Source organism: Molossus molossus, unplaced genomic scaffold, assembly GCF_014108415.1.
Source record: "Molossus molossus isolate mMolMol1 unplaced genomic scaffold, mMolMol1.p scaffold_m16_p_9, whole genome shotgun sequence".
Taxonomy (NCBI): domain Eukaryota; kingdom Metazoa; phylum Chordata; class Mammalia; order Chiroptera; family Molossidae; genus Molossus; species Molossus molossus.
In genome coordinates, this window is record NW_023425403.1 from 64,258,729 (window position 1) to 64,327,563 (window position 68,835).

The window sequence follows — 68,835 nt, forward strand, 5'->3', positions numbered from 1 at the left end:
GCAGAGAAGAACAAGGGAGGAGCTTAAAATGAGAAACCATGGGGATTTTCTCACCTAGAGCACCTTCAGGTTTCAGAGGTGAGGTGGAATGCCAATGACCCAGAGGACAGGTCAGAGATGGTGTATCTCAATATTCAGCTGTTTGGTGGCCATATCATAGGCCCTCTACCAGTGACAGAGGCACCTGGAAGCATTTACCACCAGATGGCGCTCATAGCTTTTTTTCCCATCTCAATAAAACAGGCTGTGTGGCAGAACGAATCCAATTTAAAGAGCTGATTTCACTTCACCTGGTTGCAAAGTGGTTTAAGACGATCTACCTCAATTTTTCTGTCTTTCACCCCAAATCCTCAAATGCCCAAACCATATTACGAATAGAGTCAGGTAGTCTACTTCTGAAACATTTAATTATAAATTCAAATCTACTCAGCAAATGTTTTTGAACACTATCTATACACAAAGCTCTGGGAAATACATCAGCGAACAAAACCTTTAAAACATCATCTGTCTTGACAGAGAAAGACAAGTATCACATGATCTCACTTATTTGTGGGATATAATGAACAACATAAACTGATGAACAATAATAAATTCAGAGACATGGAAGTAGGGAACAGACTGACAAACCCCAAAGGGAAAGGGGTGGGGTGGGAAGAGATAAACCAAAGAACTTGTGTGCATAACCAATGCACACAGACAGCAGTGCTGTGGGAGTAGGGGAGATATCTGGAGGGGGGGGGTGGTATCTGTAATATTTTCAACAATAAAGAAAAATAAATGAATAAATAAATAAATATCACCTGTCTAAGTGGTGGTGACCTTCTAATGTACAAACAAAGGTTTAAAGAAATTATTGCATGCCCTGACTGGTGTGGTTCATTCGGTTGGCCACTGGTCCTAGGTTACCAGTTCGATTCCCAATCAGGGTACAAGCCCCAGCTGCAGGCTCCATGCCCAGTAGGGGGCGTGCAGAAGGCTGCAGATTAGGGACATTGATATTTCTCTCTCTATCCCTCTCCCCTCCTCTCTCTCTAAAAAAAAAATCAATATAATATTTTTTTAAAAAACAGAAAAGAAATAATTGAGAATATGAATACAGTACAAGAAATATGTAAAATTAACTAATTCATATTAAATTGAAAATAACAAATTAGGAGGGCAGGTGTAAGTACTCAGGGCGTTTTTAAATGAGGTAAGGGAGCTTTGACATTGGAGAAAATGTTATTTTTTTTAAAGCGGTCATCCCAATATATCAAAAGAAGTTTATTAAAAAAATTTAAATCTTACTTTCTCTGCTTTATAATTTGGCCCAAGGACCACCTCGTTTACCTTCCACTGTGGTGGCAAATAGATGGTACTTCCTGGGGTATTTTATGCTGCTCGCAACTGAGCACAGGTGCAGCTAAGAATGCACATTGCTGCTAAATCACTGTTTTCATCTCATTTTTCAGATGTAATTTCCACCCAATCTATAAGAAACCCCTTCAAACCATTGCAGGAAATACTCACTTCTAAAAATAAAGTATTTGTGTTTTTTCCTACTGGTATTTCAGGTTACCTAAAAATGAAACCAATTATACAATGACTGTCTATTGCTCTTAAAAATCCTCATTATACACAAACCTAGGAGGGTACAGACTCTGTAAAATTACACTTTCTCTTTGGATGTTTTTACATTTCACCCCAAGCAATCACTTTAAACTTATGAAACTTTCTTTTCTCAGTTCTCTCGGACACAAAGGCTGCTTCTTTACTGAGCTATATTAACCTGGTAGGAATTTGCTGGCTAAGATGCTATAATTTGCAAAGGATAAGTTTTCTAGAAGTTGATATTTTGGTTCACTTAGATTTCAACCAAGATTAAATGCTCATCTTGACTTATCCCAAATTACTTTCTTTTTCCAAATTTCAGGAAGCAATCTTTAGCAACCAATTATTTCTCAAGAGACACTCCAGCAGGTCTGTGCCGTGCTGGGGAGCCTTCCGTTATCATTTCTGTTTGATATACTTCAAAAGGAATAGGAGCACAGGAAACAGTCCAAACTCAAACACCATGAAGTGTTGTGACTTCAGCAATAATCCTAAAATGGAGAAAAATGTATCATTTCTATTTCATGTACTTCCTGCGAGTTTTCCAGCATCTTTAGGTGAAGCTTAACCTGTCCACTGAGAGTAAAGGTAAAGCATTTAATTCTTGGTAAATAGTTTTGCTTGGAAAACCCAAGTAAAAGTCAATAGTGCTTGAAAGTACTTTTAAGTTTCTCTTCAGGAAGAGTATATCAAGGCTGAATGGTTTGGTTTAGAAATCTTAAGCAGAAATTTATAAAATGAAATAACAACAGAACACTGATCACTTAGGTTGAGCCTGATGCTATAACCACGTATCTTGGTCTCTTGAAATTACTCAGGTAGCACTGATTTTAGGGGCTTGATACTATCTGCTTTCAGCGCTTCCTTCCATGCCATTGGATGCCTCGGCACAGGCAATAGGATGCCTTTCCTATGAATAAAGCATCTGGGTATTTAAAGTATGTTTCCTTAAAGAAATTCGCCTAGCTTTTTTTTAAATTTAGATAGAGAAAAAAATTACCATTTCCATGACTAAAACCTGTTCTATGGTTCCCTCCTTTAGTAAGTGAATTAGTAAAAGATGAATAACTCCTGAAAAAGTGGATGTGAGTGGCATGAATCACAGAGAGCCCTAAGGTCCTTAACTCTGAGAGCCCAGGGTCCCCATACATCAGACTGAAAGTCTTCTGCTGGGAAACTCCCACAGCTCCTAACAGACCTTGGAGGGGGTGGTGCACGCCCTACCGAGGACCACTATCTTATTCTAACACCTTAGACAGATAAAGCAATGAAGACTAAAGAATTGAATTGATGGTTCTATCATTTAAAGAATGAATTAAGATCAGAAGCCAAACACCCCTGACTTCAAATGCATGCTCTTTCTTAAGTTGGGAGGGTTCTTCCTATTGTTATAATATGATATATACACGTATTTTTGTAATAAAAAATTAAATTTGTTTAAATGTTATCTTGGATCCTTTTCTAGTTCCTCCATACATGTACACTTGCTAGCAGTCAGGAGAATGTCTACCACAGAGGTCGTGGAAAGGTGACTCTGCAGACAAATCTCTATATCAAGAATCACATGGAAAAGATTTAATTAATTTTGCTTCACCCATATATTATTTTTATTTTTGTTACAGATGTTTCTTCTTTTCTACCCCATTGACACCCTACTCCCCATCTCCCCACCCCATTCCTGGCTTTGTTTCCCATGTCCATTGGTTAGGTGTACATGCACATAAGTTCTGTGGTTTATCTCTTTCCACCCTCTACCACCAACTCTTCTGAGGGTTGTCAGTCTGTACCCTACTTCCACGTCTCTGGGTCTACCCTATACCTCAGACTGCTACCTTCATTATATTCCACAAATAAGTAAAATCATGTGGTATTTGTCTTTTTCTGCTGGGCTTGTTTTGCTTAGGATAATACTTTCCAGGTCCCTCCATGTAGTCTCAAAGGATAAGAGATTGTTCTTACTTACAGCTGCATAGTACTCCATTGTGTACATGTACCACGGCTTTTTTATCCATTTGTCTACTGATGGACACTTGGGCTGTTTCCAGAGCTTAGCTACTGTAAGTAGTGCTGCTATGAACAGGGGGTTACATATATTCTTTCTGATTGGTGTTTCAGGCTTCTTAGGGTATATTCCTAGAAGCAGAATCACTGAGTCAAATGGAAGTTCAATTTTTAATTTTTTGAGGTAACACCATATTGTTTTCCACAGTGGCTGCACCAGTCTGCATTCCACCAGCAGTGTACAAGAGTCCTCTTTTCTCCACACCCTTGCCAACACTTGTTGTTTGATGATTTGTTGATGGCGGCCATTCTGACAGGTGTGAGGTGATACCTCATTGTTGTTTTAATTTGCATGTCTCTAATGATTAGTGATGTTGAGCATTTCTTCATATGTCTCTTGGCCATTTGTATGTCCTGTTTGGAGAGGTGTCTATTCAGCTCCTCTACCCATTTTTTAATTGGGTTCTTTGTCTTCCTTTCGGTGAGTTGTATGAGCACTCTATATATATTGGAAATTAACCCCTTTGCTGATGTGTCATTGGCAATGATGCTCTCCCATACAGTGGGTTGCCTTTCCATTTTGATGGTTGTTTCTTTTGCTGTGCAGAAGTTTTTGAGTTTGATGTAGTCCCATGTGTTCATTTTTTTCTTTGTTTCTGTTGCCTTCAGTGATGTATCAGTGAAAATTCTGCTGTTTATGATGTCTGAAATTCTGTTGCCTACAGTTTCTTCTAGAATTTTTATAGATTCATGAGTCACATTTTAGTCTTTTATCCATTTTGAGTTTATTTTTGTGTTTGATGTATCTTGATGGCCTAGTTTCATTTTTTTGCATGTAGCTGTCCAATTTTTTCAACACCATTTATTGAAGAGACTTTCTTTACTCCATTGTGTGTTCTTGCCTCCTTTGCCAAATATTAATTGAGCATAATGACTTGGGTCCATTTCTGGGTTCTCTGTTCTGTTCCACTGGTCTATATGCCTGTTTTGTGCCAGTACCAGACTGTTTTGATTACAGTCGCTTTGTAGTATAACCTGATATCTGATATTGTGATGCCACCTACTTTGTCCTTCTTTTTCAAGATTGTTGTGGCTATTCGGGGTCTTTTTTGGTTCCATATGAACTTTTGAAGTATTTGTTCTAGTTCTGTGAAATATGTCATTGGTATTTTGATGGAGATTGCATTGCTCTATAGATTGTTTTGGGTAATATGGACATTTTAATTATGTTAATTCTTCCAAACCATGAACAAGGTATGTGCTTCCACTTTTTATATCTTCCTCTATTTCTTTTTTTTATGTCCTCTAGTTTTCTGCAAAAAGGTCCTTTACTTCTTTGGTTAAGTTTATTCCTATGTATCTTAATTTTTTTGCTGCGATAGTAAGTGGGATTTTTTTTCAGTTTCTTTTTCTGTGAGTTCATCATTGGTATATAAAAATGCTGTTTATTTCTTGACATTAATTTTGTATCCTGCTACTTTGCCAAATTCATTTATTAAGCCTAGTAGATTTTTGATGGTGTCTTTAGGGTTTTCTATGTATAATATCATGTCATCTGCAAATAATGACAGTTTCACTTCCTCCTTTCCAATTTGAATCCCTTTTATCTTTCTTCATGTCTGATTGCTGTGGCCAAGACTTCGAGAACTATGTTAAATTAGAGTGCCGAAAGTGGGCATCCCTGTCTTATTCCTGTTCTTAAGGGAAATGCTTTTAGTTTCTGCTCATTGAGAATGATATTGGCTATATATAGGTCTTTAATATATGGCCTTTATTAGGTTGAGATATGATCCCTCTATTCCCAGATTGCTGAGTGTTTTTATCAGAAATGGATGCTGGATTTTGTCGAAGTCTTTTTCAGTATCTATTGATATTATCATGTGGTTTTTATTCTTCATTTTCTTTATGTGGTTTATCACATTAATTGATTTGCAAATATTGTACCAGCCTTGCATCCCTGGGATGAATCCCACTTGGTCATGGTGAATAATTTTTTTGATGTATTGTTGGATCCAATTTGCTTCTATTTTGTTCCGGATTTTGGCGTCCATGTTCATCAGGGATATTGGCCTGTAATTTTCTTTCTTTGTAGTATTTTTTTCTGGTTTTGAAATTATAATTATGCTGGCCTCATAAAATAAGTTTGGAAGTCTTTCTTCTTCTTGAATTTTTTGAAGTAGTTTGAGGAGAATGGATGTCCTTTTTTGAATGTTTGGTAGAACTCCCCCATGAAGTCATCTGGGCCTGGGCTTTTGTTTGCTGGGAGAGTCTTAATTACGTCTTCAATTTCCTTAGTTGTTATTGGTCTGTTCAAGTTTTCTGTCCTTTCTTGGTCCAGTTTTGGGGGACTATGTGTTTCTAGAATTTTGTCCATTTCACTTAGATTGTCAAATTTGTTGCCATATAATTGTTCATAGTAGTTGTTAATGATCTTTTGTATTTCTGTAGTGTCAGTTGTTACTTCTCCTCTTTTATTTCTGATTTTGAGTATTTGGGTTCTCTCTCATTGTTTCTTGGTGAGTCTAGTTAAGGGTCCATCAATCTTGTTTATCTTTTAGAAAAACCAGGTCTTTGTTTCATTGATCCTCTGAATTTTTTTTTTTTTTTGGTCTCTATGTCATTTATTTCTGCTCTGACATTTACTATTTCCTTCCTTCTACTTGCTTTGGGGTTTTCTTTTTGTTTGCTTTCTACTTCTTTAAGTTGTGAGGTTAAACAGTCAATTAGAAAATTTTTTTTTGTTTCTTGAGGTAGTCCTGTGGTGCTATGAACTTCCCTCTCAGAACTGCTTTCGCTGCATCCCATAGATTTTGAGTTATTGTGTGTTCATTTTCATTGGTTTCCAGAAAGTTTTAAATTTCTTCCTTGATCTCCATGGTAACCCATTTATTGTTCAATAACATGCCATTTAGCCTCGATATGTTCAAATGTTTTTGCATGTTCTTGTTGCAATTGATTTCTAGTTTCATGCCATTGTGATCTGAGAAGATGCTTGATATGATTTCAATCTTCTTGAACTTGTAGAGATTTATTTTGTGTCCTAAAATGTGGTCTATCTTTGAGAATGTCCCATGTGCACTTGAGAAGAATGTGAATTCTGTAGTTTTGGGGTGTAATTCTCTGTAGATATCTATTAAATCCATTTGATCTAGTGCTTCATTTAGAGTCTGTTTTCTTGCTAATTTTTTGTCTAGAGGATATATCTAGTGATGTCAGTGGGGTGTTGAAGTCCCCTGCTATGATTGAATTGCTGTCGATTTCTCCTTTGAAGTCCTCTAGAAGATTTTTAATATATTTTGTTGCTCCTATATTGGATTCATATATGTTTATTAAGGTTATATCTTCCTGTTGAATAGATCCACTCAATATTATGTAGTGGCCTTCTTTGTCTCTAGTTATGGCCTTCATTTTGAAATCTATTTTATCAGATATGAGATTGCTACCCCAGCTTTTTATTGTTTCCATTTGCTGGGAAGTTTTTTTTTTCCAATCTCTTCACTTTCAACCTATGTTAGTCTTTTGTTATGAGGTGGGTCTCTTGTAAACAACATATAGATGAGTCATGCTTTCTTATCCAATCAGCTACTCTGTGTCTTTTTATATGAGCATTTAATCCATTTACATTTAAGGTGGTTCTTGATATGTACTTATTTATTGCCATTTTTGTTTAGTTTGGTTATACCTTTCTTCCTAGTTCTTCTAATTACAGCAGTCCTTTTAACATTTCTTGTAGTGCTGGTTTGATGCTAACGTATTCCCTTAGCATTTTTTTCTCTGGGCAGCTCTTTATTTGACCTTCCATTTTGAATGACAGCCTTGCTAGGTAGAGTAGTCTTGGATTCAGATTCTTGTTTTTCATGACCTTGATTACTTCATGCCACTCCCTTCTGGCCTATAGTGTTTCTGTTGAGAAGTCAGCTGAGAGCCTTATAGGTGTACCTTTGTAGATAACCTGTTGCTTATCTCTTGCTGCTTTTAGGATTCTCTCTTTGTCTTTAATTTTTGGCATTTTAATTACTATGTGTCTTGGTGTGGACCTGTTTGGGTTCTTCTACTTGGGGTTCTCTGTGTTTTTTGAATGCCTTCTTCCTTCACCAAATAAGGGAAGTTTTTTGTCCCTATTTCTTTAAATATATTCTCTAACCCTTGATCATTTTCTTCTTCTTCGGGGACTCCTATGATGGAAATATTATTACGTTTCCAGTTGTCCCACAGTTCTCTTAAGCTATCTTTCTGTTTTTTAATTGTTTTTTCCTTTTGGTTTTCTGACTGGTTGATTTTTTCTACCCTGTCTTCTAATTCACTGATCCAGTCCTCAGCTTCCTCTACTCTGCTGTTTAGACCTTCTAATGTGTTCTTTATTTCTGATATGCCATTCTTCATTTCTTCTTGGTAGTTTTTAGTTTCCAGTTGGTTGATTTTCAACATTTCTATGTCTTTATTCATGGTGTTGATGTCCTTACTCATGATGTTGAGCTTCCTCAAAATCATGGCTCTGAATTCTAGCTCTGTTAACTTGTTTAACTACTCATCATTTATCTCATCTTCGGTAGAGGTCTCTTATTCTTTCATTTGGCATTTGTTTCTTTGTTTCACCATTTTAGCTATCACAGTGGGGTTTGGAGCCTGCCAAATTTTCCATGGGTGTTGGTGTTCTGCTGTTTGTGGCTCCCTCTCCTGGGTTTGGATCAGCGAGGGAGGACCCAATTTAAACACCACTGTCACGTCTTACTTTCCTGGTTAGAGTTGCTAGCCCAGGAATGGTTTAGTTATCCTCTAGCTTTTTGCCTGAAGGCTATCAGTAGCAGTTACTTGTAGAGGCTTGAGTTCTTCGTTGAATGAAAAACTCTCTCAGGTGCTCAGGGTAAGGGGATTTTCTGAGGATGGGGCAGATGCTGGTTGTTAATAGGTCTCAATTTGCATTTCAATGGCCCTCTGGGTGGGGTTGAATCTCTGAGGGAGGGGCTGCCTCCTCTCCCCAAAGCCCTGGGAAGGAGTAAGATGGCCACCGTCCTGCGTGTCTGCAACTCAGAAAAGCTCTGAGCACCCTCCAAATCCTGAGTGTCCCCATACAGTTTCAGTCCAGTCTTCCCTTCCTCTGCCAGAGCCCAAGGTAAGTAACTGTGGCTATTTTAGCGTCTGTCCCAGCTCTGCGCTATGGAGCTACTTGGGAGTTTAACCCCAAGGGCGCTGCTCACAGCTATGGCCGTTGCCGACCGTGGGCTCGAAGCCCCCTCTCGTACCTCCACAATCCTACCAGGATAGAGTCAATGTCCCTGGTTATATGATCCTCGTAAGCTGCTTTTCTGTTGCTTTTTCCCAACGATTTTTCTTTATTTTAGTTGTAATTCCATTTTGGTCCTGGGAGACGGTTGTTGTAGCTTCCATTCACTCTGACACCATTTTGGAATTTTCTGCTTCACTCATATTAAATTCATATTTTCTTTTGGAATGATTAACTTAATCAATAAATGAAGTAATATTTGAGAAGTAAATTTGTAAATTATAAAACAATACATGGATATTATTTTCTTTTTGTAATATATTTTTATTGGTTTTTAGAGGAGAGGAAGGGAGAGGAGAAAGAAAGAGAAAGAAACATTGATGTGGGAAAGAGAATCATCTATTGGCCACCTTCTCTATATCCCCCACTGGGTATGGAGCCCACAACCCGGGCATGTGCCCTGAATGGGAATTAAACCGGTGACTTCAAAATGCATGGATTGACACTCAATCACTGGGCCACAGCTGCCGGGTTTATTTTATTTGTATATTTATTTATATTGGTTTTAGTATCTATTAAAGTTTTATTACTCTTTATTGAGTATTACTATCATATTCTCTTTTAACTGAGCTATTTCATGAAGTTCAGCTTTCAAGATGGTACTTTTTTACCTGTTCTCATTTTTTCCCTTTCTATAATATCCTACAGGTAATTATTGGTTTAATATTTTAAATTTAATTTTATTTACTTTTTTATTGATTGATTTGAGAGAGAGAGGAAGGAAAGGAAGGGAGAGAGGGGAAGAGAGAGAGAGAAACATCGATTTGTTGTTCCAGTTATTTATGCATTCATTGGCTGATTCTTGTATATGCCCTGACCAAGGATCAAATCCACAGCCTTGGTGTATTGGGACAATTCTGTAACCACTGACCTAGTAGTCATGGCTGGTTTAATTTTTATAGCTTTATAATATTGAATATTTCTTTTTACCTTATCCTAGATTTGCTTCTTTCCCCAAGGTCTATTAAAATAGGACACCTGCGTGTATTATTTTCTCATGTTTGTGTTATTTCATAGGCCTTTCTAGTTGCAGCAGTGTGCCTTTTCCTATTTGTAACAATTTTTTCTTAAAGGCCACTTATTAGATATGTAGACTTGGGCAAATTAAGTGCCTTCTCTAAGAAAAAATCAGTTTCCTCATTTGTAAAATGGAAATAAAACTATCTACCTAACAAGGTTGTTCTGAAAATTAAAAATAGAGTGCTTTTTTGTCCCACTCTCCTTCCTCCCATTTGTTTTTAGATTACAAATAAGTAAAAAATAATTTGGAAAAAATAAAATTAGTAAAGAACAACTACAATATACTAATACTGTGCTTATATTTATATAAACAAACCTTATATTTAAAAAACTAAAACCTTAATAACTTGTTTGAGGTTTCTCACTTACTACCAACAAGAGTTGAAATCCTTTGATCTCGTGGACAAACAGCAAAGTGTTAACTGCTCATCTGTTTCTAATAAATAGGAGGATTAAGAACAGGGAGACCAAAAACTCGTAAAAAGTATAAATCCACAGATTACAGAGGATGATACTGTATATCAATAATGATTATGAATAATAATCCATTCAAAAGCCACCTTGGAGCTGACACATCACTTTGATTTACACTAGTTTATGAAAACTGAACATCAGTAGCACCAACAATATGTGAATAATGTATAGTAATGGGGAGTAAAATTAAATGACTATATAAAGCTGTCAAAGAAGAATTTAACTAATAGCCTCAGACTACAAAGCACAACTAGAATTAAGGTGATAGTTGGGGAGAGGCAGGTTTTAATTAAAACTTAGGCACAATTTTTTTATTATTAATACTACCTTTTCAGAGAATGGATTAAGGATGGAGGGTATTTTGTATTGCATAAAGCAGAGTTTGTTATAAACGTAATACAACAGTTTACATTTCCTGGAAATCTGGGTTATATGATCTATAATGTTTCCTCCAACTCTTGAATTCAATTAACTGAAGAGATATAAATGGCAAAGAGTTTAAAGAGACACAAAGGAGAATTCAAATTTGACCAAGATCATCAGTTAAGCAGAGTACTCGATACTTGGGAAATAAAATTAACCAGATCACTGTCTTTGGAGATGGAATCTAAGTGTTTTAGAATTGGCATCCAAATTCAGATAAGGTGAATTTTGTACAAGGTATGCACAATTACAACTACCATCTAAACAACACATCAAGAACTCTATTTTTAATTGCTTAAGAAGATAGAAAGTTAATGGCTTTTGCTGTTGTTCTAGTGCCTTAATTATAGCAGCTGCTATGTGCCTGCCCAGCAACTGGTGCTTCCTCAAAAACAAAACCATTTCAACCATTTTCCCCACCTCAGAATATTATTATTCCACTCTACCAAGAAAGTCTCTGAAATTAGATTCTTTGGGCAGAAAGCATGTCCTGAAAATACACAAAAGGAGGACTTTGGAGTTTGGATTGCATGCTCGAGTGTGTGTAGGCTATAAATGAGGAGAAAATATACCAAAGATTGACAGCAACTGGGTAAATGTTCCTGACAGTGGAAAATTTGAGAGGCTTTTCCACTGACACAAAACCAGAAAATAGCAAGACTATGAACACTCCAGGAATTTTTAAAATGCGTCACAGGTCCCTAGTAATTATAAAAAACAAATGTCTCCATTTCTGAGATATAGAAGTTCCACAACGGGTGTTTGGCACTGAGTTCTCAGTTTTCTCACCACTGGCCACAACTTTTTAATGAGGTAACTAAAATGTATGTTGAGAAAGAATAACAAAAGTGCATCAACTTTTTTTCCCGTTTTTATTTACTGAATTGTTTATTCATTCAACTCTAGTTGAAGTAGAAAATTTTTACTACTTTTCCTTAAGTACATTTCTATTTTCTTATGATTTAATATTGGAGATTAATTTTTTACATTCATAATCAGAACTATAGTGACTGAAGATAAGAAGGATATATTGTAAGAATAGTTTTTTTTATTTAAGAAAAAATGCATCTTACCACTAATAAATCCCCTCATTTTTTTTATTAATTTATTTTTGTTACAGATGTTTCTCCTTTTTCCCCACAATGATTCCCCCTTCCCCTCCCTCCTCACCCTGTCCCCAGCTTTGTTGTCCATGTCCATTGTTCATGCATACATGCATATAAGTTCTGTGGTTTATTTCTCCCTCACCAGCCCCTTTTCTGGGATTGTCAGTCTGTACCCTACTTCCATGTCTCTGGGACTACCCCATTCCTCAGACTGTTATGTTCATTATATTCCGTATATAAGTGAGATCATATGATGCTTGTCTTTCTCTATCTGACTTGTTTCACTTAGGATAATACTCTCCAGGTCCCTCCATGTTGTCTCAAAGGATAAGAGATCTTTTTTTCATACAGCTGCATGGTACTCCATTGTGTATATGTACCACTGCTTTTTTTATCCATTCGTCTACTGATGGACATTTGGGCTGTTTCCAGATCTTAGCTATTGTAAATAGTGCGGCTATGAACATGGGGGTACATATCTTCTTTCTGATTAGTGTTTCAGGCTTCTTAGGGTATATTCCTAGAAGTGGGATCACTGAAATCCCCTCATTTTTAAAAATAATTTTTCTTTATTGATTTGAGAGAGAGAGGAATGGAGAGGAAGAGAGAAATAGAAACATCAATGAGAAAGGACATCAGTTGGCTGCCTCCTGCTTGCCCCACACTGGGGATTGGGCCCACAACCTGGGCATGTGCCCTGACCAGAAATGAAACTGGTGATCTCTGGTTCATGGGTCAATATTCAAACACTGAGCCACACCAGCTCGGTTTAATCCCCTCATTTTTAATCATAAGCTTTATTTTCCAAGAAAATTTTTCTAAGCAGATATTTCCTTGGCTTTTTATTTAATAATCATTGCATAACTATTGCATGCCAGGCATTATGATTGAGAGATACAAAAGTAATGAGGCTGGTGTGGCTCAGTTGGTTGAGCTTCGTCCCATGCACCAGAAATGGTCACCGGTTCCATTCCCAGTCAGGGCACATTCCCAGGGTTGTCATCTTGTTCTGCAGTAGGGGGCATGCAGGAGGCAGTCGATGGATGTTTTTCTCTGGTCGATGCTTCCATCTCTCTCCCTTTTCCTTCCCCTTTCTCTAAAGACAATCACTAACAATTTTTAGTTTCTGAGAATATAAAGATGAGTGATATATATATTTCCATACCCTCAGAGGTGAATTCTTTAATTAGGGAGACAGACTTATATATAATTATTTTAAAAATGTACAAGGTGCTGAAGACAATCAAAAGAGAGGGGATGTCAAATTCTGGTCTTAATATGTTAGGTACACCTAAATAGGTCATTGATGAACATTTTTAAATATCAAATCTGAAATATTATTCATTACATAGCATTGTTTCTACAGGAAATCGGAGTCAAAGTAATTATTCTTAATAAAATATTTTTAGGAATGTAATTTGCCATAAGTAAAAGGCCTTTGTGTTATTAATAAATATGAGGTCTTATTGTTCTACTATGCTCTTTCTCATTAAAAGTAAAATAAAATGTACATTCAGCTTTTTAAATTTCTGGTAGCTCCACCAATTTCAATGCCTTGATCAACATTCACATTCCCTTAGTAATCATATGTCTTCTGCCAAAATCAATGGGTGCAAAATAAGTTTAATAAAATTTTAAATTGTTGCATCCAGAAAAGAAATGGAATACTATCACAAACTAAATAAAATTTTGACTTTGTGTCCTGAAGCAGCATTATGGTCCCGTGAGGTTAAGGAAATTCCCTCCCACTGCTTTCACTGGACACGAGTGGAATGGAGTCTGCAAGGATTCCTTCCCGTCCACTCTGAGTGGAAAACATTAAGGTAAACTAGTGACACTGGTTGGCCCCTAATGAGCCAATATCCTCAAAGAGGATAACTACGGGTTTAGGTCGGTGGCCATCTACAACAGCAAAAGCATGTACAGTTTAAACAAAAACTTCCTTGAGGCAGGCCCACAGAAGGACAATTGGAAGCAAGGTCACAGTGCATGCCGCTATGCATCCATTGGCAGAACCAGCAAACAGATCTCCAAGGCCTACCGACGGGACATTACACAATAGAAAGAAAACAATTACAAAGATGAGCACAGAAAAAGAGACCATCCATGATAAAAAGCAGATTGAGAAGAAAAAAAAGACTTCTAGAAATTAAATACTCTATATTTGAAATCAGTTTTCTATCTGTTTTCTCATTTGTCTGGTTCATTTCTCTTTATGGTGTGTATTTTGAGATATAGCCAATGTTCTTTAAATCAAAAGCAAAGACATTCTAAACCATTACTGTTGAGTTATAGGATGCAATAAGAAAGGATTTTTTGGTTGTGGTGGGTTTTTTTTGTTTGCTTGTTTTTTAAGAAATAAAGAGGCAGCTATCAATTCTCAAGTATATTTGATACAGCAAAGGGATCATGAGATTTAGTGCTTAGAGATGGAGTTTGGAGTAATGAGGGCCATGATTGGGTAATGAGGGCCTTCCAGAACAAACAGCTGAAGGGAGGAACAAAGGAGCAATGGGGAACTCAGTTCAAGAACAGATCAAAGACCTTTTCCTCAGCTCACAGATTAGAGGTAGTCACCAATTTAGTAATATCAAATTATAAACTATTATAGAAATACACTCCACACTATCTGTAGAAAGTTATATATGATTTCCCATTATTCAGCCTGAGCTCAGTCATGTACAGCAATTCCTTTTGTTGTATTGTCTCCTTGAAATCCTAAGTGAAAATTCCCTTCAGATGTGATTATATGCTGATACCCAAATCGCAAAGGACCCTTATGTTACCAATCTGTTATTTAAGACTCCAGTGGGTAGAGGCAACCACAATTAGTGAGCAATTTACAATCTTTCCTCACCTTCTATTTGTGGAAAGTGGAATTCTAAGAATGTCCCCAGTGACCCTCATCCTTATATAATTTTCTCCCCTATATGCAGAACCTATGAATATGATATCACTCCAGTAATCATGTTATCATATGTAACAAAGGGATGTTGCGAGTGTAATTAGGGTTACTGATTTGTTAGCCTTATGATAAAGAGATTATCTGGGTGGGCCAAATGATCCCTTTAAAAACAAAGAAATTTTTCCAGAGAGATTCAAAACACAAAAAGGATTTGATACAGGTGATTCTCCATTGCTGAGATGAAAGGAACCCTGTGGAAGGTCTAAGTTCCAAGAACTGAGAAAGACCTCCTACTGACAGCAAGCAAGAAAATAGGGACCACAGTCCTACAGCCACAAGGAACTGAATTCAACCAACAAAGTTTCAAAGTGGGTTCTTCTCTAAGGCCTCTATATAAGAATCCGGTTTCACCAACATCTTAATTGTGTCCCTTGCAGAGAACTCATCTACAAAAGTGTGTGCTGCTAAATGTTCATTTTAAGCTACTAAGTTTGTGGTAACTTATTACATAGCAATAAAAATTGAATATACTTTCTTTAAACTTAAGTTTAAATTTGAATTTAGATTTGTTTAAATCTCTCTAAAATTCAGATTTGATCATATCGTGTCCTTGCTTAAGGATTCACAGGCACCCCTGTTGAGGCAAAGTGAATTCTCCTACCCATAACATGCCATACCAGACCCTGTATAACTTGGCTCCTACCGACCTCTCCATTTTCATCTATAGCGAACTGTTCCCAAGAAATAAGGCGCCACCCACCCTGGGCTATTTGCCTGTTCTGAAACATAATTGTGGAGGTACAACAGACTGGCTCTCTCAATACCTCTTCCAATTTGTATATTTTCAGAGCCTAGAAAGCTTAAAACTGAGGTCCCCCACCCTCAACCCGGTGAGCCAGGCTTTCGTATAATCCTCTTGTTGAGTGCAGGCAGAGCCTATAACTTGTTTGTAACCAACAAAATATTTCAAAGGTGGTGGGATATCACTCCCATGAGTACCTTATAAGACTCTGTCTAGCAGACTGGGAAGAGATTCTCCAGTGCTTAAATTACAGCATATTAAAGTTGGAGTTTTTAGGTAACTATTTTTTTTTTTTTTTTGCTCTAGTAATTCAGCTTAGACGGAAAAAAATGTCTTATTTATCTCCACGGCAGTAGACTCTAGCATAGCTAACTCTTGTTGAATAAAACTGTACAATACTATGAATGCCAAATAGCAGTTATACTTGACAGTGATCAGTGAAGCATCACATGTTCTGTTGACTCTGGATTAGCAGGTGCCTGGTTCTCTTCCTAAAGGCTAGCCCAGCCATGGGAATCATTTAATTTTGAAGTCCTCACAGGGAAAGTTTTTTTTTTTTTAAAGGAAATATTTACTTCCATGCTCTATAGAACTATCCTATGAACCTACTCTTTCTAGCTCTCTGAAAATACCCCTAAGCCTGCTTAGATAATAATTATCTTTCTGGATCAGAAACTTCTCTGACTCATTTCCCTTGGCTATTCTTATACTTGACCATCTTGATAGGCATTAGAATGCTTTCCAAAATCAATTTTTTAATTTTTAAAAAGTGAAAATAAAATCAGCCAATTTTGTTTTAATCAAATCATAAGATTCAAAGAAAGATTGGTAATGTGAACTTTTCAGTAATAAAAATCTAATTTGCCATTCCCTTAAAATTAAAACACTATAAGTATGCCTTTTTTAATTGGGAAAAACACCTCTGAAAAAGGTTCAAGTAGGTCCCAAATTAGATAAAATAAAATATTAATTAAGGTTGGTGGTGGCAGGAAGAATTTTAATGCGTAACTTTCAAGGCTTCTGGAGCTAATATGAAAAGCTTCGATAAATGTAAATCTTACTCAGCATTTTAATGGCACATATTTTTCTATGTAAGTAGATTGTAAACCACTAAGACACAGAGTGTGATACATTTGTATTTTTTCACATTAATATTTGTGTCTTGAAAAAAAGAGATTTGTCTAAGAGTCTCAATTCCAAGATCCTAATCTAACTACTATTACAGATATAAGAGGATTTTGATAAATTGGACTTTATAAAATAAAAGCTATGCATCAAAACATACTACCAAGAAAGTGAAAAGACAACTGACATAGTAGGAGAAATATTTGCACACATATATCAGACATGGGGTCTTTATCTAGAATTCATAAAGAACTTTTATGACTCAGTAATAAAAAGACCTCCTCTGATTTAAAAATGAGCAAAGTATCTGATTAGACATTACTCCAAAAGATATACAAAAGGCCATGAGCACATGAAAAGATGCTTAAAATCATTAGCCATTAGAAAAATGCTCAACAGGAAAATAGTTTCGCAGTTTTCAAAAAGTTAGATATAAAATTACCATACCATGTTGCAATTCCTTTCAAGTATATGACCATGAGAAATAAAGTCAAGATAAAAAGTAGTACATGAATATTCATTGCAGCATTATTCATGATAACTAAAAAATGGAAACAACCCAAATATCCAGCAACTGATAAATGGATAAATAGAATATTGTATAACCATGCAGTGGAATGTCATTCCACCATAAAAAAGTTAGGATGTACAAATAATGCAAGAACACAGATACACCTTGCAACATTATACAAAAGGAAAGAGGCCAGTTTTTAATATATGTATTATTTCAATTATTGCTTTTAATTGTCCAGAATAGACAAATTTATAGAGGAAGAAAATAGGGTAGTTGTTGCCCACTGCTGGTGGCCTTGGGGGAAAGTTGGGAGTGACTACTAATGGATATGTGGTTTTTTTGGGGGGGCTAATAAAATAGTTTAAAAGTTGACTATGGTGATGGTTACACAACTCTGTGAAAATATTAAAAACCATTGCACACTTTAAAAGGTGAATTGTATAGTATGTAAGTTATATTTCAGTATAGCTATTTAAAATGCATGTTAAAATTTGTACTAAAAATTGAAAATAAAGTAATATTCAAACTAGTGCTGGTGGGGTGAATGGAGGAAAGAAATAAGAAAAAGATAAAGTTACAATCGTTTCAGGAAAAAAAGGTCAGAAGGGTTGAAGAAAGAAACACAGAAAAGCACACCAAACAATTATAAAAATAAATATAATAATGACCACTAATATCTTATCCAAATCACTAAAAGTGGATTGAACTCTCAAGTTAAAATAAAGAGACTGTCAAGCTCAAAGTTTTATGCTTGTTGCCAACATAAAACATAAAACACAGAAAGACTGAAAGCAAACATTTGGAAAATATATGTCTAGCCTATACCAGTCCTACAAAAGCTACTAGAACTGCATAAACACAACTACATTAAAATCAGGCAAAATTGATATAAGAAAATACACATATTGCTAGAGATTAAAGAAATCATTGCATATTAATAAAAGTTTACCTTCCAAAAATGTATAACAATTCTAAATTGTATGCATGTAAAAACCTAGCTTCAAAAAGTACTAAGCAAACTATGAACAAACTACAAAGAAAAATTAACAAGTCCACTGCGATAGTGAAAAATTTTTTAGAAACTTCATTCAATAACAAATAGGTTAAGCAGTAAAATATAGTAAAATTAACTTTAAAAAATTAGCAAACTTAATTCAAGGCATACATGTAGACCACTGCATTTAATAATTGGACAAACCACATAGTTTTCACATCATACATAGAACATTAGGAAAACTTCATGTGCCATAAACCAATTCTCAGAAACATTCCAAAAATTATAAACACAAAGATTATTTTCTGACCTCAACGTAATTAAGTTAGAAATCAACAAGAAAAACACAACTTCAACACTACCTACTTTGAAAAAATAAAATAATATTTCTCAATCATTTCTGAGTCTAAAAATAACTAATATGAACATTAGAAAATACAAAATCAAAGCAAAAAAAAAAATACTGCATGTAAAGGCTTGGAGGATGAGATTTGAAGGAAAATTTATATCCTTAAATACTTACATTGGAAATGAGAAATTCTAGAAATTAATGAACTAAATATCTAACTTTAAAAATTAGAGAAAGGAGATAGAATGAACTCAAATAGAGTAGAAGAAGGAAAGAAAAACAAGGGCCAAAATTCATAAAGAAGAAGACAAAGATTTAAAGGCAGTCACAACATAGTCATAAACTGATTTAACTATCATAAAAGATAAATAAAATATTAAAATAAGCAATATTAAAAATAAAGTAAACAGAACTATGGATTTATCCAATTAAATATAAGAAAATATTATTAACAATTTTATGAAACTAAAGCTGAAAGCTTAAATAAAATAGACAAATGCAAAAAAATATTATAAAAATGTCTCCTGAAAAATTAGACCCACCTGAAAATTCCTGTATTTATATTAAAATAATTGAATCAGTAATTTAATTTCTCCCACAAATAAAACATTATGTTACAGGTAATTCTATCATACATCGGTGAAAAAATATTCTTCAATTTATACACTTTTCAATAAATGAAAAAGAGGAAGCACTCTGTATTATTCAAAGAGGCTGATAACATCTTGATTTTGAAAACAGAAAAGGCCTGTGTAAAAAGAAAATTTGTGGGTCAATCTAAGCAAACTGAGCAAACCAAATCCAACAATCCATATATATCATGAACTAGTTGAGTTTGTATTAAAACATGAAAGTTGGTTCAGCATTAGAAAGTCTTTTAATCACCAAATTGAGATTAAAGGATTGTCCCAACTGTACCAATCAATATTTTAAAGTAACTGCTAAAAGTCACTACATTTTTATGACTATTTTTTGCAAAGCTTTAAAAAACTTATAAAAGTAAGCAGCATATTGTTTATGGGTATATCTATATGTGGTAAAACTATTTTTAGAAAAAAATAATAGTCCTCAACCCAAAAATTAGGACTGAGGTTAGCTTAAAAGTGAGAGATTGAGAAATGATATACAGCAGACTTCAGATGTGTTGTTACCGTTTTATATTTTTTAAGTTTCATGGTAGCTACACAAATGTTTTTTTTATGATTATTCTTTATGCTCTTTTTTAAAACTATTTTTTATTAATTAATTCATTTTGTTACAGATGTTTCTCCTTTTTCTCCCCTGGACACCCCCCTCCTGACCCCCCCCCACACACACACACACAAGCATTGCTGTCTATGTCCATCAGTTACACACACATCAATATAAATTCTTTGGTTTATCTCATTTCTCCCCCCTCCTCTGAGGTTTGTCAGTCTGAACTGTACTTTCTATTCTCTGGGTCTATTTTGTTCATCAGCTCATTTTGTTCATTATATTCCACAAATAAGTGAGATCATGTGGTACTTGTCTTTCTCTGACTGGCTTATTTCACTTAGCATAATGCTCTCTAGGTCCCTCCATGTTGTCTCAAAGAATATGAGATCTTTCTTCCTTACAGCTGCATAGTATTCCATTGTGTATATGTACCACAACTTTTTTATCCACTCATCTATTGATTGACACTTGGGCTGTGTCCAGATCTTAGCAATTGTAAATAATGCTGCTATGAACATAGGGGTACATATATTCTTTCTGACTGGTGTTTCAGGCTTCTTAGGATATATTCTTAGTAAATCTTTATACTCTTTTGTTGGTAAGAACTTTCTACAAAGAATAAATAAACATAAGTAGTAAAAAACAACAAAAGAAAAACAGAGGTTGATAATGACTAATATATAAGATCCCTTACAGATATAAAAATCTTCAAATCTTTTGTAAGCTATAAACCAAACATTAAAGGAATTTATTTTTGCTAGAGTGAGGCCCATACACTGGGTTTAAGGCTAGCTCATGCCTACTTACTATCTGAAAGCCCATCCATGGATCTCCCTGACTAGACAGAATAAAATTAATCATGAAATTGGAATCCATGGCAAAGATGCAGTAGGGAGACCATTCTGTTTTTTAGCTCTTCAGGGCCCCCAAGATACCAGGTGTCTAAGCTTTTAATTATAGACTTAAGAATACTTACTAATAACTGAGCACCTACTTTGTGCCAGCTATTTTACATATATTACTTCTAACCTTGCTAGTGATCCGGAAAGGTATGTATCTTATTTCCCTTCCTACAGACATAGAAACCAAAGTTCATCCATGAGAAATTACAGATTCAGAACTTTAACCCAAATCCAATTGAATTCAAAACCTGTGAGCTTCCTACTACAAAAACTGTTCCCATAGTAAACATGGAAATTTTTGACAACGTTGAATAATTAACATCTTTATTACAGACAACTAGCAATAAATAAAAAGAGAGTGAGTCTAGGTTAATGCCGTGTTTTTTAGAAGTCACACTGCTTGCTTTTACCTTTAATCAAATCTAGATTAGATTTTAAATTGGCTTTCAAAAAGACTGACCTAAGCAGGTATTCACCCCTTCCCAGATTTATTTCCTTTCACTCTCTTGACCCAACTTAGACCTGGTATCATATTAATCAGCTTCAGAGTATTTACCAAACACATTTTAAATTCACAGACCTCATAGCCTTTCTTGTGACCACCTGGTAGGAAAGAACCCAATAACACTCACAGCTACTAAGATGAAAGCAAGAGGCAATTGGCTGTCCACCCTCTGGTTGCCAACCCTCTTCCCTTAAGGTACTTCTCTCTTTTTTGAGTAAACTTCCATTTAGTGGCAGAGCAAACTAAAATAAGTTTGTATAAAATACCTTCAAAATTTTTCAAGGCAAACCTAAAATTTAGCAGAACTTAGTACAGCATCCTTTCCATTTTAAATACCACTGCATCAGTATGATTGGCTGTGAAGAACCAAGAGTCCAGGAAATAGAAATGAATTGCCTTCACCCAACACAGACAATAACACCGCATAATTTAAAGGAAATGTCAGAGGTTAATTGGTGTCAGTGATTTGCTACATCTCCCAATAGTCAGCCACAGAAAGGGCTGTCAGTATTGCTAAGTGCTAAAAATCTTTCCAATTGATAGGCAGCTTGAAAGGTCAAGTGTATGCAAAAGCTGTATGTAATCATTTTAGCATTTATTTCCACATGTCACCATATAATAAATATCACTTGTTATGCACTCTTAATGTAATGAGGCTATATAGGATCAGAAAAATATGTCTGTTTTAAAATTCATATGAAACTAAAACTTTCTATATAACAACTGTCAATCAGGAAAAATAACTTCTTTTCTATTGCAAACATGTTAAGTAGTACATTTTAAAAATGTTTAGACCATGTTGAGTTATTCAAAGATTTTAACAGTTTTTTTTTATATTCAATAAAAAAAAAAAAGTGTATTTGAGTGTTCAAGCCATTAATGGTAATGATGGGTCTTATTAGTAATCAGCATTTTACAGCTATTCGAAGGATAAATTTAGCTAAACTCAGCATGTCAAATTAGAGCAAAGAATTTGATACATTTTCTTCCTTTTTTCAGATTATAATGACTTCTCTCTGTTTTTTATTTTGCACAAGGGGTGATTGCAGAAAATTGGAAATGTTCATGGGTGCTATCCTTCCCTTTAAAAAGAGTGTCCATGGGTTCAAATAAGCACCCAGCTTTAATAAGTGGAAACATTTTATTATTTTATTTCACATAAAGTAATTCTATACCTCAAAGACTCTCAAAAGACTAATACAAAATGAATATGCATATCCAACATTTTTTATTATTGTTCACTGACTCGGATAGTAGTTATAATAATCATACATATTTCTTGTACCAGTATTAGCACACACCTAGTCAAGTCTTATTTCACATACTATGCACTGCATAGATGTTAGCTCAAGTCTTAACCTGAAAACTAGGAAGGCTTGGTACACAGGTGGATTACTTCATAGGTGATGCCCAGAGCAGGAATAAAAAACAAGGAGGGCATGATTGTTAATTTTATCTGTCAACCTAACTGAGCCAGGAGATGCCAAAATATTAAGGCAAATGATATTCTTGGTGTTTCTTTGAGGGCGATTACATTTGAAATTAACATTTAAAGCAGCAGATTGAGTAAAGCTGATTGCCTTCCTCAGTACAGACTGGCGTCATCCAATCAGTTGAAGACCTGAATAAAACAAAAATGCTGACCTTCTCCAAGTAAGAGAGAATTATTCCTCCTTGACTTGCTTTAGTACTTGGACTCAAATGGAAACATTAACTTTTCCTGTGTTCAGACCCTGTTTATGTACCCTGAAGAACCACATGAGCCTTATAATAAATTTATACACACACACACACACACACACACACACACACACACACACGGTTGATTCTGCTTCTCTGAAGAACCTAATACAGAGAATAAAAGAGAGAAGGGAGACAGGCCTACGTAAAGACGTTATTACGTTGTACAACAATGTGGATAACAGGCACTCAGTCAGTTGGGAGATACAGGATTTGTCTCAGAACTGTGCTCCAATAGTTCTCAGTTGCAGACTGAGTGTCAGGTGTACTCACATAGTCATCCCAAAACCTGAGTCAGAGAAGCTCCAGGGCAGAAAACAAAAGTCCAGCATATACACCTTGGTCAGCTGCTGTCAGCAGTTTGCCGAATCCCGTGTAGCACTATCAGGGATGAGGCAGAAAGCATACAGGGTAGTGCACAAGAGGAGTCCACTGTCATCTCTATCTTGAATTATTCTGATTAATTAAGCACTTAAATTAGCCTAATTTCAGCCTTCAAAGTGGTGGCCAGTCACAACATTTACAAAGAACTTAACATATAAGGGTTAATGGAACCTATAAAAATTAATTTTCTCTGCCCCTACAATAATCAACCAAAAATGTAAACTTTAAATTGGATATTAATTTTGTAATAAAATCTATAAAGTATCTAGGAACTAATATGGATCTATTTGATCTCTATGGAGAAAATATTAAAACTCTAGGAAAGTATACAGAAGATGATCTGAATTAATGGAAAGACATCCCATGCTCTTGAAAAGTATGACTCAAATTTACCTATACATTTAAAAAAATCCTAAGCAACATTAAATATTTTGAGGAACTTAATAAACTTCTTATCAAAACTATTTGAAACAATAAAAGTACATGAATGGTCCTTTTTAAAAAAAAAGCAATATAGTGTTGTTGCAGTATCTGATGGATAGAACAGTGGAATAAAATATCAGTTACAGACAGACAATACATATGAAAAATAATACAGATAAAACTACCAATAATAGTAAAGAAAGAATTTTTTAATAGATGATGTTAGGATAACCTTCTCACTACTTTGGGAAAATGAAACTGAATGACTGCATAAAGGTTTAAAAGTGGACTCCAGTAGAAATAAAGGTCTAAATGTGGAACTAATGATGTATCTGTAAAATTGTCACTTGTTATGCGAGTGAGTCTTTGTGACCTATGTAAGATAAAGGACCTCTTAAATATTCAAATATACAATCACAGAGGCAAAATACAATGATTAATTTGATTGTATCAAAATTCAAGATTTCTATGGATGAATCTTGAGGACATTAAGCTAAATGAAATAAGACAGTAACAAAAGACAAATACTGTATGATTATGCTTATATGAAGACCACATTCAGAGAGTGAGAAAGTAGAATGGTTTTTCCAGGAGCTGGGTGGAGGGGAAAATTGACAACTGTTGTTTAATGAGCAAAGAGTTTCAGTTTTGCAAGATGAAAAGAGTTCTGAAAATTGGTTGTACAACAAATGGTTAAGATGGTAAGTATTATACATATTATACCATAACTTTTTAAACATAAAGTTTCTGTTCAGTTAACAAAAAGATGAAGAGTTTTTGGTTATGATAATGACATGTTAATGAATGAGAGAAACATTTGTGATATCAAAAGCTTATGGGAGGTAAATATCAAAACTGCATGAGGAGTTTCTAGTCCAGCACGTCAGGAGTTTTGGAGATGCCGCTCCTTCCTAACAAGTCAAAAGCTAAACACACTGAAAAACCCACAACTCTTCCTACAACCGTAAGAAAAGTGAGGTCACAGGGCCAACCACCACCACAATTGAAGAAATGATGGGAGAATACACAGAATCACAACTTACCGGAGTAAAAACCAGGAGCAGCCATCTCCGTGGAAACTGGCACAGGGCAGGGAAACCTGTGCTTGAGTTGCCAGATTGCTGGAGGCACAGAGTGGACCAATCTGAGAGACAAAAACTTGAGGGAGACCCCATCATCAGGGAGCCCTCACTTTTGAGAGTATTACTCTAGGAGATTTATCAGGTTCTCACAGTAAGTACTAGCAAAAAATCCCTTGTATTTCTGGTAGGAAGAGTTGAAAAGGAACCATTTTGAAATATCTGTTCTTCTTAACAAAGTCTGCACTCAGGACAAACTACGTAATCAGAGCCCAACCTGCTGGAGTTTCATCGGCGCCTAAGTGACCTGGGAAAGGGACATAACCAACCCCAACTGGGTATAGGTTTCACAAGGAGGAAGGGAGATAGCCTTCCAGCCGACTGCCACCGTCCTGAGCCACCTAAGTAGGGAGGAGGAACTATGACACATGTATGAAGTTCCCAGTGTAGAGGTACAGGCTCACTACGGGACTAACATGTAATCACGGGATCATACTTCCTTTCTCCCTAAACGTCACCGCCACATTACTAAAGGCCTATTTATAGCAGCTCTTTTTACAAGTATACCATGTCTGGCTATCCAGGAAAAATTATAAGACTGCTAAAAGGCAAGGAACAGAGTTTAAAGAGTCAGAGAACGCATCAAGACCAGACACAGACATGGCAGGGTTGTCGGAATTATCAGAATGGGAGTTTAAAAATAACAGTTATGATTAACTGTTACAAATGCTAAAGGCTCAAATGGATAAAGTAGAGAGATACAAACAGAGATGGGTGATGTAAGCAGAGAGATGAAAAGTCTAAGAAAGGACCAGAAAGAAATGCTAGAGATACAAAACAACAACACTGTAGCAGAAATGAAGAATGACTCTGATGGGCTGAATAGTAGAGTGGACACGCTGAGGAGAGAATCTCTGCACTTGAGGATAGTTTGTTAGAAACATCCAAAATTAAAAAGTAGAGAGGGGGAAACAAGTGAAAAAAGTTCAAAACAGCATATCAGAAAAAACACAAAGTGTAACATATGTGTAATTGGAATACCAGAAGAAAAAAGAGAGAAGGGAACAGAAGAACTATTTGTAACAATAATGACCGAGAATGTCCCCCAAATTAATGTTGACATTAAACCACAAATTCATGTAGTTCAAAAATAAAAATGACCCCCAAAAAAGAAAGAAAAAGGAAAGAAACCTATATCTAAGCTTTATAATTTTTCAAGCTTCAGAAAACAAAAGATAAATAAAAATTATAAAAAATAATTAGGGGAAAAAACCTTACCAACAGAGGAGCAGATATAGGAATTTCATTTGACGTCTCAGAAATTATGTAGCAAGAAGAGAGTGGACTGAAACATGTAAAGTGTTGCAAGAATAAAAACACATCTAGAATTCTGTACACAGTGAAATTCTTCAAAAGTGAAGAATAAAGACTTTTGCAGCAAACTAAAATTGTAGGAATTGGTTGCCAGTCAACCTGCCTTGCAAGAAATGTTAAAAGAAGTACTTTAGAGAAAAGAAAAACAAGATAGATCAGAAACTCTGATCTACGTAAAGAAAAGAAGAGCTTGCCTTGACCAGTTTAGCTCTGGGGTTGAAGCATCAGCCCTAGGGCTGAAGGGATGCAGGTTCAATTCCCAGTCAAGGGACATACCTAGACCTGGGTTGCAGGTTCGATTCCTGGCCCAGGTCAGAATTCATGTGGGAGGCAACCAATCAATGTGTCTCTCTCACATCGATGTTTCTCTCTTTCTCTCTCTCTCTCTTCTTTGCCCTCCCTCCCTCCCTTCTACTCTATCTAAAAATCAGTGGAAAAGATATCCTTGGGTAAGGATTAACAACAACAACAAAAGAGAAAAAAAGAAAGAGCATTAGAGAAGGAATAAGTAAAGGTAAAATAAAAACTTTTACTTTTATTGTTCTTAATTAATCTAACATATGGTGGTTTGGTCAAAATAATAACAATTATGTATGCTCATGTATGAATATATATTCATATATATAACTATACATATGATATAGTATATATATCACTCATATGTATGGTTATTTATAAGTAAAATGAATGACGGTAATGATACAAGGGACAGGAGAGAGGAATTAGTACCTATTCTGTTTTTATAAGGTACTTGCTCTATCCATATAGCAATATAGTGTTATATGAAATTATACTTGGATTAATTATAAATGTATATTGCAAACTCTAGGGAAACCACTATAAAAGAATTTTTTAAAAATAAGTAAAATTTATATGCTAAGAAAGAAAAGTAAATGGAATCATATAAAATGCTCGTTTAAAAGCATAAACAGCAGAAAAAGTATAGAAGACAAAAACAGAGGTAGTCCAGTAGAGATCACATTTGGTCATTGTCCTGGAACAGATGATGCATGAGAAGTGCACAGAGTAATAATAACAATATGCATCCAATTTCCTGCTGTCCCTAAGTTGTTCCCACTGTGTGTATGGGTATGTCTGTGTTCATCAACATCACCTCCTCATTTGAGAGTCGGCATCTCTTTCTGCATTAAATCAGAACTCTCTCAGCCCATTAAGAGCCTTTCTTGCAGTAGTCTGGACATCATTTCTGATATGCTTACTTGAAATTATTATTGTTCTTACTACCTGATATCACCTCATAAAATTTTTTTAAATTGCTTTCTCTACAGATTGCTATTTGCCCATTCCATCTCCAAAACATTTTTTTCTAAAAATATTACTTCCTCTATAGTATTTCTCTATCAGTATTCATTTACTTATTTTTTTCATTTAACAGTATTAACTGAGTGCCTATTCTGAAGCATCCATTCTGCATACCGAGAAAAGAGTGAGCATCACTCAGTCTCTCTGCTTCCAAGGAGTTTATTTCTTACATGAAGAGCAGAGAAGTAAAGGCGATTTTAATCATGTGCTAAGGGCTACTAAAGGATGCATACAAAGAAATAAAAACTTGGGGGGGGGGGGAACACTTGATTCCATCTGAGAACGTCAGGGTAGATTTCACAGAGGAGCTAGCACTTGACGAGCTGCCTGGAGACCGGTGGAAATTAGGCACAGCAGAGCGGAGGACGTCACGCACATCGGGGCACGCTGTGCTGTGTCACAGACCCCAGGCGGGCAAGCCTGTGGCTCACTGAAGAAAATGAAACAGCCTCAGTGCAGCCGGAGTCCATGAGAAAACATCACAGTCGAACACGTAGAGCAGGAATGTTCATTTCTCCAAACACTTCCTGAGTAGCGTCTATGGACCAGTCATTTCAGTTAAATGTTTAAGCTGATTGGAGTCACTCATGCATTGACAAGTATGTCTTTGGAAACTATTCCTTTCCCTGCACTTTGATTAGTCCCCAAGAATACCATGGAGAAAAAGCCAAAATCACTGCCCTTGTCAAATTTACATTCTAATGAAGGAGATGGGCAACAAGCAAGTCAATGCATAAATACATTTATTAAAATGTTCATTGTTTCCATAAAGGAAATAAGGCACAGTAGCAGAGATGAAATGGGTTAGGAGCCTTTGAGAGACGATGTCTAGAGAAGGCCTCTCTCGGGAAATAGCATTTCAGCCACGTCCTAACTGGTGAGGAGCACTCAGTGATGTAAATATCCAGGGAAGAGCGACATAGGCAGCGGAAAAGACTGTGTCATGCTAAAGAGCCAGGTGTCTTCCTGGAACCAAAGGATGGGCAGGGTGACTGGAGCATAGGACACGAGAGAGAGGCATGAAATGAGAAGGACCAAAGAAGTGGAGTCGTCATTCAGGACCTTGTGAAGCAGTTTGGAATGTATTCTAAGGGCCAAGAGGAGCATCCAGAGGATTTAAAAAAATTATTCATTCGAATATTTGTCAAGCAGCTAGGGAGATACAAAGGTGATTAAAGCATAGTCCAAGAGGTGAGGCAAATGCACAGGTAAGTAGAAAGCAGAAGATGAGGGTCACTGAATCACAGCAGTCAAAAGAAAGTGCTTTAGAAGATCACAAGTGAGCCTACCCAAAGGGTTTCGAGCAAAGAAGTTGCATGATCTGGTTTCTCCTTAATAAGATCACTTTCCCTGAGTAATTGTTGAATGCATATGGCTAGTGGTCAAAAAGTATTTGTTGAATGAGTGAATGGATGAATGAAAACGTGATCTGTTCCTCACTCTATACACTGAAACTGTCCACTGTCACAGTTTTTACGGAAGCTATAAGAAGAGGATGTACTCCAAAAGAACAAGGATGAAAGCCAGGACAGAATAAGACGCGAGGGCCAGGAACACTGAAAGGGACTCCAGGGCACTCTCTGGCCAGCAGAAGGAGATTTGCCCTTTAAGACAAGAGGACAGCAGGGTTCAGAAGGGAGCTGTCGAAGAAAGAAATGCTACTGATAATTAGGCTCGGCCACATCAGATTTGTTGAGCATTTAAAAAATATAAGAGTGATACAGAATAGTGAAACATAGTCACATGAAAAATGCAAGCATTAGCATTAACTCTAAGGAAAAAAAGAAAAGAAAACAGAATATCAGAGTAAACCAGTGGGCTCAACAACAAACTAAGCCAGGCATAATTTAAACACTGGCTACTATTCAAATATATATATTTGCTTCTGGGAGCAAGACTAGGAGTGGGAAGAGACAAGGTACGGGCCCGGCATCTCTCATGAGAGTGTGACATTTTGGAAAGCATGTCCATCTATTACTTTCTCATGTCAATTCTCTGGCTTTGCTGTCTTGCTCCTTTCCTTATCTCGTGCCACCACACTAGTTCCAGGCCTGTCCCCTTGGCTCCCATGTCTCTTTGCCAGGCCCAGTTCTAGAAGAGATGCTATAGAAAACCTGATCAAGATATTTACCTGTTTATTCAATGTTGGGTCTCTAGCTAATTAAACTGGTTCTAAATTCACTTCACTTCTTCACAGGGTGTCTCATGTCTGTGGAATGTCTTGATTATTTATATATCTTATAGACCCATGAGTATTGCTCTCTATTCATTTTTCTCCCCTAAAGACTTAAAGTACTGTGTAAGAATATTGAAGTACCTTTACAGAATTTCTCCCTTTAACTGATCTGAAAGAATTTTTTATTTAAATTTCTTTTTCGGTAATAGTTTACCTTATTATTTTGTGTTGGTTTCAGGTGTACTGCATGGTGGTCAGACTCACAGATACAGAGAACAGAATGATGGTTGCCTGGGGGGAGGGAGGTGGGGCACTGGATGAAAAAGTGAAAGTATTGAGAAGTGCAGAATTGTGGTCACAATGGAGTCGTGGGGATGTAAAGTACAGCATAGGAAATTTAGTCAGTAATATCGTAATGCTTTGTATGGTGCCAGTTGGGTACTGAAAATATCAGAAGGAACACTTGAAAATTTTTGTTTTACTCTAAGGAAGTTTTTGTGAACAGATAAAGAAGAAATGTGTCCATTAGCACTTTTCATGTTCACTGTTTTGTCCCCTCTTTTTCCCAGCAGCAATTATTTCATATGGCCGCCTTTATTTCCAGTTCATGCTAGCCCTAGTAAAGGAAGAAATTTATGTACAAGTTGAGTTACCTTTTAATTTGAGGATTTTATAGGTAAAGTTAATTTGGCATTAATAATTTGCTAACTAAAGTTGAAAATTCCCACATCACCTCACAGCAGCTATTCATATATCAGGGTAGCATCTAATGTGTAAACATGAAGTTAATAATTTCTTTTGTGAAGTCAAGGTTATGGCATTTTAGGTATATTTCTGGAATTCTAATTAACGCAAGGTAATGAACTGAGCACTAGAGCCACAGACACCATTAGAGGAAGCTAATGAAAGGCCAACAGAATGTAATTATCTTTCTAAACAGGGACACTTGGATCATTGCTATTTTTCAAACATGTGACTATGTAACACAGCATATAGAAACAATGATTCCATCAACATGAAAAAGTGTTGAATGAAAGCTTCCTCAGGGCAGAGATTTTTTATGTATTTGTCAATGCTGTATCCTCTGGGTCTTGAACAATGCCTGGTACGTAGTAGGTGCTCAGATGTGTTTTCGAATTAGTGCATAGATAGTTGATGTATTACATTCTATTAATTTACACTTTATAATAAAGCCAAGAACTCTTGTGTTCTATAGCACAACTAAGATTATAACTGGGGCTTTACCAGACCCTAAAGTGCCTTCTGAATCATCTAAGGTACTATGACATTCACATTGTATTCTAATTTAGTAATAAATTGCACTGTATTTCATTCAGATCCTTTGATCAAAGGCCAGGCCTCAAACCAGAAAAAGAATATTAATGAAGTATCTTCATATATATTTGCCCTTCCCATTGTTTAAAAGAGGTTACAAACTTATGTGCCTCAAGCTATATCCAGTTTGCAGATGTGTACTTTTTTGGGTCTTCACTATATATATTCTACTTTTAAAAAGTTGAAATTGTTGACAAAATTTACAAATCAGGTCATTTTAAATAGCATTAGACTTGTGGAATTGCTTGGAAAAAAAAAAGAATATCTGACAACACTATGCCCAATTCCTACATGGAATCAATAGGCAGAAATTGAGCAATATCACTGCCTTCGAACAGAGTACATACCTCTGCGTTGCCACACTTTTCTCTACCCTCTTTAGTCCTCCAAGTCAGATGCTGTTTATTGTGGTACTTGGACTGTTTTTATTCTTGGATAATTTAGAAAAACATAAAATACTTCACTTTGTACGCTTCACTTTTTAATATTATCTATAGAAATTCAACTTTGTAAGTCCTGGCCTAAAGAACATAGCTCTTGCTTTAGTGTGGGAGATCCAGCCTTTCATACTCTGACCCAAACAAACACATTTATCCTTGTCTTCCCCCATGACTCTCCACACAGTTTATCCTAAACAAAGCTCATTCCCCACAAGGGACCCTAAGCATTCATTCCTGCCTGTCTTTGTAGGATCTCTACTTGGCCCATTTTTTTTCCAGTGGAATTCTGCTAATTTTTTTCAAATGCCATCCCCTCTCCTCTGTGTAGCAACAAATATTTGCTAAATGTATATGTGACAAGCATTTTAATAGGTTCTATGGGTTGCAGAAGTAAATGAATGACACACACCCTGTCATAACAGAGCTTAACAAGGGAGTTGCCAAAATTTATAATTACAGTAAAATGTGTGAATTTATAACAGAGGATGAAGAGGATATTGTGGACATACAAGGAAGGAAGAGGCAACAGTCTGGGGAGCAATGAAGTCTGAAAGGTGACGGGATGTAAGTGAGCTAAGGATACAGAGGAAGGAACCAAACATGGCCTTTCCCCTAAGGCAAAGCAATGCAATGGCACTGCACTGGGTTCCTAGGGCTGCTATCAGAAAGCCACAAACTAGCTGGCTTACAAAGACAGAAAGGTGTCCCCTCGCAGTTCTGAAGGCCAGAATTCTGAATGCACGGTGTTGGCAGGGTTGGTTCCTTTTGGAGGTTCTGAGGAAGAGTCAGTTCCAGGCCCCTCTCCTGGTTCCTGGAATCCCTTCTTTTGTCAGTGCATCGCTCCAGCCTCTGCCTGCGTCCCACATCATCTCCTCCTCCTCCTCCTCCTCCACCTCCTCCTCCTCCTCCTTCTCCTCCTCCTCCTCCTCTTCTGCTTCCTCCTCCTCCTCCTCTTCTGCTTCCTCCTCCTCCTCCTCTTCTGCTTCCTCCTCCTCCTCCTCCTCTCCCTTTTCCTCCTCCTCCTGTGTCTAAGTGATGAAAGAATTGATATTTCTTGTATTTACCCTGTGTCTTTCTATTATTTCAAACCCCTTTAATATTGCTAAGAGTTTAGTTCATTATCTTGGAATTTCCAGTTATATGTAATCATATTGATTGAAATAATTTGCATCTTTATTTCTAATAGGTATTCCCTTATTAAACATTTTTTGTTTTAATGGGTATATTGATATGATACATAGAATTTCTGATATGAAATTATCATTGCGTTTGAGATAAACTTTTTGTAGTGAATAATTTTTCAAATGCGTGATTAAATTCAGTAAATGGTATTTATATGATTTGGTTTAGTAAGTTATTTTTACCTGCTGTCTTTATCATGTTAATTACCTCATATAATAAATTGGGTTTCTATCCTGTTCAATATTCTAAATTAGTTTATTTTTTAACTTATCTTTATTGTTGGATGTATTACACGTCCCCCCTTTTTTTCCCATTGGTCCCGTCCTCCCCAATTCCACCCACCTCCTACCTTCCCTACTCTATTATCTATGTTCATTGGTTATGCAAATATGCATAGAAGTTCTTTGTTTTATCTTATTCCACCCACCCTCTCCCCTTCCCTTTGAGGTTTATCAGTCTAACAACCAATTACTACTTTTTAATTCCTTCATTTTTTCACCCAGTCCTCCAGCCCCTTCCCATCTGGCAAGCAACAAAAAGTTCTCTGTATCTATGAGTCTGTTTCTGTTCTGCTAGCTCATTTTGTTTGTAGATTCAATTGTTGGTAGGTATGTTAATTACCATTTTATTGTTCATAGTTTTATTCTTCTCCTTCAAGAAGAACCTTCAACATTTCATTGTTTGGTGGTGATGAACTCCTTTAGCTTTTTCTTGTCTGGGAAACTCTTGATATGTCCATCAATTCTAAATGATAGCTTTGCAGGATAGAGTAATCTTGGCTGTAGGTTGTTTCTTTTAATCACGTTGAATATCTCTTGCCATTCCTTTCTGGCCCGCAAAGTTTCTTTTGAGAAACCAGCTGACAGTCTTATGGGAGCTCCTTTGCAGGTAACAAACTGCTTTTCTCTTGCTGCTTTTAAGATTCTCTCTTTGTCTTTATCCTTTGGCATTTTGAAGATGATGTGTCTTGGTGTGAACCTCTTTGGGTTCATCTTGTTTGGGATTCTCTGGACTTCCTGGACTTGTATGTCTGTTTCCTTCACCAACTTAGGAAAGTTTTCTGTCATTATTTTTTCAAATAGGTTTTCAATTTTGTGCTCTGTCTCTTCTCCTTCTGGTACCCCCATGATGCGAATGTTGGCATGCTTGAAGTTCCCAGAGGCTCCTTACACTGTCCTCATTTTTTTGGATTCCTTTTTCTTTTTGCTGTTCTGATTGGGTGTTTTTTTCTTCCTTATATTCCAAATCAATGGTTTGCTTCTTGGCTTTACCTACTCTACTATTGTTTCTCTGTAAATTATTCTTTATTTCAGTTAGTGCATCCTTTATTTCTGTCTGGTTGTTTTTTTATGTTGTTGATGTTCTCACTAAGTTTCTTAAAGTTATCCTTAAGTTCCTTAAAGTTCTCACTAAGTTTCTTAAGTATGCTTATAACCAGTGTTTTGAACCCTGCATCTGGTTGATTGTTTATCTCCATTTTGTTTAGTTCTTTTCCTGGAGTTTTGTTCTTTTCTTTTATTTGGAACATGTTTCTTTGTCTCCTCATTTTGGCTGCTTCCCTGTATTTGTTTCTATGTATTAGGTAGACTTACTGTGTCTCCTAGGCTTTTAGGGTGGCCTATTGTTGCAGGTGTCCTGTAGGATCCAGTGGCAAAGCCTCCACTCCAGCTGGGACCTCAAGGTGTACCCCTAGTGTGGGCTGTACAGCCTTCTGTTGTAATTGAGTATTGATTGCTGTTGGCATGTCAATGGGAGGAATTTACTCAAGCTGATCATCTGCAAGGACTGGCTGTGCCCACTGACCACTGGCCTCTGACTACCTTAGAGGATTAAGTTTTGAGGGTTAATGTGGTTAAATAACTTGAGTCCTCAATGCTTAGCAAGTAGTATGATAAAGATTGTCTTTCAAGGTTTTTGGTCTAGTGAAGAGAAACAGAAAAGTAAACAGTTACCTATCTCACAATGAATGTTATACGAATATTAACAGAGCACAGTAGGAACCCAGCACACCTAGGAAGTAGATGTTCTTAGCCATATCACCCACAGGGAATTTAAATGACCTGTGTAAAGTCACCCCCACTGGTAAGAAGCAGAACAGGGACCAAAATTCTTCAGGCCTCATGGGTGGGAAATAGAGTCTCCTTGCTCTCTAAATGCTATGTCCAGTAATTTCTTTGGTTTTTCATAGTTCCCTACTGTTCTTCTCAGGGCACACAGTCTGAGTGCTGCCTTTCCTCTTTCATCATGCTCTCATTTACTATCCTCTTGTATACTTCCTGCATTAGTTCTGGGATTTCTGTCTTCCTCCCACCAAAACTTTTTCACCATAAATGGCAAACTCAACACTCGCAGATAATCTATTTAACCATGACCCACTGCTTCTTTTCCCCTTATTTCCCAGCCTGAAATGCATCTTTCCATGATAATAATAATGGTAGCCATTATTTCAGAATTTTCTGTACAGCAGATATTCCTTTTCATATTATCTAACTTAATCTTTATAGTAATATTATAAGGTAGGTAATTTCCAACTATCATTAACCCCATTTTCTAGACATAAAATCTAACAGAGAGTAATTAGGCAACCAGCCCCAAGGTAACATAGCCTGTATAGAATCAATATAAAGTAATTTGTAGCTCACCTGCTCAACTCCCTCACTCAGAGAAAACCCCAACTTCTCAAACTTGAATATTCATTTACTTCCCCTGGAGTTATCAATATTAAGACTGGGAGTCTGTAGATGGAAACCAGAGAATCTATATTTCTAACAAGCTTCTAGATTATGCTAATGCTGGTGGTCCCTGAGGACACTTTAAATTCAACGTTTTAACCATTTCACTTCAATAAATTGACGTCTAAAAAGCTGAACATAGTAAGAGAAGAATTATACAACGCAGCATATAGGTTTTACTTTGAAATGAAACATCACATTTCTCTGTTTAGCTTATTTTCCCATTAGTTCAAGAATATTTTGTGTATTCTCTGTTAACTTCAAATTGCCAAACTCTCTTCTTTTTATCATCTAGATCCTGAATTCTAGAAAATGTCCCTCAACCTACCAGGTGCTGGTGATCTCGGTCTATTTATTGTTCTCAAAGGCTTAAACCTCCCATTTTCTCTGGCTAAATTACACAGTCATCCTGAACATGGCTTATACATTTCTTCCTCGGAGAGAGACACCTCTGCTGACCTCTCTATATAAGTAGATTTCTCATTACCCACCATTACTGCTACCTGATTGCCTCCAAACTTTTTCATGCAATTAGCAATTATAGACCTGTTCAGTTCATTCTAAATATTGCATTGCTTATTTCTTATATCAGACATTATCTGGAATACATACTGCATACTGATTAAAATCAGGAAGTTAAAGTTACAATATTATTACCTAATCATCTTTATTCAATGATATCAGTTTGGATACTAAAACCAGTGAGTCAAAATTTGACAACAAGCAAGGCCATTCATACAGACTTCATGTTCTCTCTACAAGATATTTTAAATTACACAGAGCAAAATAGTAACTTCACAGTGAAGAAACTTGGCAGACATCACCTCAACCCAGAGATTAAAGTAACATCATCAGTAGTGGGACAAACTGACATCATGTGCCTGCTGATACGATGCTCTGAGAATGACAGTGCTGGACCTGTCTGTATTACCCCCATCCCAAAACACTGCCTCACCCGAATTAATGTTGAGAAAACATTAGTCATACACAATTTCAGGTATATTCTGCAAAATATCTGCCCCACATTCATTAAAAATGTCAAGGTCATGAGAAAAAAAATACTAACAAATTATTCCAGGTGGAAGAAGACTCAAAAGATATGACAACTAAATATAATAGATGACCTCCAGGTGGATTCTGGTTCAGAATTTTTTGTCTTAAGTTTATTCTTTTGCTCCCTGTGTCTGGTTTTCTGGCCACTCACTGTCTGCTTGGGGAGGGTGAAGAAGTCATCAAACAACCTAAAAGTTCTTTAATTCAAAAGAACTAATATGCTTATATGCATTACCCATGGACACAGAAAACAGGGTGGTGAAGGCTTGGGGCAGGATGGGAACCAGGAAGAGGAGGGCAATGGGTGGGGGTGGGGAGAGAACATCTATAATACTCTCAACAATAAAGATTTAATTTTTAAAAAGAAGATCCTGTATAAATGCTCTCCAAAAGAAATGATGCACAAACAACATGGAAACAAATTGAAATTTAGGTGAGAGAGTGAATGGCAGGTGAATAAAATAGTCTTGCAATAACAGCTTAAAGAGTGACAGAAGAGTCAAAGGTGACGATGCAGCTACTTGCCAACGTCCCATCCTCTTTACATAGAAAGTAAAAGTGATAAGAAAAGAGGGTAAATATTGCAGAATGCAAAAAGAAAGAAAATCGCAGTCAGCAGGTTTGTGTGCATTTTTTTCATAGCAAAAAGACATTGCTTTTCATAATAATTCTGGGCAGTCAGAAAGTGAAGGAGGCAGATGCTGGGTGTCTATCCAGGCCTTAGCTAGTCAAGAAACTTAGAACCACACCCCGTGCCCTCGCCGCCCCTCTGAAATCTCCACTATTCAGCATTTTGCTGACAGCAGTCACATCCTAATACACCTTCCCTTCCAGGTTGCTAGAAACCGGGAAAGGGAGATGAATTTATAATTGTAAACTTTTTGTGACACCTTCGAACAAATGCCTTATGCTTCCTGAGAGACATTGCAACAGTAAAATTTTAAACCTGTCAATTACAAGTCAAAAATGTGCAAGCACAGAATGTAAAATCCTGCCGTGGAGAAAGGGAGCTGACATTCCCTGTATTGTTTCCGTGTGTCTTTCTTCACGGCATCTTTACAGATGAAGACACAGAGGCTCAATAATTTAAATTACATTTAAAATCCCAGTAGAAATGGCGGCGGAGTGAACGGAGCTACACAGACCGTCTCCCAGAACCAAACTGGAATTACAACTATAACACAGACAAATCGACGGGAAAAACCAACAGAAAAGCAGCCTGGAGGACCATACAACGAGGGACACTGACTCCAGCCTGGTAGGCTTGCGAAGGCGCGAGACGGGGCTGGGAGCGCACGGTCGGCAGCTCGGCAGCGGCCTGAGCTATAAGCGGCGCCCGCGGGTTACACTCCCAGGCGGCCCCACAGCGCAGCCGGGACTGAGGCTAAAACAGCCACAGCCACTCACCTTGGGCTCCGGCAGAGGGAGGGCAGACTGGACTGGAACTGTGTCGGGACACTCGGGGTTTGGAGGGCTCTCGGAGCTTTGGCTGAGTGCAGCCACTCAGGACGGTGGCCACATTGCTTCTTCCCAGGGCTCTGAGAGAGGCAGCAGCCCCTCCCTCGGAGATCCAACCCCACCCTGTGGGCCATTGAAGTGTTAATTGAGGCTCACTAAGGACCAGCATCTGCCCCACCCTCGTGAAAGCCCCTTGGCTGAGCACCAGAGGGAGTTTTTCAATCAACTGACAACCCAAAACTCATCAATTAACCTAGACTGCTAGCTTCCAGGCAAAAAGCTAGAGGATAACAGTACGTTTCCTGGGCTGGCAACTTTAACCAGGAAAGTAAGACTTGACAGTGGTGTTCAACGCGGGTCCTCCCTCGCTCATCTAAACACAGGAGAGGGAGCCACAAACAGCAGAACACCAACACCCACAGGGAGAACTTGACAGGCTCCAAAGCCCAGAGTGATAGCTAAAATGGTGAAACACAGAAACAGAAGCCAAATGAAAGAGCAAACCACCTCCACCGAAGATGAGATCAATGTGGAGCAATTAGGCATGTTAACAGAGCTAGAATTCAGAGCCATGATCTTGAGGAAGCTGAACAGCATGAGTAAGGACATAGAGACACTGAAAATAAGCCAAATGGAAATTAAAAACCAACAAGAAGAGATAAAAAATGACATATCCGAAATGAAAAACACATTGGAAGGTTTAAAAAGCAGAGTAGGGGAAGCTGAGGACCGGATCAGCGAATTAGAAGACAGGGTAGAAAAAATCAACCAATCAGAAAAACAAAAGGAAAAAACTATTAAAAAACAGGAAGACAGCTTAAGAGAACTATGGGACAACTGGAAACGTAATAATATTCGCATCATAGGAGTCCCCGAAGAAGAAGAAAAGGAGCAAGGGATAGAGAATATATTCAAAAAAATAGTGAGAGAAAACTTCCCTAATTTGGTGAATGAAGAAGGCATTCAAGTTCAAGAAGCACAGAGAGTCCCAAGTAAGAAGAACCCAAACAGGCCCACACCAAGACACATAGTAATTAAAATGCCACAAATTAAAGACAAAGAGAGAATCCTAAAAGCAGCAAGAGATAAGCAACAGGTTACCTACAAAGGGAACCCCATAAGGCTCTCAGCTGACTTCTCACAAGAAACACTACAGGCCAGAAGGGAATGGCATGAAGTAATCAAAGTCATGAAAAACAAGAATCTGAATCCAAGACTACTCTACCCAGCAAGGCTATCATTCAAAATAGAAGATCAAATAAAGAGCTTCCCAGACAAAAAAAGCTAAGGGAATACATTAGCACCAAACCAGCACTGCAAGAAATGTTAAAAGGACTGCTGTAATTAGCAGTAGAAATGGGAACAAAAATAGAACCACACTAAACAAAAATGGCAATAAATAAGTACATATCAATAATCACCTTAAACGTAAATGGACTGAATGCTCCCATAAAGAGACACAGAGTAGCTGATTGGATAAGAAAGCATGACTCATCTATATGTTGTTTACAAGAGACCCATCTCTCAACAAAAGACTCACATAGGTTGAAAGTGAAGGGATGGAAAAAAATTTTCCAAGCAAATGGAAAGCAAAAAAAAGCTGGGGTAGCAATTCTCATATCTGATAAAATAGATTTCAAAATGAAGACCATAACTAGAGACAAAGACGGCCACTACATAATATTGAAAGGATCTATCCAACAGGAAGATATAACCTTGATAAACATATATGCACCCAATATAGGAGCACCAAAATATATTAAAAATCTTCTGGAGGACTTCCAAGGAGAAATCGACAACAATACAATCATAGCTGGGGACTTCAACACCCCGTTGACAGCACTGGATAGATCCTCTAGGCAAAAAATTAGCAAGGAAACAGAGACTCTAAATGAAGCACTAGACCAAATGGATTTAATAGATATCTACAGAGAATTACACCCCAAAACTACAGAATACACATTCTTCTCAAGTGCACATGGGACATTCTCAAAGATAGACCACATGATAGGACACAAACTAAATCTTTACAAGTTCAAGAAGATTGAAATCATATCAAGCATCTTCTCAGATCACAATGGCATGAAACTAGAAATCAACTGCAACAAGAACATGCAAAGACATTTCAACACATGGAGGCTAAATAGCATGTTATTAAACAATGAATGGGTCACCGAGGAGATCAAGGAAGAAATCAAAAACTTCCTGGAAACCAATGAAAATGAACACACAACAACACAAAATCTATGGGATGCAGCGAAAGCAGTTCTGAGAGGGAAGTTCATAGCACTACAGGCCTACCTCAAAAAACAAGAAAAATTTCTAATTGACTGTCTAACCTCACAACTTAAAGAATTAGAAAGCAAACAAAAGAAAACCCCAGAGCAAGTAGAAGGAAGGAAATAGTAAAGATCAGAGCAGAAATAAATGACATAGAGACCAAAAAAACAATTCAAAGGATCAATGAAACAAAGAGCTGGTTTTTCGAAAAGATAAACAAGATTGATGGACCCTTAGCTAGACTCACCAAGAAACAAAGAGAGAGAACCCAAATACACAAAATCAGAAATGAAAGAGGAGAAGTAACAACCAACACCACGGAAATACAAAAGATCGTTAACAACTACTATGAACAACTATATGGCAACAAATTCGACAATCTCAGCGAAATGGACAAATTTCTAGAAACACACAGTCTCCCAAAACTATTCCCGGAAGAGATAGAAAACTTGAACAGACCAATAACAACTAAGGAAATTGAAGAGGTAATCAAGACTCTCCCAGCAAACAAAAGCCCAGGCCCAGATGGTTTCACGGGGGAGTTTTACCGAACATTCAAAAAAGAACTAACACCCATTCTCCTCAAACTATTTCAAAAAATTCAAGAAGAAGGAAGACTTCCAAACACGTTCTATGAGGCCAGCATAATTCTAATTCCAAAACCAGAAAAAGACACTACGAAGAAAGAAAACTACAGGCCAATATCCCTGATGAACATAGATGCCAAAATCCTGAACAAAATACTAGCAAATCGGATCCAGAAATACATCAAAAAAATTATTCACCATGACCAAGTGGGATTCATTCCAGGGATGCAAGGCTGGTACAATATTCGCAAATCAATAAACGTGATACACCACATAAACAAAATGAAGAATAAAAACCACATGATCATATCAATAGATGCTGAAAAAGCATTCGACAAAATCCAGCATCCATTTCTGATAAAAACGCTCAGCAATGTAGGAATAGAGGGATCATATCTCGACATAATAAAGGCCATATATGAAAGACCTACAGCCAACATCATACTCAATGGACAGAAACTAAAAACATTTCCATTAAGAACAGGAACAAGACAGGGATGTCCACTTTCACCACTCTTGTTTAACATTGTACTGGAAGTCTTAGCCACAGCAATCAGACATGAAGAAAAAATAAAAGGGATCCAAATTGGAAAGGAGGAAGTGAAACTGTCATTATTTGCAGATGACATGATATTGTACATAGAAAACCCTAAAGACTCCATCAAAAATCTATTAGACTTAATAAATGAATTTGGCAAAGTAGCAGGATACAAAATTAACGTCAAGAAATCGACGGCATTCTTGTACATCAATGATGAACTCACAGAAAGAGAAACTGAAAAAACAATCCCATTTACCATCGCTCCAAAAAAATTACGATACCTAGGAATAAACTTAACCAAAGAAGTAAAGGACCTATTTGCAGAAAACTACAGGTCATTGAAAAAAGAAATAGAGGAAGATATAAAAAGTGGAAGAACATACCCTGTTCATGGATTGGAAGAATTAACATAATTAAAATGTCCATACTACCCAAAGCAATCTATAGATTCAATGCAATCCCCATCAAAATACCAACGACATATTTCATAGAACTAGAACAAATACTTCAAAAGTTCATATGGAACCAAAAAAGACCCCGAATAGCCACAGCAATCTTGAAAAAGAAGAACAAAGTTGGAGGGATCACATTACCAGATATCAGGTTATACTACAAAGCGACTGTAACCAAAACAGCCTGGTACTGGCACAAGAACAGGCATATAGACCAGTGGAACAGAACTGAAAACCCAGAAATGGACCCAAGGCAATACGCTCAATTAATATTTGACAAAGGTGGCAAGAGCATACAGTGGAGTAAAGACAGCCTCTTTAATAAATGGTGTTGGGAAAATTGGACAGCTACATGCAAAAAAATGAAACTCGACCATCAACTTACACCATACACAAAAATAAACTCAAAATGGATAAAAGACTTAAATGTGACCCGTGAATCCATAAAAATTCTAGAAGAAAATGTAGGCAACAAAATTTCGGACATCATACGGAGCAGAATTTTCACTGATACATCACCTAAGGCAACAGAAATAAAGGAGAAAATGAACACATGGGACTACATCAAACTAAAAAGCTTCTGCACAGCAAAAGAAACGATCATCAAAATGGAAAGGCAACCCACTGTATGGGAGAACATCATTGCCAATGATGTATCAGATAAGGGGTTAATTTCCAATATATACAGAGAGCTCACACAACTCCACAAAAGGAAGACAAAGAACCCAATTAAAAAATGGGCAGAGGAGCTGAATAGACACCTCTCCAAACAGGACATACAAATGGCCAAGAGACATATGAAGAAATGCTCAACATCACTAATCATCCGAGAGATGCAAATTAAAACAACAATGAGGTATCACCTCACACCTGTCAGAATGGCCGCCATCAACAAATCATCAAACAACAAGTGTTGGCGAGGGTGTGGAGAAAAGGGAACTCTAATACACTGCTGGTGGGAATGCAGACTGGTGCAGCCGCTATGGAAAACAATATGGTGCTACCTCAAAAAATTAAAAATTGAACTTCCGTTTGACCCAGTGATCCCACTGCTGGGAATATACCCTAAGAAGCCTGAAACACCAATCAGGAAGAATATATGTACCCCCATGTTCATAGCAGCACTATTTACAATAGCTAAGATCTGGAAACAGCCCAAGTGTCCACCAGTAGACGAATGGATCAAAAAGCTGTGGTACATATACACAATGGAGTACTATGCAGCGGTAAGAAAGAAAGATCTCTTATCCTTTGAGACGACATGGAGGGACCTGGAAAGTATTATCCTAAGTGAAAGAAGCCAAGCAGAAAAAGACAAATACCACATGATCTCACTTATATACGGAATATAATGAACATAACAGTCTGAGGAATACAGTAGACCCAGACACATGGAAGTAGGGCACAGACTGACATCCCTCAGAAGAGGGGATGGGGGGTGGGGGGGTGGGAAGAGATAAACCACAGAACTTATATGCATGTATGCATGACCAATGGACATGGACAACTAAGCCGGGGACAGGGTGGAGGGGGTGGGGTGGGGGGTGCCAATGGGGTAAAAAGGTAAAATATCTGTAACAAAAAAATAAATAAAAATTCATAAAAATAAAAAAAAATAAAAAAAAAAAATAAAATAAAATAAAATCCCAGTATTTATGGTACTTTGCTTACTGAAGAGAAATCAGTAGAACAACATTTGTTGGGGTGAATTGAACTATACATATTTAACAGAGTTTGAGATTTTTAAAAAAAGTTACAGTAGTATTTATTTAATAAGAAAATATCAATAACCACATTAAGACACTAGGAAGCCTCCACTGCTTAGAGAATTTGATTTTTTTAATGGGCTGTAAGTGGGGAGGGTGTGGAAACAAAGAAATTTAGCTTTTTGAAGTTTGTAGAGTTAAAGGATTATGAAGAAACCAATGAATAAATAAATTTTTAAATTATCTTGACTATAATGTACTACTCTGTTTGGAGACTGAGATATATATGTACATATATGACTATATTTGAACATGTTTATAATTTAAATATAGTTAAAAGATTAGATAGAGTCCAGCCGGTGTTGTTCAGTGGTTGAGCATCGACCCATGCACCAAGAGGTTGCTGGTTGGATTCCTGGTCAGGCCACATGCCCAGGTTGTGGGCCGATCCCCAGTGGGGGGCATGCAGGAGGCAGCCAATTGATGTTCTTTCTCACTGATGTTTCTATTTCTTGCTCTCCCTCTCCCTTCCTCTCTCTCTAAAAAATAATAAAAGAAAAAAAAATGTAAAGCTTATATATATATACACTTAAAAAAAAATAAAGTAGAGTTATAAAAAGAATTTCTAGAGCACTGTCTTAATAAATGAAATTCTGCTTTCTGCCGATGGACACCACTGAGTGAACATGGTCTAAGTCTCCTGTCCCGCAGTCCTCACGTCTAAGTCAGAGTCTCCCAAAGAGCCTGAACAGCTGCAGGAGCTCTTTATCAGAGGTTTGAGCTTTGAAACAACCGATGAGAGTCTGAGGGGCCATGCTGAGCCATGGGGATGTTCACAGGCTGCGTGGTGATGAGAGAGCCAAACACCAAGTGCCCAGAGGCTCTGGGCTGTCTGATGCCACTGTGGAGGACACACGGATGCAGCCACGAATGCAAGGCCACAGGAGGCGGACGGAAGAGCTGTGGAACCAGAGAGGGCTGTCTCAAGAGAAGATTCTCAAAGACCTGGAGCCCACTTCACTGTGAAACAGACTTTTGTCAGTGGTATTAAAGACGACACTGAAGAGCACCACCTAGGAGATTATTTTGAACAGTCTGGGAAAATCGAAGTGATTGGAATCATGACTGACCAAGGAGGTGGTAAGAAGAGAGGCTTTGCTTTTGTGGCCTTTGATGACCACGGCTCTGTAGACAAGACTGTCATTCAGAAATGCCATCCTGTGAATGGCCACAACTGTGAAGCAAGGAAAGCCCTGTCTAAGCACGAGATGGCTAGTGCTTCATCCAGCCAAAGAGGCTGAAGTGGTTCTGAAAACTTCAGAAGTGGTTGTGGCGGTGGTCTTGGTGGGAATGACAACTTTGGTCATGGAGGAAACTTCAGTGGTCAACATGGCTTTGGTGGTAGCCATGGTGGTGTGGTGGGGTGGATTTGGTGGCAGCGGGGATGGCTATAGTGGATTTGGTAATGATGGAAGAAATTTGGGAGGCAGCAGAAGCTACAGTGATTTTGACAAGTACAACAATCAATCTTCAAATTTGGACCCATGGAAGGAGGAAACTTTGGAGGCAGAATCTCTGACCCTGTGGTGCTGGAAGCCAATACTTTGCCACAACACGAAACGCAGGTGGCTGTGGCGGTTCCAGCAGCAGCGGCTATGGCAGGGGCAGAGGTTTTAATAACCGCCTGGAAGCAAAGCTTAGCAGGAGAGGAGAGCCAGAGCAGTGACGGGGAAGCCACAGGTTACAGTGGATTGGCGAACTCAGCCAAGCTCAGCGTGGCAGGGCCTATCTGCTGCGAAGAAGACATGTTTTAGACAACACTCATGTGAATAGCAAAATCTTGAGGACTGGACCTGTGACCCATCGTGTAACGGGTTCTTTATGTTTCTGTTCTGTGGAAAGTGGAAAACAATCAAACAAAGGTTTTATTTTTTTTCCACCCATGCTGTTGATTGCCAAATGTAATAGTTTGATCATGATACAAAATAAATGGGTCTTTTAAAAAATGTGCCATGTAAAGTTAGTCTGCTCTGAAGCCATCTTGGTAAATTACCCCAACAGTGTGAAGTTAGAATTCCTTCAGGCTGATGCCAGGTTCCATTTGAAATTTACTTACCGCCTGCTTGGGCACAGAAGCTGTTGTCTTCAGAAACCTTGGTGTAGTGGAATTGACAGTTACTGTGCTGTGATCTGGAGTTCACCATTAAAAGGGTCACCCGAGCCCAGCTGGTGTGGCTCAGTGGTTGAGTGTCAACCTATGCACCAAGAAGTTGCCAGTTCGATTCTTGGTCAGGGCACATGCCCAGGTTGTGGGCCTCATCCCCAGTGGGGGGCATGCAGGAGGCACCCAATCAATGTTCTCTCTCATTGATGTTTCTATCTCTCTCTCCCCCTCCCTTCCTCTCTCTAAAATCAATAAAGAAAAATTGTCACCCAAGCAAAGTCATGGAGTTTATCTGATTATTAATGAATGTTGACACATCCTATGCAATACATCTAAATTGAATTATGGTATCAGATAAAATTATAGATGGTTATAAAGCTTGTGTATCATCCAGTATCACATGTAATCAGTAAGTTATTTAATATCCTCTTGAAAATAAATAGATAGATAGATGATAGATGATAGATAGATTGATAGATAGAGAGATAGATAGAGAGATAGATAGATAGATAGATAGATAGATAGATAGATAGATAAAATTCCACAAAAACTGAACATTGTAACAAAGAATAAGGTCACAGAACCTTGAGAGACTGCTCATAGACCCACCAATCCAGGCCCCTCCCTCAATGATTGCTACACTACCACCCCTCTAGCCTAAAGTCTATGTGCTACATTGCCCATGCTTTTTTTTCTGAGAGGCATTAGAAATGTTTCCAGCCTGCATCGGAGGAAGTCAGCAACAGCCTTCTGACCTTCCATTCTCCTAAACATACCTGGGTGTTTCTGTTTATGTGTCCTCCTCGGAAACTCACTTCTAGATATAGGATAGAGAAAGCCACGCTCTCTTGGTTCCACCCCTGTTTTACAAGAAATTTTCTGCGTTATATTCTCATTGTTTCCACTAGATATTTATTTCATGATACACTCTTCATGCTTTGGATCTAGAATGAAGCCCAAACTTTGATAATGATGAGAAAAATCCTTTCCTTATTCTCTCTTGAAAACTATCTTTTAAGACTCTTGTCTCCTTATGAATTTTTAAAAGTCAAGTTTGGGACTCAGGGCTGAGCAATGAGTTTCGTCTTCTTCTTCTTCTTCTTCTTCTTCTTCTTCTTCTTTTTCTTCTTCTTCTTCTTCTTCTTCTTCTTCTTCTTCTTCTTCTTCTTCTTCTTTTTTTTTTAAAATGTGTTTTTATTGAGTTTTTAGGGCAAGAGGGATAGAAGCATGGATGTGGGAGAGACGTATTGGTCAGCCGCTTCCCACATTCCCCCTACTAGGGATCTAGCCTGCGGCCTGGGCATATGCCCTGACCAGGAATCAAGCCAAGACCTCTCAGTCCATGGGATGACTCTCAATCCACTGAGCCATACTGGCCAGACTTGAATTGATTTTAAATGATGAATAGAGCTATTTTGGGTTCCAAAGAATAGCCCTACTCTTTCAGCTTTAGAAGCTTCTCTACAGCAAATTTAGGACATTTTCTCAAGAGTTGCCCTGGAAGGCATTCAGAAACCATCCAGAGCCATTCTCAAAAAGGCACTTTTCTAACCAAGTTGGATAGACTCCAAAGGCCAGACTCGTCTTACATGATGACTTTCTTCTGTCTCAGAGATGTCCTGTCATTCTCAGGCACTTGCTAGGAGCCCACAATCCCCTCCACCCGCATTTCCAATGGTCTGGAAAAATAAATCTTCACCATTTTTCCTCAATCAAACAGGATTTCCAATGGCCTATTCTGACATCCTAGAATTCTTGAGAAGAGTATTCAAATACCACGATGTGGCAGTGAATATTCTTTGTAGAATTCTTCTATATTTTTAATGTGCATCATTAACAATCTACTGTGAATTGGAAACAGTCAAAGAAGAACAAAGATTTTAGATATGAATTGTAAAATCAATCTCAAGTAATGAATTCATTTCCTTTTCAGTTTATTTCCACTTAAATGGTATTCTCTTTCTTTCTGAAAGAATACTACATTATTGTAATCCACTGGTTTACATATTTCATCCCATATTCTTTTCCTTAAAAATAAATTTGAAGACCTGGCCAGTTTTCTCAGTGGTTAGAGCATCAGCCCATGAACCAAGGAGTCGCGGGTTTGGTTCCAGTCAAGGGCATGTACCTTGGCTGTGGTTGGTCCCTGGCCCTGGTTGGGGTCATGCGGGAGGCAGCCTGTCAATGTGTCTCTCTCACATTAATGTTTCTCTCTCTCTCTCTCTCTCTCTCTCTCTCTCTCTCTCTCCCGCCCCCCTTCCTCCCTCCCTCTCTCCTACTGTATCTAAAGATAAATGGGAAAATATCCTCAGGTGAGGATTAAAAAAATAATAATAATAATAAAAATACAAATTTGAAGAACAATATGAAAAAAAAGAACAAGGTCAGTGGTTGCCTAAATTAAATATACACATGATAAAGAAAATTCATTTACAGACCTATGATAGTTTTAGCTGATTTTCCATTGTGATCATGAAAGAGAAAACAGAAAACTGAAGGCAAACACTGCTAACCCTGGACCATTTGGGAAGTTGACTTGAACTGAATTGAATAAAAGTGAACTAATCTGAATTGACACCATCGGCAATTAAGGAACGCTTTTAAATCCTGAACTTATGGAGAAAAGATGAGATATTTTTAATAACATGAAAAAGAAAAAGAGGTGACCCGTGGTAATAACAACCAGTCACAGAGAATACAGGGAGTTTGGCTTTTAACATGACTTCAGCTCATTGTTCTGACTGGTAACTTTCACAATGGAGTGTGTTAGATGGAGATATAAGCAGTGTCCAGGAAGGGCAAAAGCTTATCATAATGCTAGAACATATCCCAGAAGCTAAGTTTTAAATAAAGACCTTATCTCAACACATTTACCCTATATGTATCCCTTTCTCCTAAGATAAATTTTCGGAAAACAAAACTATAGTATAGTTATTACTTTACCTCTATAACTGACCAACTAATCAAGAGCTCAGCAAAGCAAGAGTCAATGACAACTAAGGAGTGGTAATCAAGACTCTCCAAGCAAACAAAACCCCAAGCCCGAACGGCTTCACAGGGGAGTTCTACCAAACATTCAAAAAAGGACTAACACCCATTCTCCTCAAACTATATCAAAATATTCAAGAAGAAGGAAGACCTCCAAACTCATTTAATGAGGCCAGCATAATTCTAATTCCAAAACCAGAAAAAGACACTACAAAGAAAGAAAACTACAGGCCAATATCCCTGATGAACATAGACGCCAAAATACTGAACAAAATACTAGCAAGTCAGATCCAGCAATACATCAAAAAAATTATTCACCATGACCAAATGAGATTCATCCCAGGGATGCAAGGCTGGTACAATATTCACAAATCAATAAATGTGATAAACCACATAAATAAAATGAAGAATAAAAACCACATGATAATATTAATAGATGCTGAAAAAACATTAGACAAAATCCAGCATCCATTTCTGATAAAAACGCTCAGCAACCTGGGAATAGAGGGATCATATCTCAACATAATAAAGGCCATATATGAAAGACCTACAGCCAATATTATACTCAATGGGCAGAAACTAAAACCATTTCCCTTAAGAACAGGAATAAGACAGGGATGCCCACTTTTGCCACTCTTATTTAATATAGTACTAGAAGTCTTAGCCACAGCAATCACACATAAAGAAAAGATAAAAGGGATCCAAATTGGAAAGGAGGAAGTGAAACTATCATTATTTGCATATTACATGATATTATATATAGAAAACCCTAAAGACACCATCAAAAATGTACTAGACTTAATAAATGAATTTGGCAAAGTAGCAGGATACAAAATTAATGTCAAGAAAACGATGGCATTTTTAAACACCAATGATGAACTCACAGAAAGAGAAAGTGAAAAAACAATCCCATTTACCATTGCGGCAAAAAAATTAAGATACCTAGGAATAAACTTAACCAAAGAAGTAAAGGACCTATTTGTAGAAAACTATAGGACATTGAAAAGAGAAATAGAGGAAGATATAAAAAAGTGGAAGCACATACCTTGTTCATGGATTGGAAGAACTGACATCATTAAAATGCCCATACTACCCAAAGCAATCTATAGATTCAATGCAATCCCCATCAAAATACCAATGACATATTTCACAGAACTAGAACAAATATTTCAAAAGTTTATATGAAACCAAAAAAGACCCTGAATAGCCACAACAATCTTATAAAAGAAAGACAAAGTAGGTGGGATCACAATACCAGATATCAGGTTATACTACAAAGCTACTATAATCAAAACAGCCTGGTACTGGCACAAAAACAGGTATATAGACCAGTGGAACACAACAGAGAACCCAGAAATGGACTCAAGACATTATGCTTAACTAATATTTGACAAAGGATGCAAGAGCATACAATGGAGTAGAGACAGCCTCTTTAATAAATGGTGTTGGGAAAATTGGACAACTACATGCAAAAAAGTGAAACTAGACCATCAACTTACATCATACACAAAAATAAACTCAAAATGGATAAAATATTTAAATGTGACCTGTGAATCTATAAAAATCCTACAAGAAAATGTAGGCAACAGAATTTTGGACATCATACGCAGCAGAATTTTCACTGATACATCACCTAAGGCAACAGAAATAAAAGGGAAAAAAATGAACACATGGGACTACATCAAACTCAAAAGCTTCTGCACAGCAAAAGAAACAATCATAAAAATGGAAGGCAACCCACAGTATGGGAGAGCATCATTGCCAATGATACATCAGATAAGGGTTTAATTTCCAAAATATATAGAGTACTCATACAACTCAACAAAAGGAAGACAAAGAACCCAATTCAAAAATGGGCAGAGTAGCTGAATAGACACCTCTCCAAACAGGACATACAAATGGCCAAGAGACATATAAAGAAATGCTCAACATCACTAATCATTAGAGAGATGCAAATTAAAACAACAATGTGGTATCACCTCATACCTATCAGAATGGCCGCCATCAACAAATCATCAAACAAGTGTTGGCGAGGGTGTGGAGAAAAGGGGACTCTAGTACACTGCTGGTGGGAAAGCAGACTGGTGCAGCCACTATGGAAAACACTTTGGTGTTGCCTCAAAAAATTAAAAATTGAATTGCCATTTGACCCAGTGATCCCACTTCTAGGAATATAGCCTAAGAAGCCTGAAATACCAATCAGAAAGAATATATGTACCCCCCTGTTCATAGCAGCACTATTTACAATAGCTAAGCTCTGGAAACAGCCCAAGTGTCCATCAGTAGACGAATGGATAAAAAAGCTGTGGTACATGTACACAATGGAGTACTGTGCAGCTGTAAGAAAGAAATCTCTTATTCTTTGAGATGACATGGAGGGATTTAAAAAGTATTATCCTAAGCGAAACAAGCCAAGCAGAAAAAGACAAATACCACATGATCTCACTTATTTGTAAAATATAATGAACACATCAGTCTGAGGAATACGGTAGACCCAGAAACATGGAAGTAGGGTACAGACTGACAACCCTCAGAAGAGGAGGTGGTGGGGGAGGGGAGAGATAAACCACAGAACTTTTATGCATGTATGCATAACAAATGGACATGGACAACAAAGCCGGTAATGGGGTGGGGCGGATGGGGAGGAGAGTGTCAATGGGGTAAAAATGGAGAAACATCTGTAACAAATACATATATATATATACACACATATATACACACACACACACACACACATATATGTATAAAGAGTCAGTGGCTCATTCATTTTATAACTACAATTTCCAACACAGTGTACTTAGCAGGTATTTAGACATAAAATACATATTTATTGACTCACCTCATATAAAATTATTATGTACAACATACACCTAAATGGCGAATCTTAATATTTGAAGTTTTCAGTTAACTGGTTTCTGATTAATGAAAATTTTACTATAGTCACAAACGTCCCCAGAGCTTATGTGCAAGAACCCATAAACTAATGTGGTTTCTGTACTATGAAGCATAGACTTGAAAATAAAATATTAAATCATAGTCTCTCCTATAAATATGTATTTATGAAATTTCTGAAAGGTGAATTATGCAAATATGTGTTTAAGGAATTTAAATATCATGGATCATTGACCTGTTAGGCCTTAACAACTTTCTCAAAGCCATTAGCATTTATTATGTAGATTTATATTTACCAAGCTAATAAAATGCACATTAGTCACTCAATAGGAAAATAATTTATCTGCGGTAGTCTCACATTTGTATGTCCAGATTTATTTTGCTTAGAAGAAAAGAAGCCAGAATATATTAATTTGAGAGCTGAACTATAATGTAAACAAGGTTTGCTTTGTCTCTTTCATTTTTCATACTTTCAGACTTTTCAATTTGGCTGAAAAAATTCATAGAAATTGATGAGTTTCTTTATAATACAAACAACCAAAGTTGAAATATGCATGAGTTTCTTTGTTTTACTATATAGAACTGATTATAAGATACGCTGGAAGTTATGCAACAAAGTTTGAAGAAACAAATGCAAATGAAGTAAAAACAATCTTATTATTACAAATCAACTGTAAATTTAATGCCCAATGCAATGCTTATGAACAAAGTTATCTACATAGTTTATTATCGCAAAAGAAATTTTATAGTGACATAGTATTGTTAAGAAACAGTTTTCATTCTGTTAACATCTTATTGAGCTATTTGATTAGTATGTATTTTAAAATCAAGTAATTTTATTCCTTTTCAATAAAAGATTAGATTATATGAAAAGTTTATAAGAACTATCAAAGATAAGAAAGGTTTTTAATAGGTTTTTCCATTTGAAATTTATTGGACTCATAAATATAGTATATTAAGTTGCTAGTAAATGAAATAAGATATGTTACAATATTTTCTTTGGAATGTTAGATTTAACTTAGTAATATAAAGAGCCCTCTCTGGATGAACCAAAAAACTTATATGATGTATGCATAACCAATGGGCATAGACAACAATGCTAGGAGGGTGGGGGGGGCGGATGGGGAGGAGGGTATCTAGGTGGGGGGAAAGAAGAAACATCTGTAACAAAAATAAATTAATAAAAATTGAAGAAAAAAAAAAAAAAGCCCTCTCTGGTTTTCTGATACAACCATCTCACCTTCCTCCCAACATCCACGGCACAGTCCCTGCCTTCCTTTGCTCTCAGGCAAAAGTCACCGAATTCTCTCAAAGGGGTGTGTTCACTCTAACGACTCCCAAAGCTTGACAGTTTTCTTGGGTTGTTAAGTAATTTCTGAGTATTCTAACTGTTGAGTACAATGGCTGGTGAATAATTGTGTGTAGTAAATATTTGCGAAATTAAACCAATAACTCAAAGAAATTTGGCTTTAATAAATGCACACACACAAATATGCTATTTTTGGTGTTTTATTATTGAGTGAAATGAGATGTGTCCATTTTCCAAATGGATTAAATGGAATTGGTAGTGTCTATAGTGTATATGATAAAAGAGAGCTAAGTTTATTCTAGATAATCTTATAAAATGCACATCTGTTGAACTATCATCTACATTATTATGTCAAAATTCTTGTGCATTGGACTTTATGGTGAGAGAACTGTTTGGTAACCATCACAGGTTTCAGATTTTGTTATCATACTAAAATAGCATTTGACAGCAAAACATGTAATTTATTTATCTCTACTGTGACTATTGATAAGAACAAAACCCTCAATGCTCTATCAAAGAAACGATAGAAATTAAGCACCTGAAATATTATTATTCTAAAATAGAAGCAAGAGAATTCCTATCAAAGAAAATTGAATCAGTCTTTTCTGTTCAATGTAATAACATTGAAAAAATTTTTACATTTACTGATCAAAATGAAACATTACCTTTCCACCTTTTATCTCCCACACCTCTTCCTCAAGCCCACAAAGAAGAGAGAGAGGAAAATGCAGTTTCCTTCAAAACAGCACATTGCTTTCTCTCCGGTCTCTTAGTCCTCCTTCTTTCATCCTCAAACCAATGTCTGAGCTCCTTTAGATGTGCATTAAAGCCTCGGTTCTTGCCTAATGCACTTCAACCTTGTCTCCTACTAAACTTGAGGGTCCAGTTGAAATCGAGAACAGAAGACAAAGTCATGGGGGCTGAAACAGACCAATCTCCTGCTGCTCTTTCTAGTTTTACTTTTCTGAATATACTCTTGCTATAAAGTAATATAGAATGCAAAAAGGAGTCAATCCCTCTAAGAGGAATTTTTTTATATAGTGATGCAAGAAAACAAAAGCAGAGATGCAACTATGTTCAAGGCAGACTCCACAGCCACCAAGATTTACAAGACCCTCCTCAAAGCAATGGGTTGGGGGAGATCCACACTGGGAAACTTGAAACTACCAACAAAAGAAATCAAAAGAAAAAGAGCTGAGTATTATCTTGATGATAATTGACATCCAAACTGTTCCATTTCAGCACAAATTGAGTTCAGCATTTTGTTTTGCAGTCAGACTTGGATATTTTCCAAAACATGGTAAAACAAAACTGGTTCTAAAATAATTTTTTGCTTAGGTCCGCACATACCCTACATAACCTTCCAAACTGATTCACAGTGATGTCTAATTTGCTCTTATCCTAAATTTGTCAGGATTCAAATATATTAAAGCCAAAAGCTTTTTTTTATATGATTACTGTTAGAAATAAAATGAGATGTGCATCATTGCCACCAATGCCCAAGAACACCTGACTGGATCTTGCCTGTAGAAAATCCCTCCTCTTGGGTCCTGAGACATGTAGAAACACACACATATATATGCACACAATGTAAAAGAAATATTATTTTTGTCATACTCTGAGTCATATTCTATCCCCTAACAGAGCTACTTGGTAAAAGATGAGTTAGTTCCCACAGCTCAGGCCAAAATGTAAGGCAAAACTTTTACCTTATCCTAAGTCAAAATCCAAAGATTTTGGCCATCCCAATGATAAATAAATTTAGGATGATAAGCAGCTAATTCTGGCAAGCATGAAGAAAGAGAGAAATTTTAAACAACTACCCTGTCCCCAAAAGTGGTGCCTGGATCAATGTATACCACTCTAGCTTTTGGAAGCTATATAGTTGAAGGGAAGAAGGGTATGGGGTCATGCTTCTGATCACAGTGACCTCACCCATCAATATACATATCCAGTCGAGGTAGGTTTATTCATTTATTCAACAGATTTTGAGCATCTACTATTGACCAGGCACTGTTCTGGAGAGCAGGAATATAAATTGTCAATTCCTTCCAGAGAGAAGTAGAACTAATGTGGAGAAAATGACCCCCTCTACCTACTACATGCAAGTTACTTTTTCAATGATGAAGAGAACTCATCATGAATAAGACTTGAACCTATCATTAACTAGTGTACAGTCTAATTGGAAAAAATAAAATAAAGATACCAAATAAACGTAAGAGTGAAACTATGTTATTCCTCTGATTCAGTGATCCCACTTTTAAATTCTTTCTTAAAGCAATCATCAAAAGTATGAAGATGGGCAACATCAACATCATGCTGGCAGAAGATATCTTCCATTTTTGTCCTCCCTTTAAGATCTAAAACTTGGCATCCAAAGTTCAAAGTCAGGAAAACAGTTCATAAAAGTGCCTCTGTAGGAGCTTTGGGATCCAGCACCATACAGTACAGGACCCAGGGGGGAGTCTCACACCTGTGAATTGAGTACTAGGCAAACAGATCCTAGTATGGTCATGTGAACCGGCTCTAATCCTCTTACTTTTGGTCTAGGGGCACCTGTAAAAGACTGACTTGGGAAGATAACCACAGACAACAGGGCCTTTGTAGAAGTAGAGTGAGTAAGAAAAGATTTCCTCCCCTGCAGGTGGCACAGCTAGGAGAAAGAGGAGGCCGGGGATCCCTCCTACGGGGATAAAAGGAGAGCAGTGAGTGAGCACTGGCTTCCCCAGCTATGCGGGACGCTACTAGAGAAACCCATTGCTCTCCTGAACCATCCAAAGTATTAAATGAGATGTTCATTCTGGGGAGAGGAAGAAGGTAAAGAAAAAGGCAGATAAGGCTTTTGGAGAATAATAAAGGGACGTGGTTCCTGCTGACATGTTCTAGACTCCAGCAGGAAGCTTGCCTAGGAAAACCTCACACAAGGAGGTGCCCGCTGGCACCCAAACAATTTCAACGCTCCAGTGTCAAACCCACACCTCCCTCACTCTGCAGCCAGCTCCTTGTGTGAGCGCCTGAGAGTGGTGGTGAAAGCAAGCTCAGGGAGCGATGTGCACACAGAATATAGGCCAGGGGCTCAGACAAGGGAGAAACTGCTATCTTGAACTGTAGGACCATCTTTGGGGAAACAAAAGAGGTTACCAACAGCAGGCCTGGTACACTGTAAGACTGAGAGAAGACATACAAGCTTGATAATTCTGCCACAGAGAGAACAAGAAGAGTGGAACAGGTATATCTATACAAGGTCAGAGACAAACAAAATGTATCTCTCAACTGAAGGCAGCTAGTAAAGATTGGAGTAGGTGACCATCACTTCAAATGTAAAGAAAGCAATGTTAAACTCCAAAGAACATGAAGAATCAAGGAAACATGACATCAGTAAAAGATCATAATGACCTTCCAATAACCAAACCCAAAGAAACAGACATCTGTGATTTACCTGATACAGAATATGGAATAGTCGATTTGCGGAAATGTAATGAGCTACAAAAACATAAACAAGAATCACACACACAGAAAGACAATTCAACAAAATCAGGATAAAAATACTTAAACAAAATGAGAAATTTAGCAAAGAGAAATAATCAAAAAAGAGGCAAAATGAAATTCTGGAGCTGAAGAATTCAATGAATGAAATAAAGATTGCAATAGAGGACATCAAAATTAAAATAGATCAGGCAGAAGACAGAATCAGTGACTTAGAGAATAAGAATTTCAAATAACCCAGTTAGAGGAGGACAAACAAAAAAGAATTTAAAAAAGTGAAGAAAGCCTACATGATCTATGGAACATCATCAAAAAAACCAATATCAGAATTATTGGAATTGCAGGAGAGGAGAGGAAAAGGGGGCAGAAAGCTTATTTAAAGAAATAAGGTTAAGAATTTCACATACCTAGGGAGAGGCTTGGATGGACATTCAAGTTCACTAAGCTAGTGGATCACCATTTATTTCTATTCAAAATGATCTTCTCCAAGGCAGATTATAATGAAACCATCAAAAATCGAAACAAAAAGAGAGACCTAAAAACAGCAAGAGAAAAATAGATTGTAACTTACAACGAAACCCCCATTAGGCTATCAGCAAATTTCTCAGCAGAACCATGACATGTCAGGAGAAAGTGGAATGATATAGCAAAATTTTGAAGAAAAAAAAAATTGCAGCCAAGAATAGCCTATTTAGCAAAGTTATTCTTCAGAAATGAAGGAGACATAAAGACTCCCAAACAGAAGGTAAAGGACTATCGCCACAGAACTGACAAGAAATGCTGGAAGGCGTTCTCTAGACTGAAATGGAAAAGCACTCATTAGTAGCATGAAAATATACAAAAATGTACAACACACTGGTAAAGGTAAATATATAGCCAGATTTAGAAAACTCTAATTCTGTAATATGATGATGTGTTAACCACCTAACGATATTATAAAGGTTAAAGTATTAAAAATAAATGGCTACTATAATTTTTTTTTGTCCTTACTCGAGAACATTTTTTCATCTTTTGTTCAGATAGAGTGGGAGGGACAGAGGAAGAGAGAGAGAGAGAAACATCATCGTGAAAGGGACACATCAAGTGGTTGCCACCGGCACAACCCAACCAGGGCCGGGGACAAACTACAACCGAGGTACATGCCCTTAGTGGGAACCGAACCCGGGTCTCTCTGGACCGCAGGCCAATGCTCTAACCACTGAGCCAAACCAGCCAGGGCCTAGCTACTATAATTTTTTAAAGTACACACTATATTGTTGTTCCATGCTTCCATGTGTCTGGACCTATTTTGTTCATCAGTTTATTTTGTACATTAGATTACACATATAAATGAGATCATGTGATACTTGTCTTTCTCCAACTAGCTTATTTCACTCCAGAGACATGGAGGCATGGAACAGACTGATGAATCTCGGAGGCAAGGAAGGGGGAGGGTGTTGGGAAGAGATTAACCAAAGAACTTATATGCACATATGCATAGCCCATGAACACAGACAATAAGGTGGTGAAGGCCTGGTGGGCAGCAAGAGCCAGGTGACAGGAGTCAATGGGGGGGAAAGGAGGGACGTCTGTAATACTTTCAACAAGAAAGATAAATTTTAAAAAAAATGTACGCTATAAATAGAGGTAAATTGTGACATTTAAAACAAAAGGGGGAGTGAAAGGGTAGAGTCTTTATATGAGATCAAAGTTAAACTGCTGTCAGTGTTAAATGGACTGTTAAGATGTTCTATGTAAGCCTCATGCTTTAACCACAAAGCAAAAACCTACAGTATAGTCACAAGAAATAAAGAGAAAGGAATCAGAGGATACTACCACAGAAAACCACCAATTCAAAAGGTAAGCAGAAAGAGAGGGGAAAAAGGGCAATGGAACTACAAACCAGCCAGAAAACAATTAATAAGGTAGCGTACGTCTTCTTTTCCAAAGACATACAAATGGTCGACAGATGCATGAAAAAGCGTTTAACATCACTAGTCATCAGGAATATGCACATCAAAACCACAATGAGATATCACCTCATACACGCTAGAAAGGTTATTGGAAAGACAAGAGGTGGGGGTTAGCAAGTACGTGGATAACAGAGGACTTTTTTCACTCTTGGTCAGAGTATAAATTGGTGCAGCTACTATGAAAAACAAGATGGATTTTCTTCAAAAAATTAAAAAATAGAACTACCATAGCAATCCCACTTCTGGGTATATATGCAAAGGAAATGAAAATAGGACACTGAACAGGTATGTGCCCTCCTCTGTTTATTACCGTGTTATTCACAATAGCCAAGGCCTGGAATCAGTCTAAGTGCCCATCAACAGAAGACTAGATAGAAGCCGTGAGATATGCAGGGTAGGGCTAAAGCAGGTTTGCAGTTGTGAGTCCGAGAAACCAATTATTCTTGTGGTATTTATTTATTTATTTATTTATTTATTTATTTATTTATTTATTTCTGTGTTATTTTCCATACAAACAACTGTAAACTTACTTTTGTCCCACCTGTCTATAAAGACAAATACTGTATAAAAACACTTACATTTGGAATGCATAAAAGCCAAACTCATTAAAATAAAGAGTAGAGCAGTGATTACAAGGGACTGTGGGGTGAGGGAACTAGAGAGAGGTTAGTCAAAGGGAACAAAGTTATAGTTAGAAACTGAGTAAGTTCTGGAGATCTAATGCACTTTGTGGTCATAGTTAACAACACTATATTAACACGTCAAAATTGCTAAAAGACTAGAGCTTGTTATCACCGCATACAAAAAAGATAATTATGCGACATGCTGGAGTTGTTAACTAACACCACAGTGGTAATCATATTGCAATGTATAAATGTATCAAATCAACATGTTGTATACCTTAAACTACATAATGTTATATGTCAGTTTTATCGATTTTTTTTTTAAATATGGAAAAAATAGTTGAAACTATTACAACCTCATTATAGTAGATTTTACATTTTGATGTATATCTTTGCAGTCTTTTGTCTATACATGTTTGTATGTATGCATGTGTATATATATAAAATATAAAAATGATATTGTTATATGTATATTCTATATATACTATAAATAAATATATTTAATTTTATAAGATAATTTTTTAATTTAATAATGTACTAAAAATATTTTCTCACCAGATAGTCTATCAAACATTTTTGAATGGCTACATATTACATAATATGGATGAGCCTTAATTTGTGTAAGCTATCAGCCAGTATTTTATGTTTGGTCATTTTCTTAACTTTTTCCATACTATAAATAGCACAAAAATATCCATGATCTAGTTCAGTGAAATGATTCTATATGATACTATAAAGGTGAACATATGTCATTATACATTTGTCAAAACTTAGAGAATGAACAACTTGAAGCATGAACTCGCATGTAAAATATGGACGTTAAGTGATAATGATGCGTCAATGTAGTTTCATAGATCTTTTTTAAAGATACTACTTTGGTGTAGGGTATTGATTATGGGAATAGTTATGTACAGGGAAGTCAGGGGGTATATGAAAATTATCTGTACTTTCACTCAATTTTGTTGAAAACTTAAAACTCCTATAAAAACTATGTGTGTGTGTGTGTGTGTGTGTGTGTATCCACACATATGCAATATAAGCATTATATATCCATGATTATATAAATCTTTGTGTGCATCTCTGAATAAAAATATTCTTACTATATATTTCTACATATGAAAATTCTGGGTAAATGATCATGTTCACATAAAGACTAACTGCCTTTTTATTTTTTTAAATCCTCACCTGAGGATATTTTTCTACTTATTTTCAGATAGAGTGGGAGGGAGAGAGAGAGAGAGAGAGAAACATCGACATGAAAGGGACACATCGAGTGGTTGCCACACACACAACCCAACCAAGGCTGGGGACAAACTGCAACCGAGGTACGTGCCCTTAGCGGGAACTGAACCCGGATTTCTCTGGACCGCAGGCCAACGCTCTAACCACTGAGCTAAACCAGCCAGGGCCCAACAATCACTCTTTACACCCCACCCCCAAGCTGAGATTTTTTGATACTCATGCTACTGGATTATGGTACCTAATATAATGGCCTCCATAATGCCAAATCCAGTAGGGTTTTATTTTAGCCCTATCTCACTGGTCCTCTCTTTGCATCCCACACTGTTTACCATATTTTCATTGACACTAGATCAACTTGACTTCAGTAGCATTACTTCCTCCTCATCCCCTTCATATGGATCTGTCCATCCTTTGTTGTGAGCTACATTATGCTGTCCTTCCCTTTTACACAGGGCTCTACCTGTACCTCCAAGCCCCCCTTTATTCCACTATTCTTCTTTCTGTAGACACCTACTTGGATGCTCTCATCCACCATCATTGTTTCATCAATATCTCTCTGAAGATTCCTATATCTCTAAGTTTACCTCTAAGCTTCAAGTTCCTAAAATTCAATGTTTATAGAACATGTTCAGTCAGTAGACTTACAAGTGTCAAAATCACATTTAAAAACCAAATGTTTTTATGTTCCTTGACAATCCTAATTCCTTTCCCCCGACAATCCTAATTTTAAGAAATGGCACCATCATCCATCAAAATACTCAGAAACTTTGGAATCATTCCAGATTTTTCTATTAACCCACACAAGTTTTGCTAACTTTATGAAAATGAAAAAATAAGTATTATACAGGGCTTACTATTTTTCAGGCACTGTTCTAAGCATTCCTTTAAACATCAACTTTTAAACTTTTATAACAAAACTAATAGTATCCCCTTTGTACAGATGAGTAAACTGAGGTACATAGATGTTAAGGAACTTGCCCGATCATGCAGAGCCAGAATTCAAACTCGGACAGTGTGGCTCCAGAACCCATTCTCCTCGTTACTACAATATGCTCCATCTTCAATTCACACAGTTGGGCTAGTTACATTCAATTCTCTGTGAACTGAACAATACCAACATGTTAAATGTAATATCCTGATTCTTCCTGGCCTGCACCCTATGCTGGGGGAATACCATTTATAGTTAATAGCAGCTACAGGTGCTATGCCTCTTCATGTTTGCTCATGCTGTTCCTGCTACTTAAAAGACCCTTCTCATCCTTCCCATCTCTACCCTACTAACATTGAAAAATTCATTAAGTTTTTGCTCAGTTGTTCTCACAACCAAAACTATTTCTTAAACATCCATGTTGATTTGTAGGATTTATTTTTTTCTATATCACCATAGTCCCTAGTATACCTCTCTCCTTTTACCCACCATATTATATTGATATTATTTATTACTGATAGACTGTAAGATTTTAAAAAACAGAGAGCAGAGTTTTAAATTTTTTATTTTCAATCTCCCAGCATCTATTTAAATGTATAGCACATAAAAAGTTGTATATAGAGGGGTCTTAAGCTTTGATCCTGGAATCTTGCAGATAAGGGTTAAAATTCCATCTTTATCACTTACCGATTATATGACCTTGAGCAAGAATTTGCTCTCAGTAATGCCACTCCCAGAAAAGTATTGTTATATACTTCTTATGAACACTATGTTTCTGACAAAAAGACAGGCAGAATGCAAGTGAACTTCACCCTATTCCACAGAGTAGCTAATGACATTTATCTAGTTCTAATAAATCACTTCTTGGATGGACTTGTGATAAAACATATAGCTCACAGTGTAATACAGTCAATCTAAGCCATTGGCATGAGAATGGGGAAAAAAATCTTCAAAATGCCAGTGGGTATTGGACAGATATTGAAAATCCTGTCATAAATCTGCTTCCCCTGGTGTATTAATTAAGGGTCTTTTGGTCAACAGACAACAGACACTGACTCTGGCTAGATTAATTACAAGGGAGAATTTATTGGAAGAGTATTGCTGTTTCTCGAGGTGTTTCAGGTGGAATTGAATAAAATAGTTTCAGAAAAGGAAGAAATTAAGGTGGCAGTAGGAATCTCGGGGCAGGACTTCAAGGACACACTTATTGCTAGAAAACTACCACTCAAGTGAGCCAGCTCTAACGAATCATAATCACTTAGTTTCACTCTTTGTATTTCAATCTTTTAAAAAGAATGTACCAGTGGCCATGGCCAAGGGTCAGGGCCATATATTAAAGAAAACATTCTAAAGAAAGGACAAAGTGACATGTTCTAAAAAGCACTTTATGCAACTACTTTTTTTTAGCATTAAAACAAAGTACTTCTTTTACAGCTAATACAATAGGGCCTCGAGTAACTGTTCACCTTAGAGACAACACAAATAGTTTTTTAAAAAAGAAAAGAAAGGCATCTTCTTTGATAAAGTGCAAGCTTTTCAAAGATACAAGTATTTTCTGAAGTAAACATTTTTTATACTAAAACTGAAATCAAATGGTAGAAAAACAACCCAATGTCCAGACAATTCATCTCTGTTTTCCCACAAATGTGGTAAGAGATGGACAGCTGTCTACCAAATTTCTTTCTGCCCCTCCACGTTGTAGAAATGCTGCAAGGAAGCTGAGGCATAGCCATAAACTACCTTTCCGGATGCACTTGCATCTGTCTAGACGGGCCCGTGTCTCCAGTTTTTACCAGACAGAGAGTGGAATATGTGTGTTAGTATCTACACAGACTTTCAAGAAGCACGTGAGCCCTGGCCGGTTTGGCTCAGCGGTTAGAGCATTGGCTTGTGGACTGGAGAGTCCCAGGTTTGGTTCCCACTAAGGGCACATACCTTGGTTGCAGTTTGTCGCCAGCCCTGGTTGGGTCGTGTGGGTGGCCACCACTCAATGTGTCTCTCTCCCATCGATCTCCTCTCTCTCTCTCTCTCTCTCTCTCTCTCTCCCTCCTGCTCTATCTGAAGATAAATGCAAAAAAAAAAAAAATGTCCTCGGGTGAGGATTAAAAAAAAAAGAAAGAAGCACATGAGCCTTCTCCCTGTGTTTTTCCATTCATTCTGGCTGGTTCTGGGGAATGACAGGACCATTGGAAGGAGCCACAGTTTCTGAAATACCTCCTGGAGGAAAGCCTCCCACTAGCCAGAAACTATTATATAAAGAAGAAATAAGCTTTTACTTATGTCAAGCCACCATCATTTTGGGGGTCTATTTATCACAGCAGATACCATTAATACAAAATTTAATTCCAGAAGAGGTTGAAAAGGCCAGAAAGAGATATTGTCTTGGATGACAATTGCTGGATTTAGCAAGGTATTACAATAAATAGATGTGCTCAGGCAAAAGTCAGCTAGTTTGAAAGGCAGGGGAAAAAAACGTTTATAAAATCTGACTGCTTCTAGACCAAATAGACAGGAGATGACATTTAAAAGTACTTTGTTGTGTGTGTGTGGGGGGGGGGGGTGGCGCAGGAGGGGGGGGGGTGGCGCAGGGGGGGCGGGAAACAAAAACCTGTTAGAATTTTTTATTTAAACAGAGTTTAGCCTTATGAAAACAACTGATTAGGGATAGTGCTTATTGATCAAAACCGTTATTTCTGTGGCTTCAAGGTAGCCACCATTACAATTAGGAAAAGACATTAGGACTAAGTATCAAAGAAATAATGCATATTGGGTTACTATATCTAGGAAATTACAGGGGGCAGGGGGTTGGGGGTGGTGAATTCTGACAATGAAATAAGTTGGGAACAAATAAAGTAGATGTTTGGTCAAAGAAACCACAAGCATATCCTCAAAACACCTTTGATTGTTAAAACTTTCAAACAGCTCCAGTGGTCCTCCCCACCCAAACAGAAAGTAGCTGGAAAAGGTAGTATACACTCACCAACAAGCACTTCAGCTGTGCGCATGGAAGACAATGGATGAGAAGATAATACTGGTGGCCATGGAGAGCGAGTTCTTTCTAGAGTTGGATCAAGTACCTAAATTAGGAACTTCCTCTTTTGGCAGACTCCTGCCCAACAGATTAATGTTATTGCTATAGACCAGTAATGATTGTGTTTATCAGTTCTTCGTTTTCTTGGTTGGGTGCTTCTACTCCACCATTGCACATTGTATATTTGTGAACATAGAAAGGCATCATGAAATTAGGTAACTTCCCTTTTAGTCTAAAGTTGGCCAATCTTCAAGAGCCACATCTGAATCTGATAGAAGTGACTAACCTTGTTCAGGGATAATGGATTTTGAAATGGATAAAGAAATATAATTGTGAATTTAGGCCAACCCCTGTGAGGAGGGAGTAAATCTGTTCTATACATGGAAAGGAGGGTACAGATGAACATTGGGTAGCCAGAAAAATGGTTAGCTGGCAAGCAAACGAAATGTGTTTCCCCAGCAACCACCAGTTTTTGCTCTCATACCTCTCCTTTTATGTGGCCATGTGGTAGCTTCTTACTAATGGAGTGAGAGAAGATCAAGGTTTTGAAGAAGCAGGTATGTATTCTCGGTGCTTTCTTTTGCGTTAGCCAGTTTGATACAAAGATATAAAGTGTCCAGGGGATAGATGAGCCATAAAGTGAAAGGTACTTGGATCCCTGAATTATTGCATGGAGAAAGGATACTCAGGAATACCCACGTGGGACATTACATTATAGAAAAATCAGCTTCTGTTGGGCTAACCACTAAAATTTGGAGAACACAGGGTTTGTTGTTTTTTTATCATATAGAATTTGCTAACCATTATTTATATTTCAAAATGAAAGGAAAAACATATAGGTTTACTCTGTTGTCCCCCAAAACACTCTACTAAAATGACAGAAAAGGAAAAAATAAACATAAGCACAAAGAGAACAAAATAAATGACAAAAGCAAAGTGATGTCAATGATATTTGAAAAACTGGAAAACATCTGACTTGAGAAAGTTGAGGAATTATCAAGAAAATTAATGCCATTAGGTGTATTTAGGAAATGGAGACCAAAGATACTGCTAAATGTAGATATGGAAGAGAGACTGAAGATAGAAGAGTGTATCGAAAATCTACAAAGAGCACTCGAACCTGGAGAGCCATACACAATCCAGCTGCGTCTCTCTTAGTTGGGCAGAAACTCTAGTTCAACCCTAGGGATTCAGGACACAGGCACATCAGAAGCAGCTGAGGGTGGTATGCTCTTCATAAAACAGAACTGAACAATGAAACGACCCACCTCCAGCCACGCCTAACTCCTTCCTCTGACTCAGTTCTGAGGGCCAAGTGATGACCAGGTTGTCCCCATATACTTCAACCCCACACCAGTCAGAAGTTAGGGAGATCCTTCCAAAGGAAGGAGGACACTGACCAAGGGAGGGTCCTCATTTGTACTTAGAGTTGTTGGTTCCTCAGGAGAATATGCAGGTTTGAGGCAACCACAGAACAACCCTCAGTAAGTCCTACCAATACACAGAGCTTCCAATTAGTTTTTGTTTGTTTGTTTGTTTTGTTTTTGTTTTTTTAAATCCTCACCAGAGGATATTTTTTTTGCATTTATCTTCAGATAGAGCGGGAGGGAGAGAAGGAGGAAGAAAGAGAGAGAGAAACATGGATGAGAGAGAGACACATCGACTGGTTGCCTCTCACACGACCCCAACTGGGGCCAGGGACAGACTGCAACCGAGGTACATGCCCTTAGAAGGAACCAAACCCGGGTCTCTCTGGTCTGCAGGCCGACGCTCTAACTGCTGAGTCAAACTGGCCAGGGCGTCCAATCAGTTTTTAAGGCCACTTAAATATGAATAAACATTTAAGGTTCAGTGGGCATTTTAGGAAAGCTTCGAATGTGAATGAGCAGGACAAGGCACACTAATAAATATAAAGAACTCAAAAGAAGAAAAAAAAAAAGTCAAAGAAAAAAATGAGCAAACAAAAAATTAAATTAAGGACTTCAGCAGGATAAAGGACACCCAATGAAAAAGTACAGAATCGTCCAAAGGAGAACTTTCAAGGAACAAAACAGAACTCTTAGGTATGACAATGTGAAGGCAGAAATAAAGACTTCCATTGCATAATTAGAAGATACAGTTGAGGAGAACATCCCAGGAAGTAAAACAAAGAAACAAAGAAGAAAGATGGGAGATTAAATATAGGAAAATTAGAAAATCACTCCAGGAGGTCTAATATCTAATTGATAGGTCTTCCAGAAAGAGAGATCAGAGAGCGAACAGTGTGGAGAAAGAGGTAAAGTACATAATAAAAGAAAAATCTCTAAGAACAGTAGAGAATGAACATTTAGTTCAATAGGCACAAGAAAAATAAACAAATGTTTAAAGACACCCCACAGCCCCCTTTTCAGTACACTGGGAATAAAGAGAAGATCTTAAAAGCTTTCACAGAGAAAAATGCTAACACAAAAATACTAGAACCAAAATGGTACTTGGCGTATCAGCAGCAGCATGGGCCCTGAAGGACCGTAGAGCGATGCTTTCAAAATTCTGAGAGACCAGTGCATTTCAACCTAGAATTCTGAAGCCAATCGATCGGTTAAGAGGTAGAATAGAGTGAAGTCAATTTCAGATATATGGAAACTCAATTTTCACCTCCCATGTTATTTTTTTCATCAGGACCTACTGAAGAATATGTTCCAACAAAATGAGGGATTAGACTAAGGGGAAAAAAACAACAACAACATAAGAGAAAAAAATAAAAATATCAAAAGGTAATGAAGAGTTCTAGAGATCAATCAGTTCAGCAGTCTGTAGCAACAAAACTTGAAGTCAGCCCTTCTAAAATTGGTGTTTAAGGCTGGATGACAACGGGGCCAGAAATAAGAAAATAATCTTTTTTTTAAGAGCTGTAAAGGACATTAGGCATCTATTTTCACATTTTATAGATGATAGACTGAGATTCAAAATGGGCAAGTCACCCACTTTCTTAAGTAGCTTGTACCCAGAAGCCACTGCAGAGAATGCTGGAAGCATGTAATTAGGAAGCAATACCGGCCACAGTCCGGAGTGGAGGGAAACTTTTAATGCATGCCTTTCCCCCTTTTTTTTATATTTCTGTAGTTTGGATCTAGGCCAAAACTGATTCCCATTTTCATGAGCAAATATTCTTTGCAGTTTATTTCTGTCCATTTATTCTGGCATCAGATTTGTTTTTAGGTAAACTAGTATATAATCACATTGGTTTTATTGTATAGCTTTTGTAGCACTAGCTATAAACTTTGAGCAAATTTTTGTTGTCCTCTCGAAAATAATAATTGGCTTCCCTCAATTTACAATGCATTCTATTTTTATCCTGATGGATTTTATCACCCATAACATATATGCAGCTTTGGAGAGAATGCAAAGATGTGTTGCAGACCAGTAAACCCTTTCATTTACTTTTTGTTTGTGACTATTAAACACATGCTGAATGAATCTGTTTCTCTTAGGACAGCCATGATTTCAACATTTTTCTTTTTCAAGGAAGTATTGGTGTTTAATGAGAATATTCTGTCGTGTGCTCTGAGATTCTATATATGGGACACCTTCCTATATACTGCTGGCCATATGGCTTATTTAATATTTTGTTAATAAATTAATTTTACAGTTCACCTGCCTAGAAAGAACTATTCAAAAAAAAAAAAAAAGATAAGGTGACTGCTAGTTGGCACTTCCTTTTGTCAAGTTTTTAAATTTTTGTGTAACTTTGACTAGGTTTGTTATCTTTTTTCAAGTAAAGAGTACACTTAGAATGCATATAAAATCATAAAGTGAGTTATGTTTCTTTTTATTCATTTATTAATCTTTGTGAAATAATATGATTTTGTATTTATTTTTTTAATGTTTCTATCATTGCTTAGTTTTTTTAAGATAAGTGACTTGCATTCAAAGGGAAGTATCACTTTTAGGATCACAAGATGATTAAGACCTAAGGATAAAATCTTCAGAATGATGCACAAGGAATCTCAACCTAAATTACCATAATCCCTCACATTTCTGCAGTGATTCATAGTTCTAAAGGCATTTTCAGTATATTATCTCATATGATCCTCACAACTACCCTATCAAGTAGATAAAAGAGAGGTTGATCTCTCCATTTTGTAAGTGAAAAATCTGACTCAAGTTACCTGCCTCAACCAAGATGACAGTGATTAAGTGACAGAGCTGGGCGTTGAAATCGAACCCCTTGGTTCTGCATTCTAGCATAAGATTATTGTACTCGTAGGGTAGAAGTCTGTGAGTGCTTATTGAAAAAAGTACTATTACAAATCGTAGTAAATCTGCATAATAAATTGTTAAACTTTTCACCACTTGCCCGAAGTAAATGCCTTGTAGTAAAAAGTTAATAAAGAGACATATTTATTGTCTAAAATAAACAGATGGCACCTAATTATATTTCTAAAACATTTCCCTTTTATAAACATAAAAATATTTCAAACATTAAAGAATAAAAATTTAATTTAAAAATGAATAGTTCCTTTTCTCACTGGCCTAGCATATATAATTAGTTTTATTTTTGCAAATTCTGGTTTGGATTTATCTATTTTTGTAAATATTTTACATTGTTCCAATCAGTGAATATATCATTTTGTGTCTCTACTTAATGTTATATTATAAATATTTAGTATGGTGACCTTAAGACCTTGACAAGAGCAATTTTAGTGGTCATAGTCAAGATGCAATTCTGATTGAGATAAATAAATGTAAGAGAATAAAAAGAGAGAATATGCCCTGGCCAGTGTG

General features: G+C 37.1%; 1 pseudogene; it reads left to right on the plus strand.

The window, feature by feature from the left end:
• Positions 1-14,409: 14,409 nt before the first annotated feature.
• On the plus strand, positions 14,410-45,182 carry LOC118622398 (annotated as a pseudogene).
• The last annotated feature ends 23,653 nt before the right edge of the window (positions 45,183-68,835 follow it).